Source organism: Choloepus didactylus, chromosome 18 (assembly GCF_015220235.1).
Source record: "Choloepus didactylus isolate mChoDid1 chromosome 18, mChoDid1.pri, whole genome shotgun sequence".
Classification (NCBI taxonomy): Eukaryota; Metazoa; Chordata; class Mammalia; order Pilosa; family Megalonychidae; genus Choloepus; species Choloepus didactylus.
In genome coordinates, this window is record NC_051324.1 from 11,947,546 (window position 1) to 12,017,682 (window position 70,137).

Consider the following 70,137-nt stretch of genomic DNA (forward strand, 5'->3'; position numbering starts at 1 on the left):
ATTTATAAAATGACACACTTTACTTCAAATGGCATTAAGTGCAATTCATTCACTTTTTTACAAAATAAGCTGTTAACCTTAAGAAAAAGAATCTTAATAATGATAAATGCATTTCATTGTTTATTTAGATGTTTAATTTCTTGTACTAGGTTTTTACAAGCTGGTGAACACTGACAAATTATTTCTCCCGCAGAACTATAACTGCACATTCCCAAACTGTAAATATATGGTTGAACTAACATTAATATTAATCACCATTTTATCAGTTACATAAAACGAATTACCATGTATCCAAATATTATGTTACACAGCTCAAAAAAAAAAATAAAATATCTGATGTCTGCTGAATTCATCTGCAGAAACTTATCCCTTTTTTGTTTTTGCAAGAGGTTGGGAAGAGAAGAAAACCACATTTCAAAACAAAAAATAATAGTTGTTAAAGCAAATTCAGTTCAGAAATTAGACTACAGGTTACTGGGGAGAGGTTGGGGTAGAGGATGCTTAATTGGTACAGAATTTCTGTTTGGGGTGATGGAAAAGTTTTGGTAATGGATGGTAGTGATGGTAGCAAACCCTGTGAATGTAATTAACACCACTGAATTTTATAACTGAATGTGGATTAAAGGAAATTTTAGGTTGTATGTATGTTACTAGGATAAAAATTTAAAAACAAACCAACCATAGGATAGTACAATACTAACAATGAACCCTAATGTAAACTACAGACTAAAATAGTATAATTATAATAATATTCTGTCATCAATTGTAACAAAAGTATCACACTAAATCAAAGTGTTAATAAAGGGGTGAGGGATAATATGGGAACCCTGTATTTTCTGCATGGTTTTTCTATAAACCTACAACTTCTCTAATAAAAAAAATATAAAAAATTAAAAAAAAATTTGGTAAAGTTCCAGTAAACGTGGAAAAAATTACAAGAATTTTGGAAATTTCACGACAAAGAATTGTTTTAGGTATAATAACAAAGCAGCTCTACCTTTAAAAATATATACTAAATTAAAGGGCATAGTCTATATGTTCTGCACAAGACAAAGACAATAGTTTACTAAAAATATTTAATAGCTCCCTGCATTCATCTGTCAGGTCCTTCCTGTTAAGTTGCACCCCCAAGTGCAAATGTTAAATTAACTGTAAGGCTTTTTTTGTCTGGAGACGTGCTTTTGTACAATGCAGAATTTCAAAATGGAGGTTTTCTAGAACAGTACAAAGTGAGATTTTTTGAAAGATATTAAATAACCACTGAAACACTTGGTAAAAATCCAACAAAATTCAATGGTTGCACAAACCTGATGTATACTGGTATGAATTTGGGAGATGTAAACATAATGTGAACAGGCAAATAACCATATAGGCCCTACTTTCAATGTTTGAGATGACTGAAGAAATAAACTACATAAGGTTTAGAGTGGTCATAGTTCCTGGGATTTTAGTTTTATATGATACTAAAAATATACAAATACTGTGCTGGGTATTTTGGCACCTACTCTCCCTAAATTGTTTATACATTGGTAAGATTCTGGCATGGAAATAGATTTAAAGAAGATTTATAACTCAATACGGCATGGTTTCAGGAAAGGTCAATTGTTACAGATGGTAAGTACGTTTTAAATGCTGAACAACAAGAATCTTTTGGTATGTGTCCAAACAAAATAATCATAACCCAACACAAAAGGTGCAATTCTATCAAGCTTGTGGTCTGGTAAAACTGTTTTTCAGTATTCTCATGGAAGCTTCATTAGACTTATCCACCAAAACAACATGTTGCCTAATATGTGTGACAAATTCAGTCTGCTCTCAAGTTCCACTTCCAAGGCAATAGCCTCAGGCACCCCAGTTTTATTGAATCCAACAGTTGTTTCTATGACCATTGGAGTCTTTGAAGCACAATTGCATTTTAGGCTGATACTTTTCCAAATACAAAAATTGCTTGCTGTTAAAAGCTCCATGCCACTTTTGTCTCAGGAACTGTACTGCATCTTCATATTTCATTCTACCTTCAATTAATCCTGGGGCAACAAGCACTGGAACTCACCCAAGACCTACAACACAGTGAACAGCAATACAGCAACCAGGTTCTTCAGGAAAACTTAATTTTTACAAAACTTAACCAGTCATCAACAATCTGGTTGGATGATGGTGCAGCATAATCAAAAAGCCAATTAAGCACATGGATGCCGCCTTTCACAAGAGCTGTGTCCTAAATTGCTTGTAAAATGCCCTGTGGATTTCAGTCCAACACTTCTGCATCCAGGTTAGCTGCTCTTACGGGATTTTCTTGCTGGAATAATAACGAATTCCTAGTTCACTGGTCTGTACAGAGGTTGTGCTGTGCCTGGCAGAAATAACCCCATAAAGGTGTGGCTAAGACCACCACAGAACTGAGACATATATTTACTCATTGATGGCTGTGGTCTAATCATACAGCTGGTCCTGAGGCAGCGGTTGTGACAGCTGCAGGGCAGGGGGGCAGCGGTGGCGGTATCAGGCTCAGGTGCAAGTTCTTTTGTTTATTCAGCTGCACAGCTGGGGGAACCTCCTGCAATCAGAGTGAATTCCAAAATGCACATGTGAGCAAAGCAGATGGCACAGTCAACTCCCAGGTGCCCCTCAAGGATAAGAAACAAATTCCTGTAACATAATCAAACTGAGCATGCAGAACATCTGTGGTTAGAATAGCATCTTTTGCACCAACAAAGTCATAAGACATGGTTTCAGATTAACATCTTGCCTACAAAATATTTTTCTGGTTTCAGCTCCCCCCAAGAGCCTAACATGGCAATGAAGACAGAATGATGGCTATTTCTGGAGTGACCACCATCAAGGCCAGAGCTCAAATTGATACTCTTGACTTTTTGTCCCCATCCTCTTCTTCCCAGCATCCTGCTTTGCCCTCCTGGGATCAGAACTTTCTTTCCCTGGTCAACTACAGCATTGGGTTGCAGAAGTGGGGAGATGTTTCATGGGGTGCAGTAATGCTCATTGTCTCCCCAAATTTGTTCTCCCCTTCTCCATAGCAATAGTTTTAATTAGGCAAATGGCCAACCAGCTGGAGATGTTTCCTGCCCCCCCTCCACCCCGGACAGTTGTGGCCATGTGACTGAGTTCTCACCAAAGCACTGGGGCACCTTCCATGACACTTGCTGAAAGGAGACTGCTTGTCCTTGCCACTACTGCTTCTGTCTTCCTATGAGGAATATGGATATAGTGATGATCTGGTTTCACTTATGCAGACGAAAAATAACACCCTGCCTAGGAGATGGAAGAGCAAAAAGATGGAAGGTATGTGGACTCCTGAATCTGGTAAAATTGGGCTCTCTCCTAGACCAGGGCTCGGCAAACTTATTCTTGAAAGGATCAGACAGTAAATATTTTAGATTTTATGGGTCACATATGGTCTCTGTTAATTTTCTTTCTATTTTTTAAAACAACCCTTTAAAAATGTAAAGGTTGCTCTTAGCTTGTGGTCCACATGAAAGTAAGTCACTAACTGGATGTGGATTTGGCCAACAGACTATACTTTGCCGACAACCTGTTTTACCTCTGGTCAGTACCTTATTTTACGTGTTTATTAACCACCTGCTTACCTCATTTATATGAGTGAGAAACAAACTTGCATCTTAAGAGTCAAGGAAGGCTTCTCTGAGGAGGTGACATTTAAGTAGAGATCTGGATGAAGTAGCAGGGTGACTTAGGTAATTATCTGGGGGCAAAGCATGGGGATGGGGAAGTGGAGAACAAGGACAAAGGTCCTGAGACAAAATGAGCTTAAAGTACGGGCTGGTTATCAATTTATTGCCTTTCAACTCCAAATCCATCCTTCTCTGTCCTACTTTATGATACTGGAGCTGGACCTGTAAACATTTCCCCTTTGCCAGCTGACATGTTGGGTTTTGCCAGTGGACAGCACTGAAGGAACAAAGCAAAGGGGAAGGGGCTTCTCCTGGTTCTGGTGGTTTTTCCTTCTTTCTACTACAGTGCAGCTGTCAGCTTCACTGCCACCTCATCCAGTGGTTTACTACTTGTTGGTCACTGCGACAAAAAATCTCAGCAAACTTCACCATCCAGTGGGCCATAGCCAGTGTGGCTGGTAAACATTTAATAACTACTTCAAAAGAAAACAAACCAACCAACCCTGATTTGTAGCATTCACTGATTCTCATGATGTGAATACTCCCAACATGCCCAATTTCAATACAGATTTAGAAAGTGATGTGCAAAATTGGCTGCTCTCCACATTTTGTATTTCTATATTCTTTAGAGCTCTCTCTCTCCAGTAGCAGATAATCCCCTTTTACTAGTTAAGACTTCTTTATATTAAATTTCCCCTGTTCAAATTACGAGTGTGGTTTCTGTCTGCTGCCTAGATATTTGCAGATGTGATCCCATCTGCGGAGGCAGGCAGGAATGGATCCGAGTAAAGGCCAGGACTAAAGATTCACACACACAAGATAAGAATGTAATAGTTACCATGGCTGGCCCAGAACTCTAAGGAGGTAGGTATTACTATCCCTCTCTTATTGGTAGGGAAATGGAGCAGATCACAGTCTTGTTAAAGGTCATGCTAGAAAGGAGAAGCAAGATTTGGCTGTTACTTACAGCCCAAGGAACTGATATGGTCATCCTAATCAAGGAACAAGAAGTGATGATCTGTAGGGACTAGGTAAGCAGCTTTTTCTAGAGCAAAACAGACAAAGGCAAACCTTAAAGTGTTTATAACCATTATGGGATCTAGTTCTAAAACAGATTAGACAAAAGTAGAAGTGTGTCTGGAGACTTTCTCACCGTCATTACACTGGGAAGGCTCTTCTCTGGTGTGAACTCTTTGATGTCGAAAAAGCTCTGAACTCCACCTGTAGGTGTTTCCACATTCTTGACATATAAAAGGTTTTTCTCCACTGTGAATTCTCAGATGCTGACTTAGGTATGAGCTTTGACTGAAGGCCTTGCCACACTTATTACACTCATAGGGCTTCTCTCCTGAATGAATTCTTTGATGTTGCACAAGATGGGCACTCCACCTGAAGGACTTCCCACATTCACTGCACTCGAAGGGTTTCTCTCCAGTATGAATTCTCTGATGCTGAATGAGGTTAGAGCTCTGATGGAAAGTTTTCCCACAGTCACTACATTTATACGGTTTCTCTCCAGAATGAATTCTCTGGTGTATTTTAAGGTGTGAGTTAAAATGAAAGATTTTACCACATTCACTACATTCATGGTCTTTTTTCCCTATGGGAGTTTTCTTATGAGGGACAACCATCTGCCCAAAACTTTTCCCCTGGACAGGGGACGTCCTCAGTCTCTCCTCTTTGGGATTTCCCTGCTGCTGCTCTAAGGTGCCCTCAACTTCAGAGGCAGCTTCAAATGTAGAGGCACCAGCAGCATGCTTTTCTGAGAACACCAGTGATTCCACTTTAGCAACAGGTGGTTCTGGCAATGATCCTTTGGCCTTGGGCTCTGGGTCATCATCTGCGACAACTGATGGGAAATGTAAATATACCTGTCCTGGGTGTATGGAAAAATGACACTTGGATTAGGATTTACATTTCTGGCATGAAAATAAAAGCTTTAAAAATATTCAGCATATATATGACAAAGTCTGGAAGGATATTTACTCAAATATTAACAATGGTTATCTCTTGGTGATGGGATTCTGCAGGGGAGAGGCCTCTTTTTTCTTTTTATCCCCCCACCCCCATTTTTTTCCTCTGTTTATGTTTTTTTCTGTTTTTCCCAAATGGAACACTATGAGTTTTTTGAAAAATAAAATAAGTTTCAGAGCAGGATATTCTTTTTTAGGATTTACTTTTAAAAAATAAGGGAAAAAATTTAGAATGTTTAACTAGGTTGAACCTGAGTGTCTGGAAATGGACAGAGGTGATGGTAACACATTATTGTGAGAATAACTAACAGTGCTGAATGGTGTGTGAATGTGGTAGAAAGGGGAAGCTTAGTCATGTATGTCACCAGAAGGAAAGTTGGAGGTTAAAAATGGGGATGTGTAACACAGTGAATCTTGTGGTGGACAATGTCCGTGATTAACTGTACAAATATTAGAAATTTCTTTCATGAACTAGAACAAATGTATGACACTATAACTAGAAGTTAATAATAGAGGGGAATATGGGGGAAAATGTACCAATTGCAACTTATGTACTACAGTTAGTAATATTTTAATAGTCTTTCATCAACAGTATCAAATGTACCATACTATTATTATGAGTCAATAATGGAAGGGGGGCAGTTCGGGGTATGGGAGGATTTGAGTTTTCTTTTTTCTTTCTTTTCTGGAGTAATGAAAATGTTCTAAAATTGATCATGGGTATGTATGCACAACTATGTGATGATACTGTAAGCCAGTGATTACATACTGCGGATTGTTTGTATGGTGTGTGAATATATCTCAATAAAACTGCACTTAAAAAAAAATAAGGGAAAAAGTCACATTTTCAAGGACTTGGCAAGTGATCAACCAATTTTGTGAGGGAAGGGAAAAACAAGAAAGAATAATCATTAGGGTTAGGGGAAAGAGTGTTCTGAAAGGCCAAAAGGGTCTACTCTTCACTTTCCATCCATTTCCTTGCCCCTTAGATCTAGAGCCACTGAGGAAGAGACCCCAGAGCTGTGTTCTTTATTGAAGGGTTGGCTACTAGCTTCCTGCTGTCTTATCTGCTTGGTCCTCTCTGCCTTTCCCTTTGACCTGCTTCTTACAGGCTGCTTTGACCCTTTTTTTTAAATTTTAAAATGGTATATCACTGTAGTCTAAGGTGGATAAAAATAAATTGCTTTAAGATATCTCTAACTATTTGATTTTAAAAATACTTTTTTTCTGGGGTAAATGTTTGTGGTTAAAGAAATCCACAACATACTTACTTAAAAAAAAATCAACCGATAGTTTCTTTTTAAAAGAAAGTATTAAGTTGATAAATGAAGGTAGGCTTAGTATCTATCTATCTAAAAGTCTAGAAGAAAAAGTCTAGAAGAAAGACAAGGAGGAAAGGAGAGCCAGGAGTTAAAAAACAGACTTTTGGAATAGACTGTGAGATTAACCTCCATTTCTAGTTTTTTCCATTTTGTTGCTTAAAAAAATTCTAATTTTCAAATACTTTTTGTTGGGTGGGGTGTACAGTCACATATCAAAGAGGATCTTCTTTTAGCAACATAGTAACATAAGTATGTTTCACGATGTTATAGAGGTCAGCAAGGACAGTTCATGGTCCCAAGGCTCTAAGTCTATCGTCTCTAAGTCAAGTGTTTGTTAATAGGAGGAGAGAAAGGATGTTTGCAGGGATGGATGCAGGCAGGGAAGGAAGCTTTTGCAGTGAATCTGAAGTGTAGAAGTGCAGACATGAAGGAGTTTCAAATAGGGCTGTTTAGATGAAGGATAGGTAACAGATAATAGCGGTGACACAGCATTGCATACAGAAGTTCATTATGGCTTATAAAGTGTGTTTTTGGAATGGGGAATTTAAAAGGGAAAGAATCTCAAGGCTGGCCTCTGCTGCTTAGGACAGAAATATTATGGACTAGAGTGAATCGAGAGCAGCGGAGATGATGAGGCAGTGAGTGAATGAAATATTTTCTGGTCCCGTTTCAGGGCTCTCTAAAGGCAGAAGATGCTGGCCAGACTTTATAGTCAGATATAACATAAATTTAATTTAATCCTCAGGGTCACCTTATGAGGTTGTTATTACTCCAAAATTTTACAGGTGATGAAACAAGATAAGATACTAAGAAATAAGAATAGTAAAGCCAAGATGATGATAGCCAACATTTGAGCACTTACTACATGCCAGGTACTATGCCCTTTAGATTCCCCCTTTCTCCTCTCCTTCCCAGCACAGTCCCGCTCCTTACCATTCTCTGGGAGAGGCTGGGTCTCCTCTGATTCACATTTGAGCTGGATCTCCTTGGGCTGGAACCAGATGCTCGGTGCTTCCTGAGCTGCTCCTGGAGGTGCCTTCTCTTTCCATGGCTCTTCCTGCGTAAGTCCATGTGCAGGGCCTGGGACCTGGAGGTGATCAGGTACCACTCAGTTTGTGTGGGACCACAACTTCCAAGGAGACTTCAGGGAGCCTCCTCAGAGTCAGCACAGGGGAAAGAAGAGGAGCCAGTCTCATTCAGGCCCTGAGGGCAGAGAAGACAGAGACAGAAACACACACACTAACTGCTCTACCTGGCCTGAGAGAGGTCTGAACTTGGCAACTCCCCCTACTGCTGCCCCTCTGTCCAGCCTGAAGGTCATTGGTCTGGCTCCCACAACAGATCACACGTTCCCCTTCCCACCTGCAGTCCTGGTTCATCAAGTCCCTTCTCTAAATTCTCCAGCACAGTCACGGCCTCCTCTCCACTCTTAGGGTGATGTCTCAGCACCCAGGACTGGAGCTCCATGGGCAGGATAGTCAGGAATTGTTCCAGCACTAGCAATTCCAGCATCTGCTCCTTGGTGTGCCTCTCTGGCCTCAGCCATTCACGGCAGAGCACCCGCAGTCGGCTCAGGGCCTCCCGGGGACCAGGGGTCTCCTGGTAGCAGAGTTGCCTGAAGCGCTGCCGGAAGATCTCTGGACTGGGAGAATGGTTCCCCTGTAATCTGGTCTCATACTCCCAAGCCTCCTCCTCTTCTTTTGGCTCCATAATCATCATCTTCTCTTGTTCCTGTGGGTCCTGAAGGGCCAGAGTTTTAGCTGCTGTTAGTGATACAGCCATCCTGGACTGGACTAGCTCTGAAGAAGGCCTACACCAGCTGGAGTCTTTCAGGGGCACCCTGTAACATAAGGATAAACCACTTTTTTTTTTTTTCATTCATTAAACACTGTACTCACCATCTACAAAGAGGGAGACCTGTACTAAGCCCTTATAACACTCCATCTTCCTCTTCTTCCTCTCCCCAGGATCCTCCTCCACAGAGACATTCTGCCTTTGAGAAACTTACAATCCGGTGGAGACAAATATGTTAAGTATTTTTCTACAATACAACAAGATAAATGCTATAGCAGGAAAAAAAAAAAAAAGGCGAGAAAGAGAGTGCTCTGGAAGCTGAGAGGAAGAAATGACTATTGAGAAGAAACAAGCTTGAAGCAAAAACCAGGTTTCCAGCTCTGAAGCTGAAGGTGAGCAGCTTTCAGTACGACGTGCCTGCCTGTGTTCAATCGACTCTCTCATTGATGATAGAGAGGCAGCCTCCTCCCAATGGCCCCCAACAAATTTCTTAAGTACTGGCTACAGGACAAGAAAAATGTAAATTCCCTCTAAAGGGTTAGATCTTATTCAAACGTTTAGGATTTGTAGCAGGGCTCTGTTACCAGGCTGTTATGACCAAGTGTCCAGCGCCTCAGAAAAAGCTAATAGGGAAGGGGGCGGGACGCATCCAGAAGCCATAGAAGGGGACAAACAGGGGTCCTTGGCCGAGGACAAAGGAAGCGCCGAAGACAAACGCAAAATCCGCGTCTCTCAGGGTGATGCCCTGGCAGGGCCAGCCCCCAGCTGAACTACACCCCGGCAGGTGTCCGCCTGAGCGCCCTGGGGAGGGCAGTCGTCCAAGCCAGTTACAACCCCTAGCCCCCAGCCTTCACGTTTTACCCTGGGATCTTCTCAGAAGGACACCGACCTCCCCCGCCCTCCACAGCACGTGATGTAACTCACGCAGCCCCAGAAGCGCGGGTACCGTGGGGACCCGAACTCCTTTCCACACAAACACGCTCTGGTCTTGGATCCTCACAAGGCTTCTGCGCAGACTAGCCACTGCAGAAACCGCCGCTGCCTTCCGTGACCCGCAAAAGCAGCGCGGGCCGGGGAGATGGACACCTTGGTGGCCGCTGCTAAGACCCACCTCACACGACCTGCAGGTTCCATCTGGGCCCTTCCGCGAACCACGTACGTTTCCAACCCCCACCCCCACAAGTAGGTTTACGCCTGCGCGCCCCGCGGCCTCGGACTTCATCTCCCAGAAGTCTCCGGGCCGTCCACTTTCGGTACCCGGCGCCTGCCCCGACGCGTCGCGGACCCTTGCGCCTGCGCACTCCGCCGCCTCTACCTTCAACTCCTAGAAGCCTCCGGGCTGTCCACTTTCAGCGCCTAGAGATCTTCCACGGTACGTAGCAGAGACTTGGAGAATGAGGAGCTGGGACTCAACGCTTCACACTGACTTTAGTGGAATAAGATGGCGAATGCTGTGCCTGTACACCTTAACTTCAGACGGCCAGGTCACCTGGAGGCCTCTGGGAATTGCAGTCCTTGGGCTGGTGGAGGCGGGGCCGTTTCGAGCGGGTTATTTGACCAAACGTTTGGCGGCTTCGCTTCTCTGTTGACTCGGACCTTAAGGGGTGGATCAAACTGACCTGAAACTTCAGGGGAATTTTAGCTTTGTGACCATGGTCTGTTGCAACACTTCCTCCTGTATGTTTCATTTTCTAGTTCCCTCTTCCCAGATCTGTGATTCTTAGGAAAGGTAAAGGAAAAAATATTCCCCAATCACCAGCCTACTCTTGTCCATTGCTAAATAAAAAATAATTCCAGAGGTCTCATGGGGATTAGAGGGAGATGAGGATAAAAAATATATAAGGTATCATTTTATTAGGGTAGGATAAATAGGACTAATTGCTAGAGGAAACTATTGCTATCTTGTTTTCCAATAAGAAATTTGCATCTGATTATGAGTGCTAGGAAAGTTAAGGTAGCCATTTAGGTAACATTTAAATGCTTAAATTAAGAGAATGTACCAGAATTTGACCAAACCAGCAAAAATAATAAAAAGGAAATCAGTTGGATCAAAAAGAGGAAATCAAAAGCAAAATTACAAATTACCTAGAAAGCAATGAAAAGAACTCTTCATGTGAAAAGCTAATGAGATCTAGCAACAGCCATACTTGAAAATGTATAACCTAAATGTATAACCTTAATTTATCTCCTTTATTAAAAAATAAAGATGGGAAATAAAATAACTTAAAATTCATCTTAAGAAAACTTTAAGAGTATAGTAAAATAAAAAGAAACATAGGAGAATGAAAAGAATGAATTGAAGATAAAAACTAATGAAGAGATAGAAAAATTAAGATTCAAATGCTGATTCCTTTGAAAAGAGTCGTAAAATAGATAAACACGTTTTGAAACCGATTAAGGAAAAGGGAAACAAAAATAAACAAAATAGGAATGAGAAATGAAACAACCACGGAATCAGGAGAGAGTAAACGAATTATAAAAGACTATTACACTCAACTTTAAGGTAACATATTTGAAAACTACATGAAATGGATACTCTTGTAGCAAAATGTAAATTACCAAAATTGTGTGTACTAGCTAAATGTTTATAAAACATAACCCTGACTCGGGTGGATGATTCCAAGAAAATGTTAAAGAGGAATTGCATGTAGACATAGTATGAAGCATTACCTTCAGGAAAACATAACCTTCCTAAATGACAATCATTAAAATAGTCATGTAGAAGCCAGTCACAAAGTTTAATTTGAAATAGTGAATACTTTTCTCAAACAAGATATATTGTTTAACCTGAGTTTTTATTTTTATTTTTTTCTGTAACGTATACTTTATGTTTATATCTGGAGAGGGAAAAAAAGCAAGAAAAAAAATGTCACATACTGTCTTCTTGGATGACTATAGTTTTTGTTAAAAAACTAAACAATTATGGGGGGCTGGGCAAGATGGTGGAGTGGTGAGGTGCAGAATTTCATCTCTCCCCTAGAGCAGCTGGCAATTACCCAAGAACTGTATGAAACAGTGTTTTTGGGGTCTCCAGTAACCAGTCACACATTGGATGCAAGTTTGGAATTGGAGGAAAAGCTGAGAATGCAGCGAACATTGTAAATTCCCCGGACCAGGGGTCTGGTGCCCCTCCCCACTCAGACCTCACAGACTGTCTTGCTGCTGGCTCCCTGAAAGGGGGAAAAAAAAAACCCCAAACAGCAATCTGCTGAGCACAAGAAGGGGGGGCTTAACTCAGCTTCCACTGCAGAATTAATTAACAAATTAACTAATTTTGGGAGCTGGGGGGTGCTAAAGAAGGGCTGGGCTCTGAGAAGGGGGGGGCACATAAAAGGAGGCACCCATTCCCAGGCTCCAAAAAAGCCATTCGCTTTCCCCCTACATTTTGTCCCTTCTGGCTTCTCACTGAGACCTAATCTTTTTGCATTTCAATAGCCCCCCGCAGGGGTGGAATTGAAGCTGTTGGAGAATAATTATCAGTGATAGCCCGAAGTACATCTTTAAATGCTCTATTCTGACATTGACAAAACTTCCAGGCTGGAGAAAGACTTTTAAAAGGGACTCCTTTTTTTTTTTCTTTTTCTATTTTTTTAAATCTAAAAGTAACGTGGTTATTTTCTATCAGAAAGCCCAGGTTGAGGGACTAGGCTGGGCTTGGGGGGAGACAGAGTACCCACAGCGCATTTGAGTTCCAGATTCACTTCTGAGGGTCTCCACCCCTTTCTTTAATTGGCAACTCAGGCTGACCGAGGAATCTAGCTGGAGATGCCCCAAAGAGGAGAGGGGAGAAGGGAATAGTGCCTCTGAGAGATAACTGGAGTTGCAAGGATTGGGAGAGTGGAAGGAGGGCCAGCTTAACTGGCAGTCCTCCTTCTGGGATCTCAGACCCCAGGGGCTGGAATTCAGATCCTGGCTTCAGTCAGCCATGCCCCCAACAGGATCAGAGTCACCAGAACTAAAGTCTCCATACCTCCTTACACTGGTGGGGGAGCTGCGGGCTGGCAAGCACCACCTGCTGGACAGGAGAGGAAAAGCACCAATTCCAAAGGCCTCATAGGAGGGTCTCATTCTCAGAAAAACTCCATACCCTCCCAATGAGACCTGGGCCTCACTAGACTGGGAAAATCTGACTGGGGTTGACCATATTTGAGGAGACCTTCTCACAAAAAGGCTACCTAGAGGCAGAGCAAGAAACAGAAAAAACAAGAGGTGAAAAATTCTGGTCAACTAAATAGAACCTAAGTTAGAGGTCTAGAATAAGTTGAACTGAATAATAGAGGCCAGAGAACAAAGCCAACCAACAAGAAAAACCCTAGGTAAAAGATAGAAAACAAGCTCCAGGATAAACTAATCCAGAAAATCAGATGCCTAGACAACTTAAGATAACAAGCCATACCAGGAAACACGAAAATATGGACCAGCCAAAGGAACAAATAGTTCAGCCGAGATACAGGAGGTGAGGCAACTAATGCCAAATAAATTCAATGAAATGAAGGAACATATATCGAAAGACATGAAGGATACAGAGAAGACACTGGATGACCATAAAGAAGAATTCATAAACTTGAAAGAACAAATGGCAGAACTCATGGGAATGAAGGCCACAATGGAGGAGATGAAAAACACAATGGAGGGACACAACAGTAGATTTGAACAGGCAGAAGAAAGGATCAGTGAACTGGAAGACAAGACATTTGAATTCATACACAAAAGAAAAGATGGTGAAAAAAATGGAAAAATATGAGCAGGATCTTAGGGAGCTGAGTGACAACATGAAATGCACAAATATACGTGTTATGGGTTTCCCAGAAGGAGAAGAGAGGGGAAAAGGGGCAGAAAGAGTAACAGAAAAATATTCACTGAAAATTTCCCAACTCTTATAAAAGACAGAAAATTAGAGATTCAAGAAGTACAGCATACCCCAGATAGAATAGATCCCAATAGACCTACTCCAAGACACTTATGATCAGATTGTCCAATGTCAAAGACAAAGAGAGGATTCTGAAAGCAGCAAGAGAAAAGCAATCCATCACATACAAGGGAAGGTCAATAAGACTGTGTACAGATTTCTCCACAGAAACCATGGAGGTAAGAAGACGATGGCATGATATATTTAAGATACTGAAAGAGAAAAACTTACAACCAAGAATTCTATATCTGGCAAAACTTTCCTTCAAAAATGAGGGAGAGATTAAAACATTTTCAGACAAACAGACACTGAGAGAGTTTGTGAATAAGAGACCAGCACTACAAGAAATACTAAAAGGATGCTACAGGCTGATAGGAAAAGAAAGGAGAGAGAGTGTTCTAGTTTGCTAATGCTGCCGGAATGCAAAACACCAGAGATAGATTGGCTTTTATAAAAGGGGGTTTATTTGGTTATACAGTTACAGTCTCAAGGCCATAAAGTTTCCAAGGTAACACATCAGCAATCAGATACCTTCACTGCAGGATGGCCAATGGTGTCCGGAAAACCTCTGTTAGCTTGGAAGGCAAGTGGCTGGTATCTGCTCCAAAGTTCTGGTTTCAAAATGGCTTTCTCCCAGGACGTTCCTCTCTAGGCTGCAGTTCATCAAAAATGTCACTCTTAGTTGCACTTGGGGTATTTGTCCTCTCTTAGCTTCTCCAGAGCAAGAGTCCGCTTTCAACGGCCGTCTTCAAACTGTCTCTCATCTGCAGCTCCTATGCTTTCTTCAAAGTATCCCTCTTGGCTATAGCTCCTCTTCAAAAGTTCACTCTCAGCTGCACTGAGTTCCTTCTGTTATGTCAGCTTGTTTATATGGCTCCACTGATCAACTTAGACCCACCCCGAATGGGCGGAGCAACACCTCCATGGAAATTATCCAATCAGAGTCATCACCCACAGCTGGGTGGGGTGCATTCCAAAGAAACACTCAAAGAATTACAATCTAATCGACACTGATAATGTCTGCCCACACGAGATTACATCAAAGATAATGGCGTTTTGGGGACACAATGTATTCAAACTGGCACAGAGAGAGTTGGAGAAGAGTGCAGAAATGAAGATTATCAGAAAAGGTAAAAGGAGGGAGAGGAAAAAATAAGATATGACATATAAATTCCAAAAGACAAAATGGTGGTAGAAAGTACTACCCTTATAGTAATAACACTAAATGTAAATGGATTAAACCCCCCAATAAAAAGACACAGACTGGCAGAATGGATTAAAAAACAGGACCCATCTATATGTTGTCTACAAGAAACTCACTTTAGACACAAGGACAAAAATAGACTGAACGTGAAAGGTTGGAAACAGATATTTCATGCAAACAACAGCCAGAAAATAGTGGGAGTAGCTATATTAATACCAGACAAAGTGACTTCAAAAGTAAAACAATTAGACAAAGAAGGACACTATATATTAATAAAAGGGTCAATTCATCAAGAAAACATAACAATCATAAATATTTATGCACCAAGCCAGAATGCCCCAAAATTCATGAGGCAAACACTGAGATCACTGAACGGAGAAGTAGACACCTCTACAATAATAGTTGGAGACTTCAATACACCGCTCTCATCAATGGATAGAACATCTAGGCAGAGGATCACTAAAGAAATGGAGATGTTGAATTGTATGATAAATGAACTAGACTTGACAGACATTTATAGAACACTACATCCAACAACAGCAGGATACACTTTTTTCTCAAGTGTTCATGGAACATTCTCTAGGATAGACCACATGTTGGGTCACAGAGCAAGTCTCAACAAATTTAAAAATATTGATATTATACAAAACACTTTCTCAGACCATAATGGAATGAAGTTGGAAATAAATAAAAGGCAGAAGGTCATAAAATTCACAAACATATGGAGGCCAAACAACACCCTTTTAGAAAACCAGTGGGTAAAGGAAGAAATTACAAGAGAAATTAGTAAATACCTCGAGGCAAATGACAATGAAATTACAACTTATCAAAACATGGGATGCAGCAAAGGCAGTGCTGAGAGGGGAATTTATTGCCCTAAATGCCTATATTAAAAGAGAAGAGAGAGCAAAAATTGAAGAGTTAACTGTTCACCTGGAGGAATTAGAGAAAGAACAGCAAACTAACCCCAAAGCAAGCAGAAGGGAAGAAATAACAAAGAGAAGAAATAAATGCAATCGAGAACAGGAAAATAATAGAGAGAATCAACAAAACCAGAAGTTGGTTCTTTGACAAAATCAATAAAATTGATGGACCGCTGGCTAGGCTAACGCGCGCGCGCGCGCGCACACACACACACACACACACACACACAAATAGAGGATGCAAATAAATGCAATCAGAAACGGTAAAGGAAATATAACTACTGACCCTGCAGAAATTAAGGAGATAATGAGAAGATACCATGAGCAACTATATGCTAATAAACTAGACAACTTAGATGAAAAGGAAAACTTCCTAGAAAAGCATAAACAACCAACACTGACCCAAGAAGAAATAGATGACCTCAACAAACCAATCACAAGTAAAGAGATTGAGTCAGTCATCAAAAAGCTGCCAAAAAGGAAAAAGCCCAGGACCAGATGGTTTCACATGTGAATTCTACCAAGCATTCAAGAAAGAATTAGTACCAATCCTGCTCAAACTCTTCAAAAAAATTGAAGAAGAGGGAAAGCTACCTAACTCATTCTACGAAGCCAACATCACCCTAATACCAAAATCAAAGATACTACAAAAAAAAAGAAAATTATATACTAATTTCTTTAATGAATATAGATGCAAAAATCCTCAACAAAATACTCGCAAATCAAATCCAGCAACACATTAAAAGAATTATACACCACAACCAGGTGGGATTTATTCTGGGTATGCAAGGCTGGTTCAACACAAGAAAATCAATTAATGTAATATACCACATCAATAAATCAAAGCAGAAGAACCACATGATCTTCTCAATTGATGCAGAAAAGGCATTTGACAAAATTCAACATCCTTTCCTGATGAAAACACTTCAAAGGATAGGAATAGAAGGGAAATTTTTCAATATGATAAACGTAATATATGAAAAATCCACAGCTAACATCATACTCAATGGGGAGAGACTGAAAGCTTTTCCTCTAAAATCAGGGACAAGACAGGGATGCCCACTATCACCATTGTTATTCAACATTGTGCTGGAAGTTCTAGCTAGAGCAATTAGGCAAGAAAAAGAAATAAAAGGCACCCAAATTGGAGAGGAAGAAGTAAAAACTTTCACTATTTGCAGATGACATGATTCTATATGTAGGAAATCCAGAAAAATCTACAGCAAAGCTACTAGAACTAGTCAATGAAAACAGCAAAGTGGCAGGCTACAAGATCAACATGCAAAAATCTGTAGTGTTCCTATACATAAGTAATGTGCAACGAGAGGAGGAAGTCAAGAAAAAAATCTCATTTACAATAGCAACCAAAAGAATCAAGTATTTAGGAATAAACTTAACCAAGGACACAAAAGACCTTTACACAGAAAACTATAAGAAACTGCTAAAAGAATTTGAACAAGACCTAAAAAAATGGAAGAACATACTGTGTTCATGGATTGGAAGACTAAATATAGTTAAGATGGCAATTTTACCTTAACTGATTTACAGATTCAATGCAATACCAATTCAAATCCCAACTTACTTTACAGAAATAGAAAAACCAATAACCAAATTTATGTGGAAGGGCAAGGTGCTCCGAATAGCCAAAAATATCTTGAGAAAGAGGAACAAAGCAGGAGGTCTCACACTACCCGACTTTGAAGCATATTACAAAGCTACAGTGCTCAAAACAGCATGGTACTGGCATAAGGACAGATATACCTACCCACAGAATCAAATTGAATGTTCAGAAGTAGACCCTCACATCTACGGACAACTGATCTTTGATAAGGCAGTCAAGCCAAAGCAACTGGGAAAGAGCAGCCTCTTCAATAAATGGTGTTTGGAGAACTGGATATCCATTTCCAAAAGAATAAAAGAGGATGCCTATCTCACACCTTATACAAAAATTAACTCAAAATGGATCAAAGACCTAAACATTGGCACCAAGACCATAAAACTCTTAGAAGAAAATGTAGGGCAATAGCTTAAAGATCTTGTGATAGGAGGTGGTTTCATAGACCTCACACCCAAGGTGCAAGCAACCAAAGAACAGATAGACAAATGGGATCTCCTCAAAATTAAACACTTTTGTACATCAAAGGACTTTGTCAGAAAAGTAAAAAGGCAACCTACACAATGGGAGATGATATTTGGAAACCACATATCAGATAAGGGTTTAATATCCTAAATATATAAGGAATCCTACATCTCAATAACAAAAAGACAAACAATCCAATTTAAAAATGGGCAAAAGACATGGACAGACATTTTTCTGAAGAGGAAATACAAATGGCTCAAAAACATGAAAAAATGCTCAACTTCACTGGCTATTAAGGAAATGCAAATCAAAACCACAATGAGATATCATCTCACACCTACCAGAATGGCCATTATCCAAAAAACAGAAAATGATAAGTGCTGGAGAGGATGTGGAGAAAGAGGCACACTTATTCATTGTTGGTGGGAATGTAGAATAGTGCAACCACTCTGGAAGACAGTGTGGAGGTTCCTCAGGAAGCTAAATATAGATTTGCCATATGACCCAGCTATTCCATTGCTAGGTATATACTCAGAGGAACTGAAACTTAAGACGCAAACAGACATTTGTAAACCAATGTTTATTGCAGCATTATTCATGATTGTCAAGAGATGGAAGCAACCCAAATGTCCATCAATGGGTGAGTGGATAAACAAACTGTGGTATATACACATGATGGAATATTATGCATCTGTAAGACAGAACAAAGACATGGATCATATAATAATGTGGATGAACCTTGAGGATATTATGTTGAGTGAAGTCAGCCAGAAACAAAAGGACAGATTCTGTATGGTCTCACTAATATGAACAGACATTAATGAACAAACTTTGGGAGTTAAAAGCTGACAACACAGGAGACCAGGAGATAGAAAGAGGGCAGAGACCAGGCATTTGATACTGAAGGACTACAGAATGTTTAGGATTGATTGTATAGATCCAGAAATAGATAGCATAATACTGTGTGATGGTAGCACAGTATTGTAAGTGCACTGAACAAAGATGTCTGTGAGTAAAGCTGAAAGAGGTGGCATAGGAGAATATATGACACCAGAAGTAAAGATAGATGATAAAGACTGGGACTGTATAACTTGGCAAAAACTGGAGTGGCCAATGACTGTTACTAAATATACAAATACAAAAATGTTTTTGCATGTGGGAGAGCAAATGAATGTCAACCATGTAGAGTGTTGAAAAAGGGATGGTATTTGGGAAAAAGCATAATCAAAGCAAACGGGAGTCTATGGTCAACAGTAACATTGTAATATACCTCCAATAAATGTAACAAAGGCAATATGCCAATACTAAGTGTATATGAGAGGGGGATATAGGGGAGGAATATGGGATTCTTGGTAGTGGTGTTATTTTCTGTCCTTACTATTATATTGTATTGTATGACATGTTATTTTTCTTTTTATCATCTTTTTTATTATTGCTAAAAAATATTTTTCTTGTAATCAATATGTTCAAGTGCTGATTGTGGTGATAAATGTACAACTTTATGATGATACCATGAACAACTGATTGTACACTGTGGATAAATGTATGGTATGTGACTATAACTCTATAAATTGTAGGAAAAAATATAGGAGTAAAAGTGTTGGAGAAAACATGGTGAGAGGGATGTACCTATCTACTGTTGATGAGCAGGTAGAATGGTGTAGCCTTTCTGGAGGTCAGTGTGGTGGTTCCACATAAAGTTAAGTATGTGGGGACCAAAAGGTCCTGCAACCTCATTATGGGGTATGTCATTTGAAGATCTGAGAGCAGAGACATGAATGGACATTTGCAAACTGTTGTTCATGGAAACAGTAACCATGATTTGCAATGGGTGAAGGTGACCTAAGGTACATAGACTGAGGAACAGAATGGTGAACTGTGGTGTACACATACAATGGAATATTGAGCAACTGTGAGAAGTGAAGCTGTGAGACACACAATGAGGTGAATGGATCCTGTACACAGTATTTGAGTGAAGTACTCCAGAAATAAAGGCAGGCACTATAATGCCTCACCAGTATGGACTAACTACAATGTGTAAACTCAGAATTGAATCTTAGAACATAGCCTAATGTGGACATGATTATTGTAATAATCCCTAGATTGTAAGCCCTTACAGCAGTCAACTCTATTCCTAAATTGTAATGCCTGTCTCTAAACTTTGAGATGCTGATCCCTTAGTGTATAACCTGATTGGTCTCTGGAACAATGCGTATCTCTGAGACACCTGAGACTCAGAGCTGGAGCTCGGCAGATATGAATGTCAGTATTAGTGCATACAGCATCTGTTAAAAAAAAAGCTGAAAAAGAGCCCAGACTTCAATTAGTGATACGAATGAAGCAGATCTGGTTAAGACTAGGGCAAACTGGGTCAAAGGGTACAGGTCGAAACTGTGTTTTAAAGCTTCAACTTCCATGTGAGACCAAGGGAAGAGATGTCTATTTGGTGCAGGATCTATATTTTCTAAACAGTATAACTCTACAGTCGGTTTGTTCAAACTCCACAATTACATGGAATTTTGAATAGGAAGTGAGATATGGTAGGTTAGTATAGGTTAGCGTGAAATAGTGACACATCCCAAAGTAATTTGGGCAGAGAATAAAAAATATATTTACAGCCTCCCCCCCCACCTCACCCCAGGGAGCTGGGGGAAGGTGCAGAGGTGTTGGACTTCCTCACCTGGACTGGTGTTGATGTTGTCACAAACATTGGGACTAGCAGTTTGATGTGCCAAGCCCTCGATTGTGGGACTTGCCCTTAAGAAGCTCATTACTGCAAAGGAAAGGCTAAACTTGCATAAATTGTGCCTAAGAGTCTCCCCCTGAGTACCTCTTTGTTGCTCAGATGTGGCCTTTCTCTCTCTCTCTAACTCAGCCACCTTGGCAGGTGAACTCACTGCCCTCCCCCCATATGGGACCCAACTCACAGGGGTGTAAATCTGCCTGGCAGCGCAGGATATGACTCCTGGGGATGAATCTGGACCCAGCATCGTGGGATTGAGAATATCTTCTTGACCAAAAGGGGAATGCAAAATGAGACAAAATAGTTTCAGTGGCTGAGAGATTTCAAATGGAGTCAAGAGGTCACTCTGGTGGACATTCTTATGCACTATATAGATAACACCTCTTAGGTTTTAATGTATTGGAATAGCTAGAAGTAAATACCTGAAACTACCAAACTCCAATCCAGTAGTCTGGACTCCTGAAGATGATTATATAATAATGTAGATTACAAGGGGTGACAGTGTAATTGTGAAAACCTTGTAGATCACATGCCATTTATCTAGTGTGTGGATGGATGAGTAGAAAAATGGGGATAAAAACTAAATGACAATTAGGGTGGGATGGGGGGATGGTTTCGGTGTTCTTTTTTAGTTTTATTTTTTATTCTTATTCTGATTCTTTCTGATGTAAGGAAAATGTTCAGAACTAGATTGTGGTGATAAATGCATAACTATATGATATATGATTGTACTGTGAACAGTTGATTGTATACCATGGATGACTGGTATGTGAATATATTTCAATAAAACTGAATTAAAAAAAACTTTTAGGAAAAAAAAACTAAACAATTATAAACTTGGACATTCATTCAAGAATTCATTGAGCAAAAATATACGTATAAATCTGAGTCTGAGTTGGGGATAAGGAGATACAAAAACATAGTTCCCTGCTTTTAAGAAGCTAAAAGTCTATGTAGTTGGGAGTATGACAAAAACAAGAAAGGCGGCAAAAAAAAAAAAAAAAAAAAAGAAGATTTATAGTATAATAGTGGTTTCCTTAAAGTGTGAGATTGGAGAAACAAAGGACTTTGACTTGTTCAGTCAAACAAGTCATGCTTCAAGGTTTGGATTTTCTTACAGTGAGCAATGTAATGAAAAAAAGTGCAAAGGCATTTCCCTTGAAAGAACTGTGTGCCTGACAGAATAATGAATGAGTGGCTGCAAGAAGGAATGAAGTTGTGAGGCATGCAATTAGGTGAATGAACCTTGAGGACATTACGTTGAGTGAAATAAGCCAGAAACAAGAGGACAAATATTGTAAGGCCTCACTAAGATAAACTAACTATAATGAGCAAATACTGAGAATTAAAATTGAGAGCATAGGTTATCAGGGGATAGAATGTGGGCAGAGATTGGGCAGTCGATGATGCAGGGGCACAGAAGGTTCAATAAGGCTTGTTGTAAAGGTTCCTAGATTGTAAGCTCTTAACAGCAGTCACATCTATTCCTGAGTTTTAACTGTTATTTAAGAGGTATATATTTGGTACAAAATTTATATTCTCTGTAGCACACTATTTAATTTAACCTGTATGGTCAGTTTATCTAAACAACATAATTCCATGGAACCTAGAATAGGGAATGAGATCATCTTATTCTGTACAGGTTAATGTAATATCCCGGTACATCCCAGAGTATTTTGGGCAGAAAATAAAAAAATATATATGTGAAATCCCCTTGAGATACTGGGAAAAAGGTGGAAATATTAAACTTCCCCACCTGGGGAATTCCTGATATTCTCGCAAGGATTTGGGACTCCCAATTTAATAAGCCAAGCTCTCAATCTTGGGACTTGCCCTTATGAAACTTATTCCTGCAAAGGAGATAAGCCTACTTATAATTATGCCTAAGAGTCACCCCCAGAGAACCTCTTTTGTTGCTCAGATGTGGCTTCTTTCTCTCAGCCAAGTCTGCAAATAAACTCACTACCCTCCCCCCCATTTGTGACATGACTCCCAGGAGTGTAAATCTCCCTGGCAATGTGGGACATGACTCATGGGGATGAGCCTGTCCCTGGCATCCTGGGATTGAGAATGCCTTCTTGACCAAAAGGGGGAAAAGAGATGAAACAAAAAAGTTTCAGTGGCTAAGAGCTTTCAAATAGAGTCAAGAGGTCATTCTGGAGGTTATTCTTATGCATTTTATAGATATTCCTTTTTAGTTTCTAGTGTATTAGAATAGCTAGAAGGAAATACCTGAATCTGTTGAACTGTAATCCAGTACACTTGATTCTTGATGATGATTATATAACTATATAGCTTTTATCATGTGACTATGTGATTGTGAAAACCTTGTGACTGACAGTCCCTTTATCCAGTGTAGGGGCAGATGAGCAATAAAATGAAGACAAAAAATATATATAAATAATAAGAGGGAATAAGGGGCATGGGATGTTTTGGGTGTTCTTTTTTACTTTTATTTTTATTTTTTTTTCTTTATTTTGAAGTAATGAAAATGTTCTAAAATTGATTGTGGCAATGAATACACAACTATATGGTGATACTGGAACCATTGATTGTATTCTTTGGATGGATTATTGGTATGTGAATATATCTCAATAAAATTGCATTAAAAATGCCAATGTCAACACCAAAAAAAAAAAAAAAAAAAGATGGGGTTGGGTGCATGTGGGTGAGGGATGAGGATGCGAGCAGAAAGTTGAAAATATTTCTGTGTGAAGATCTCTGATTTCTCTGTGAAGTAAGAGAACAGATGCTAAGATGGGATGGTGGTAGGTGGTTAAATGTTGAAGGAGAGAGGGAACATTTAAAGTGGTTATTGTAGACAATGAGAGAGAATGCTGACTAGAGATCGCTGGGTGGTGTTCAGTGCCCCAGAGCATAAGTCTATCTTGGTCTCTGATTTTCTTCCTCAACCCAGGTACAGGCTCAGAGAAGGAGGACAATAAGGATTACCATGGTGGGTTTTGTTTGGGCTAGATAAATGTCACTGAAGGGTAATGAGGCAAAAAGGTAAATGAGGTAATGGGGATATTGGTGTGCAGCGAGTTGTTTCAGCAGTGCATTGTGGGAACATAGGTTCAGGGCACCTGGCTCCTTTGAGAAAATTCAAGTGTTTCAAAGGACTTTCCTAGTTCATTAAAAATTGCCTTTTGTTAAGAAAACATTTCTTCATTCTCCCTGATTATTACCTTCTCAAAACCAGTTAAACCACCTACAGCAATTAATCCCCTCTAATGATCAAATTTGCAAAGTTCCAGTCTTTCAATACTTTTAAAAGTTTAATCCTAGCCCCTCCAAGAAAAATCATAATTCAGTTCTGTAGTATTAAGTTGAAAACAGACTCTGAAAGCCAAGGTGCAGAAAAAGTTTATCGAGCATGTGTGGGAGCAGAACTAAAAGAAAGTTACTGCTCAAAGCAAAGTGGCAGGGAAACAGTTTATAAACCTGCTTAGAACAAAGAAAGGGTATGGGGGAATGGGGAGGGGGAGGCAAGGAGGACATGAGCTATATGCATCCTCTAGGGCAGGACATCTTTGGGTACCATAAATCTGCAAAAGCTGCCCAGGAGAATGTTTGTGTGGGGATGGGCCTATTTGGTGAAGATAAGCTGACTTGTTGGTGTCAGGTGACCTGTTTATCACAGTTCCTCCTTTCCCATGGAGGCAGAAGTCTCAATTAGCACCACAAGGGGTCTTTGGCAAGTCAGTCGGCCTCAGTTGCTTTTTGTTTCTTCCTTGTAGTTTTCTGAGTAAAATGGGAATTTAAGTATTAGTAAAGCTATTTACCATCCCAACATCACATATTATAGTAACAATTCTCAAACTAACTACTAAATTTATTTCCCTCAAAAGATATCATCCCTTATGACTCCTGGGGTTGACTCTGGACCTGGCATCATGGGATTGAGAACATCTTCTTGACCAAAAGGGATGCAAAATGAAATGAAATAAGGCTTTAGGGGCTGAGAGATTTCAAATGGAGTCGAGAGGTCACTCTGGTGGACATTCTTATGCACTATATAGATAATACTTTTTAGGTTTTAATGTACTGGAATAGCTAGAAGTAAATACCTGAAGCTACCAAACTCCAACCCAGTAGCCTTGACTCTTGAAGACAATTGTATAACAATGTAGATTACAAAGGGTGACAGTGTGATTGTGAAAACCTTGTGGATTGCACTCCCTTTATCCAGCATATGGATGGATGAGTAGAAAAATGGGGATAAAAACTAAATGAAAGGGTGTGAAGGGGGGTCTGATTTGGGTGTTCTTTTTTATTTTTATATTTTATTCTTATTCTGATCCTCTCTGGTGTAAGGAAAATGTTCAGAAATAGATTGGGGTGATGAATGCACAACTATATGATGATACTGTGAACAGTTGATTGTATACCATGGATGACTGTGAATATATCTCAATAAAACTGAATTAAAATAATAATAATAAAAATTAAAAAAAAAAGATATCCTTGGCAATTTGTATAAATTACTCCTCCCACAATCCTTGCTATTTACTTATACTAGACCAACCCCCTTCTGACTTCAAGGATCCAGGAAATGCAGAGTGGTGCTATTAACCTTCCAGAAGGCTTTGGGGGTAGGGATGTCTTGGTTAATTACTGCCTACAGGTGCTACAGATAAAAACATCTATAATTTGTTGAGTGCCTACTATATGCTCATACTATGCTGGGTGCTTAACAAAGTCAGAGCTCCATCTGAAGGCTTTTCCACATTCATTACATTACACAGGCTTTTCTCCACTGTGAATTTTATTGTCAAGATCTGAGCTCTGATTAAAGGTCTTTGAACATTCATTGCATTCATAGGTTTTCTTTCTATTATGAATTCTTTGATGCTGGATAAGTTGTGAGCTCCCTCTAAAGGCTTTCCCACATTCACTACATTTATATGGTCTTTTGCCAGTGTGGATTCTCTGATGCTCTATAAGGAGTACGTTCCAATTGAAGGCTTTTCCACATTCACTATACTGGTAAGGTTTTTCTCCAGTGTGAACTATTTGATGTCTATTAAGATCTGAGCTGCCTTGAAAGGTTTTTCTGCATTCATAAGGTTTCTTTTCCTTATGAATTCTCTACTGTAATGTTCATAGGGTTCCACCCCAGTATGAATTCTCTGGTGGGTAACAAGATGTGAGCTCTGACTGAATGCTTTCCCATAGTCATTACATTCATAGGGTTTCTCTCCAGTGTGAATTCTGTAATGTATAAGATCTGAGATTCAACTGAAGGCCTTCCCACACTTATTACATACAAATGGCTTCCCTCCATTGTGAATTCTCTGGTGCAGGATAAGGTTTGAGCCTCCCATGAAAGCTTATCCACATTGATTATATTCACAGGAATTTTTTCCACTATGAATCTGCTGATGTTGAATGAGACCGAAACTCTGACCGAAGTCTTTACCACAGTCACTACAAACACAAGGTTTCTTTCCTTTGTGAATTCTTTGATGCATAACCAGGTTTGAGCTTCTACTGAAAAACTTTCCACATTCATTATACTCATAGGTTCTCTTTATGGTATGGATTTTTTGATGCTAAGTCCTGACGTCTGTTTGAAGCTCTGGCCACATGCCTTGTACCTATAGGTTCTTTCCTCTGCAGAAACTCTTTGATGTATAACAAGTGGGCTCAGATCACAAATTTTCACTTTCTTATTACATTTGAGTTTTCCCTCCCCTATAAGGTTTTTTTTTTTTTTTTTTTTTTTTTTTCAGGGTAATGCTCACTTGGCTGAACCTTGTATCTTCAAAAGGGGACTGCTACAGTTCAGCCTCTGATGAGTTTAACTGTTGCCTCTCCAAGCTGTTTTCACATTACTAAGAATTTAGATCCCTGGGGTATTTGTTTTGGTTCTCCTGATTCTATTTCTTCAGAAATTTTCTTCTTTAGCTTTCATTCTTTCATCTTAGTTTTCTTTTCATTATCTGAAACATAAATTAAAAGCGCAAATGTTTACTTCCTCATGCTAGGAGAAAAACAAATGTTAGAAAGGGAGACAGATGATCAAAGTAAAACATTTCTGTGTTTGGGGTGAGCTTCTAAACTCTCAAAACTGGTCTTAAAAACTAGGAAAGAGAAATGCTTCGAAACTAAACTTAGGTCTCTATGGTCTATATGAGCAGTTCCTAAATTTGGCTGATCATCAGAAACACAAGGGAAAGCTACTGAGTCAGAATTTGGGTCCATTGTTCTCTCTGTAGACTCTCTCTCTCCAGCCTCTGGGTCTTGAAATTTCTTTTATTTGAAAGACCAGCCCTGGCTAAACTACAATTTCTTAGTTCCAGTTCCAAAATCTTAAAAAAGAGAATCTGTTGTCCCAGTTTAGGTCAAGTGTCAACCCCTACTCTAATCAATCGGGACAGGGGAGGAAGTGGGGTTGTCAGGGGTGGGGGGGATAACATAGGATAAACATGTTGCTGGGAGCCCACCTTTGTAAGTGAGAAGGACTAAGTGGATCATGAGCAGCCTAGATATTTCAAAAGTTATTTATTACACCATTTTTGCCCCAGAAGTGAGATCCTTAACAGTTTCATCTTCTTGGTCATTTAATGGTTATAATCCAAAGAGATAAGGAGATCCTGAAACAATCTAAGTCCAATCAAGGTTACTAGGACCCAGCTTCAGAGGGGCATGACAGGAATATGATTATAGCCAAGGAAAGGGAACTCAATCAATTTTATTAAACCCCATTGAAGAAAAACTAGGTTACAGTCTAGAAAAGATGGAGTAAGACAGTAAAATGTGCCTGTTGCCTCCAGCACTGATTCAGGGGGAGGAGGCTGACCCCAGCTGACTGGAGTAATCTGCCCCTTTGCAGACACCCCTATCCTTTTCCAAGAACAAGTGTCTCCACCAAGTGATCAAAGATGAATGACACTTGCATTTATACCACCCAGGTAACTCCTCTGGTTTGCTTCCATGCCCATCAAGCAAACTTCTGATTAGAATTTACCTTTCTTGATAGTTTTTCCTACAGAAAGAGAATAGGTTGACCAGCCCACTCAATTTCTGCTTCATTTGACAGTTGTATTTTCCCCTAATTTTCACATAATTCTCTTGTGATTTGGATAGCATCAAGTCCATTTTCTTGGGCCTAGACAATTCCAGATAGGTATACTGACAAAATCAAATTTCTGAGCCTGGAAAGTAGAGAACCAACCCTGAAATCTGGAAATTACAGTATAAGGCCCAGCTAAAGAACTAGCTGGCCTTCCTGGACAAAATCTACATCTCATCATTAAGTGAAATTGTAATTATTTCCTTTTGGAAATCAGATTATTTCTAAATTCGTAATTCTGAAACTGGCATGCTTTTGTAATGTTCTTGTCTCTGACAATGCCCTGTTCCTAAGCTTCTAATCTTACGTTATTCTTGAATCATTCCCCTCCTATGAAGCCCAATTAATTTTTTCAGAAAACAATGTCAGTCTTTCCCTTCTCATTTCCCGCTGACCCTATCCTTGTGGCTTTCTGGATTCCAGTAGATTATCATGAGAGTTAGTGGAGTGGGGTGGTTAAGAACATGGATACAGCCTGCCTGGATCTGCCTCTGCCATTTACTTGCTGCGTTACCTTGAGCAAGTTACTTAACCTTTCTGTGCCTCAGTTTTCTCATGTGTGAAATATGGACAGTAGTAGTACTTAATTAAGAGAGATTCTGAGGAATAAATGAATTAATACACATAAAGTGCTTAGAATAACACCTGGCACAGAGTTAGCACCAATAAACGATGAGTATTTTAAATTTTGTTACTTGGTTAGAAAAATTGAAACCAAGATTTTCCTGCTCCAATTCAAACTGGACAATGCTTTTAGTTTTCCTGTTTGAAAATCTTTAATTCCCCCTATTAGTTATTGTATAAAATCTCTCTTTGACTTTGAAAACGTTCCATAATCTGGACTTAACCTAGTCATCTGATCTTATTTTCCTTTACTCCAAAAGGACAGGGGTGCTGGTGTTTTTGTTCATTATTGTATCCCAGTGCCTAGAACAATATTTGGCATATTGTTTTCACTCAGTAATTAATTAGTGATTGGATGAATACAGCCTGTTCTGGTTTGCTAAAGCTGCCATTATGCAAACTACCAGAAATGGATTGGCTTTTATAAAGGGGATTTATTAGGTTACAAAGTTACAGTCCTAAGGTCATAAAAGTGTCCAAACTAAGGCATCAATAAGCGATACCTTCACTGAAGAAAGGCCAATGTCCTCCAGAACACCTCTACTAGCTGGGAAGGCAACATGGCTGGTGTCTGCTGGTCCTTTGCTCCTGGGTTGCATTGCTTTCAGCTTCTGATTCCAGTGGCTTTCTCCTTAAGAATTTGTGGATTCCTACTTAGCTTCTCTGGGGCAAACTCTGGGCTTCATCTCTTAGCTTAGCAACTTCAAACATCTGATTTCAACAGCTGTCTCCAAAATGTTTCTGGGCATTTTCTCTCTAAGTGTCTCTCTGTGTTGGCTCCTTGCTTCTCCCAGGGGCAATCTCTGGATTACATTTCTTAACTTCTCTCCAAAATTTGTCTCTCAGCTTCTCTGAGCTCCTTCTCTCCACAAGCTCTCTTAAAGGACTCTGATGATGTAATTAAGACCCACCTGGAATGGGCAGGGTCATACCTCCATAGAAATGATCTAATTAAAAGGTCCCACCCTAATCAAAAGACTAATAAGTCTGCTCCCACGAGATTGCATTAAAGAACACAGCTTTTGTGGTGGATGTAATAGATTCAAACCAGCACAGAGCCCAACACAAAACTGCTCCTCTAAATACCCTGTGTTCTTCTACCTAGCCAAGTCCAACTCTGCCTTCCAAGTCCAATTCAGGGTCCACCTCCTTTAGAAGGCCTTTCTAAGAAGCAGTATAGTGATGTGGTTGAGAGTATACATTCTGGAACCAGACTATTTTGGTTCAGTCACTCTCTGTGCAATTCTGGACATGTTTGTTAACTTCTCTGTGCCTCACCTACTTCATAGGGTTTCTACTACAGTTGATAATGATTAAATGAATTAATATAAAGCACTTAGAATGGTGCCTGCCACATTGTAAGTGCTAGGTGTTAGGGGAAACACAAAATTTAACTTTTCAGTATACACTGTCATATTTTTCCCAAGCTTAAAATCATTTGACTCTTTCCTCCTTTCTTTGTTCTCAGTTACTCATTCTTATATCTTTTATCTGTTTTGTTCCTCTCAACTCCCATATTATAATTCTGGAATATCTCATTCCCTCTTTGGACTCTTTTAAGTCTCAAAACTGGTCTATTTCCTGTCTTCCTCTATTATTTACCTGTCTCACTACCATGAAAGTACTTTTTCTAAAGTAACACATACTGTGTGAGTCTCTGATTTAAAGTGAAAATATTCTGGATTTGGGAGCAGTCTGATTTTAGGCCTCTAAATATGGTTTATCACATAGCAGATTTTAGATTTGTGCTCAAGTCAGCACCGTATTAGTTAAGTGTAGGCCTATATCCCTGCGTTTATTGCAGGACTTCTGATCAAAGAGGGTAGAGGAGATAAGGGGAGGATATAGATTGAAGAGGGAAAAGGCAGAAGGCCAAGAGAACAGAGTTGGTGCTAGAGGATTAACTAGATCTAGGATATTACTATAGCTAATTTCTGGCCCTTAACTCTTCCACCACTGCTAAGCCTGAATGCACCAGGACTGGAGAACATTTCATGAAGCACCTCAGTCCTACCTGTAAAGGGAGAGAATTTGGGGTGCAGGGTCCTAGTGGGCCTTAGGTAAAACGTAAAACTAAAAGATGTCTTACACCTTATTTGCAAGAGGAAGTATGTGTGTGTGTGCGTGTGTGTATGTGTGAGAATGGGGATTTGGCTAGTGAGCCTCTGACTTTTTAGAGAAAAGTTATATCAAAACAGGGAGCAGAGACTGTTCTGTACCCCAGAAGGACTTAGAAGTCTGTTATCCCTGCCTAAAACCTAAGAAGCCCATCCTGACATACCATCCAATCCCGGAGAATTTCATTTTGTGAAGGTCAAAAGTTTTCCATGAATAACCTTCCACTTGCTGAAGACACTCCTTACCCAGCGAGACCCAGTCTCCACTCTCGTGCACGTTCCTGCTTACAGGGGTCGCCTTGTGCGTGGACTCGTCGCCCAGACCCCTGGGGACAGCGCCCGAAGTTATCCTACAGCGTCTTTGGACACTGAAATAACAGTTCTCTAGATGCCTGGGTAGCAAGAGCCATCCTGCTGGTCCCCGGCTAGAAGCCAGCGGCGCCCGAGGGCTAGGGGCTGCGTAAGTGCCCGGGAGGGCCCCAAAGCTGCAGGGCCCAGATGATGGGGGCGCGAGTGGGAGCCCGAGTCGTGGGGGCCAGGCCAGACGAGTGACCCCGGCGGTGTGGCCAGATAAGCAGAACCGGAAGACCCGCGCCGGGCGCCCAGCTCTGCACACACGGCCCCTGCCCGATCTCATTTCCAGGCCACTCTCTGTCTTCCTCTCACTCCACGTTGCCTCCGCGGCCACTGCGCCCAGCCCCGACTCATCACTGGGATGCTCGCCGCGATGGCTTCCGGTCCAGATCCCCTCGGCCCGCAGCCAACCAATCGCCTGGCTCCACCCCCTGGTACTCCCGACACGCCGAATGGACACCGAGTTGAGTCCTCCACTTTTCCTAGACAAGCCCGAAGGGGGGCCACACTTCCGGCCCAGGTGAACCGACGTCTCTTCTGGGAGGGTGGGGCTCTTTCTGTCCATAATGACTGACCCTACAAAGATGAAAAGAATCCAGTCCCTGTCCAGAAAGAACTCATAGTCCAGTGAAGGCGACAAGTAAATAATAATTACTGTACTTTGATTATTACGGCCTGTGGGAGCACAGAGAAAGCATTTAACTGTATCTAGTTTATCAGGGAAGCCGCCCCAGAGTGATTGATGCCTGAATGTGAAGGAATTGGGAGACAATTTTAACGGTAGTTACGAAAATGGAATTTGGAGTTAGGCAGGCCTGGGTTTGAATTCCAGTTTATTAGTTGTGAGCCTGTGGGCAAATTACTTTGCCTTCCTAGACCTTAGTTTCCTATTTAACAATGGGGATAACAGTAGTCCTTATCAACTAGGACTGAGGCAAAGAACACAAGAAAAAATAGATGTCATGTGCTTATCATAGTACCCAACACCTAAGTGCTAAAAATAATGGAGCTAGGTAAGGAAGAAGGGGGCATTCTTGGCAGAGGAACAGCTTGTGGAAAGGCCATAGGGCAAGAAGGTGATGCTCAGGCCTTTTGGGGAACTGGATAGTTCAGATAGTTCAGGGATAAATGTTGGACTTAGAAGGAAGGAAAGATAAAACACTTTTCAGAATGCCCTCTCCATCTAGACCAAACTCCCCACTGTAGTATCACATGCCTCTCTTTTGTGACGCTTATCTGGTTGTAATTTTACATTTTTTGTGTGTGATTCTGATTAATCTCTCCTCTATTCTTTTTTTTTTCCTCCTGTACTATTCTTAACTCTATCAGGGCAGAGACTGTTTATTTTTGCTCACCCTTCTTGGTAGTCCCAAGTGCTTGATACATATCAATAAATATTTACTGAATGACTGGATGAATGGAGTCAGATCACTGTGCATGTGGTGTTAAGGCCTTGGGACTTCATGCTGAGATTAGTAGGAAGCCACTGCAGAAATTTTGAGAGGGAATGGGACTGTCAGATCTGTTCTAAAGAAAGATTATTCATGTTGCAGAGTAGAGAAAGGGTTGAAAAAGAGGTGGGTTAGGAGGCTGTGATAACAATACAAGCAAGAGGTGATGGTGGTGGCCTCACTTTAAATAAGGAAATCAAAAATCAAGAAAACTGGACTAAATGGGCAACTTATTGAATAATATTACCCTCCCCAATTGTACTAACACACTCTCTCTGCCAAGGTTGGTAGGAACAGTCTTGTTTCTTATGAAATATTTATATGGAGAAACTTCTCCTAACCCAGTCACCCCTGTTCCACAGAGGTTCTGATTTTCTCTCAGCGTTAGTCCTCCTGGAGTTTACTTCTTTAGCTGTTTAAGGCCTCATGAAGGCAAACTTTTACACTTTAGGCTCTTTTCTCAAAGTTCTAATGAAGGCTTTTCCCTAACAGGTTCATCTTAGTCTGTGGAATTCAGGTTTACAAATTGGACACTGCTATGTTTACTTCTACCAAGAAAGCTTTGAATGGGCCTTCATTTCCCATGAATTACCTGCTTAATTAAAGATTAAATCTTTTGTTCTCCCTCAGCCCCTACTAGACTGTAAGTTCCTCAAAGAACAAACACTGTCTTTTTCTAGCCCCATCTAATTATGGTCCCTGGCACATATTAGACTCAATAAATACTTGTTGAGTAACTTTTATTTCAACATTTCATGGTTGAAACATTTCCAAACTGTAACAATTAATTGTTTTCCTGGTTTTCAAAAGTCTGAAACATCCACTACAACTTAAGCTCTACGGGGGATGGAATGTAAAGGTTAATTTTCCATCTGGGGTCTTCAAGCAATAGTTAATTTTAAAAAGCCCAAGGCAAATCATATATTTGCCCGAAAAAGGGATAAAAACACCAATGAAAATATTGCTTGCTTTGGTCTGAAATTTTAGCACCTTCATATGATTATGTCATGCCAATCAGAACCATGATTGGTGGTTACACATGCATTTGAACGGCAAAAAATAAGAGAACAATTCCTTAATAAATGCAGATTGGTAAACAAAATCTTTTAAACCATAAGGCAGAGGAGACTACTAAAGAGAGCCTTGATGTTTAAAAAGTTGGAAACCACTGCATTAAATTACCTCCTAGTCCCTTTCAGTATCCGGTTACCCTTATAAACATCAACTCTCACTGTACAGCACTGTAAAGAAAGGTAAAGGAGTAAAATAGGCTTTTGGGAATAAATTCCCGGTTCCTTTCTTTTATAATAACAGAATGCTAAAGGTCTTGATTAGTTAGAATCTTGGATAACTCAAACATTTTAAGTATGTTTAATTTTTAACCCAGGAATATCACTGATTTACTTGGATTCATTTTGCTTCCCAAATAATTTAAAGATATTTTCATGTAAACAGATTATTAGTTCATGTGAGAGCTAAAATTTTTGAGGCAGGTGATGGAGGAAGGCAGGCTTCCAGAATGCCTGCACTATACATCATCTGTAAGCAGCCAGCTTTCAGTGACAGTGTGGATGGACTTTTCTACTTCAAGACATTCCACTTCTGGATGCCCCTCTGGAGAAGCCATAGCTCCTGATGCTATGAACTTTACCAGGCCATATTTTTTAGGATTGGGGTTAAGATATTTGCTCCAGGTCACAAAGCCAAGATGTATGGCAAAGTGTGGATTCAGACCCATGTGTGACTGCTTCTAAAGCTTGTGCTCCCTTCAGTATACCACATTGCCTTGCTTGAAACAGTTCACCAAACTAAAAGTTTTGACCAGGTCCTTGGGATACTACCATGGCCCACATCACACTGAAATCCCTGCTTTTAATGGTCTCCAGTTGACCGGCATTCTAAATGTCCACAGGCAGGGTTTCTCAACCTTGGCAGTAGTGACATTTTGGGCCAGATAACTTTTTATTGTAGGGAGCTGTTTTGTGCACTGTAAGAGACTTAGCAACAGCTCTAGCCTCTATCCACTAAGCTGTGATAGCCAAAAATGTTTCCATTGTGAAATGTCCTTGGGTGGAGGGGCCAAACTACCCCTGGCTGAGAACCACTGAGCTAGAGGAGAGGATGGAGCCAAAGGTAACTGGCATGACCCCTTTCCGGCATCTCACAAATTACTCCCATCAAGGAAAGCTGAGGTTGAAATTCTCCTTGACTTACATCGTCTCCTTCCATAACACTCTTATCTGATGACTTATTTAAATAATGATACAATCTATCAGTAGTACAGAATATAAGAAATATTTGACAATTGAATTTAATTGCACAGATCGGCAGGGCCTAATTACCAATATCAGTTATCAGACTAAATTATGATTGGCATCTTCTCAAAGTTCTGTTATACTTCTCAATCCTCAAATAAGCTGCCTTCAGGTAAAAACTTCCTGCTCAAGACAAAACTGCTCTTTCTCCAATCACCTCTGACATTTCAAATTAGATGCTTTCTTCTAACTCCCACCAACTCATCTCACCTAAGTGCCCTGCCCTGGCACTCAGTCTATTCCCCAAACCTCTTGCTTTCCTGCCTCTTGCTCTTTCATTTCCTGATACTACTAGTAGTCACTACTCTTTCTTGGGAAACACCTCCTCTGGTTCTTGTATCCTGGTCTTCAGCTATTAAGTTAACAAAAACATATTTTTGAAAGGAAGAAAAAGGGAAATATTTATAAAATATATAACTAAGGGGAAGAATTTATCCCAGAGAAAGATTTAACCACCCTAAAGTACTTAAAGCAGATTCATACTGGACCAGATAGTCAAGATTGAAATGGCTCATGAATAATTTAGTTTGGGGGTTGTTGCCAAGGTGATTTCTAGTGATTTTAATAATGACAGAAGCCCTAAGACATTCTCAAACAATTATATCCATAGGCCCATATTCCACTGTCAACTCTGAGGCAGAGAAAAGGCTGTTATGGCCAAGAGCTTTTCTGCCTGATTACACTTGTATATTTTCCATCCAGTAAAACCTCTCTAATGTTTTCCTACTTTCAAATGGTTTTTCAACAATAAAATCCTCTGTAGTACAATACGATGTGGTCTCCATCTGGCTTTTCCTACATTCATTAGGTTCCAGTACCTATCAGAGGAAGTCCTGTTTGAAGACTCTCTCACATTCCCCAAATTCCTTTCCAATATGAAGTTTCTGATGTTTAAGAAAAGTTGTGTACCCACTGAAGGCCTTCCCACAGTTGCTACACTCAAAGTATTTGTCTCCAGTGTGAATTCTCTGATGACTAATAAGGTGTGAGTTCTGAATGAAGGCTTTCCCACATTCAGGGCATTCATAGGGTTTCTCCCCAGTATGAACACGATGGTGTTCAATGAAATCTGAGCTACCCCTAAAAGATTTCCCACATTTGTTACACACATAAAGTCTTTCTCCACTGTGAATTCTGTGATGTCTCATAAGGTCAGAGTTGTGATTGAAAGTTTTCCCACATTCTTTACATTCATATAGTTTCTCTCCTATATGAATTACCTGATGTCTGGTGAAGTCTGAGCTGCCTTGGAAAGTTCTGCCACACTGATTACACTGATAAGCTTTCTCTTCTTTGAGAATTCTCTGCTCTTCCCTAAGCAACTCATCCTTGCGGAAGTTTTTCCCATTTTCTTCAAGTTTCTGTCCAGCATGAAGTTTCTGATGCTTAAGAAAAGCTGTACGCCAAATGAAGGTTTTTCCACATTCCTTACATTCACAGGGTTTCTCACCACTATGGATTCTCCGATGCTGAATAAGGAGTGAACGCTGCCTGAAGGCTTTCCCACATTCATTGCACTGATAGGGTTTCTCTCCAGTATGAATTTTTTGATGTGTAACAAGGTGTGACCTCTGGCTGAAGGTTTTCCCACATTCACTACATTCATAGGGTTTCTCTCCAGTATGAATTATCCAATGTCGAATTAGATCTGAACTTCCCTGGAAAGTTTTTCCACACTCCATACACCCATAAGGTTTTTCTTTCCTATGAATTCTCTGTTGTTCAGTAAGGTCCAAGTCAGGAGTATATGCTTTTTCACATTCTTGTTTCTTTCCGGTATGTAATCTCTGATGTTTAAGAAAAGCTGTGAGTCCACTGAAGGACTTCCCACATTCATAACAGTCGTAGGGTTTCTCTCCACTATGGAGCCTCTGGTGCTCTGTGAGGCGTGAACGCTGCCTGAAGGCTTTTTCACATTCATTACACTTGAAGGGTTTCTCTCCAGTGTGAATTCTCTGATGCGTGACAAGGTGTGAACTTTGACTGAATGTTTGCCCACATTCATAACATTCATAGGGTTTCTCTCCAGTGTGAATTCTGTGATGTACAGTAAGATCTGAGCTCTGATTGAAGGCTTTCCCACACTCATTACATACATAAGGCTTCCCTCCACTGTGAATTCTCTGGTGTAGGGCCAAGTTTGAGCTCCCCCTGAAGGTCTTCCCACACTCTTTACATTCATAGGGATTCTCCCCACTATGAATTCGCTTATGTCTAATCAAATTAGAGCTCTGATTGAAGTCCTTTCCACATTCATTACACATATAAGGTTTCTTTCCTGTATGAATTCTCTGATGTATAGTAAAGTTTGAACTTTGATTAAAGTCTTTCCCACATTCATTACATACATATAGTTTCTTTCCTGTATGAATTCTTTGATGTATAATCAGGTTTGAGCTCTGGTTGAAAGTTTTTCCACATTCATTACACTCATAGGTTTTCTTTATATTATGAATTTTCTGATGTTCAGTTAGTCCTGACTTCCGTTTGAAGCTTTGATCCAAGTTTTGATATCTGTGGAGTCTTTCTCCTAAAGAAAGGATTTTTTCTTCTTCATTACATTCCTGGCCTCTTTCTCCTGCAGTGGCTTTCTTGGGGATGAGATTCACTTCACTGATACCTCTCTCTTGGGAAGGGGTATGTCTTATTGCATCCTCTGAGGGGCTTACCCAAAGCCTTACTAACCTGTCTTCAGGGTTACTGGTTTCTACCAACCCACATTCTTGGGAGGTCTGTCTTTGGAGTCTTTCTGATTCAGCCCTTGCCAAATCTTTTTCTTCAGAACTTTCCATCTTTGACTTCCATTCTTTCATCTTATTCTTGGTCTCAGAATCTGAAATGATAAGTAGATCATTTTATAATTCTTAACATACAAATATCACTTCTTCCCCATATTGGGAAAGCTAAGAGAGAACATACAAGGGAGGAACAAAGAACTTAGAAGGAGACTCCTCCCCCCTAAAACTGAGATTCAGACCTTAGTAGAGAGGTTGTGGCTACCACAGGAACACACGCTGGTATGTGGTAAAGCAGCTTGCCAGGGTGTGGGCTGGAGCAGGTCTGTGGGAGTGGCCTGCAGGGTGGTGGAGAAACTTCACTGGAGGTGGGCAGTCCTGAAGCTGGTCACAAGAAATGGCCTGTTGGATGGATGAGAAACTAGCTGGAGGGTATGGCCAGGCCCACTAGATTGCCACCAAGCTTTCCACAAGTTGATCCGCTGGTAGCCATACCCAAAACAAACAGGAAGAGAAGTTCCTTCTTTCTGTGCCCATGCCTTCTCCCTCCAGCTTCCTCTCTTTACAAAGTCTAAATCTTGTGCCAACTGGCAAAGGAGAAATGTTTACAGGGCCCAGCTCTAGTAACACAAGCAAAGCAAAGAAAGGTAGATTTGGAGCTGTGAGGTAATTAATTAACAACTGTTGCACTACCTGTTCTTCCCAATATATCACGGCAGTTAAGCAAATCTGAAACTACTTTCTTGGAATAAAAACGTTTAGCTGTCATTTCAATAGGAATCAATTCTCCTATTATCAGACTGGTATTTTTCTTTCTGGTGTCTTAATGAAATAGTGGCTATATATATAGCAATTTTATATCCTCTTGTAACTGGAAGGTAGATGAATTTATTGGATTTGGGTGTCCATATCATAAAATCTGTGACCTTGCCCAGCCACAAAACCACATTTTTTTAGCTCCTTGAGAGAGTCACCTTGGCCCTATGATATGAACTCTTTAGTTAATCTTCTAGAAGTAAATGAGAGGCAATAAAGCATAGTGATTAAGAGATAGATTATAGATAGAGCAAATTGCCTGGGTTTAAATCCTGGTTCCAGCACTTACTGGCTGGGACCTTGGCAAGTCACTGCAACTCTCTGTGCCTCAGACTCTTCATCTAAAAAATGGAGCTAATAATAGTACTTACCTCCTAGAGTTGTTATGAGAATTAATCTTTCCCTTGTGAGTCCACGAACTATTATTAAGTCATGTTCCCCTAGGACAAACCTCCATATCCAGGCTGAATTTCATTTAAATAACTTCAAATCAACTACTAAAAAGAACTGGCTTTGTCATTATCTTCCCCTAAGGTGTTTTTATTTATTTGATATTTTGTTCAAAATTCAGAAACAGATTATTGGAGTAAAGGCATTTCTCAAAACACAATGAAAACAATGAAAAAAATGACAAATGAGAGGAACTCCATCTTCAATAAAAGGGCCATGTACTGATATCTCCCAAAGCATCATACTCCTGAAAGGCATATTCAAGGATCTTTTGATTAGAGTGAAGAGAGCTAGGGTTATGGGGGGAGGGGGTTGTCACAAAGGAAGTGGGGCTTCCCTGTGGCAATCCAGTTTGACATCAGAGTTGCAGAGGAGAGGGCACTGAAAGGAGAAACCATGTTGACAGCCCACTTTAATTATCTTCCACGTGTCTCCTAGCTAAGAAACACTGGCAGAGGTGAAACAACATAAAGAAGGGAGGGTGAGTGTGACTGTAAAATTGTATCACAAAAAGCCTGTGATGAATTTTACCAAACTTTCCAAAAACAATTGACACCATTCCTGCTTAAACTCTTTCAAAAAACTGAAGAAAGGAACACTACCTAACTCATTTTATGAAGCTAATATCACTCTGATACCAGATGACGACACTACAAAAAAGGAAAACTATAGGCCAATCTGCCTAATGAATATAGATGCAAAAATCTTAAACAAAATACTTGCAAATCGAATCCAAAGGCACATTAAAAAATTATACACCACGGCCAAGTGGGGTTCATTCCTGGCATGCAAGGGTGGTTCAACATAAGAAAATCAATTAATTAATTCAACACATTAACAGATCAAAAGGGAAAAATCAAATGATCATCTCGATAGACACTGAAAAAGCATTCAACAAATTCAACATCCCTTTATGATAAAAATACTTCAAAAGGTAGGAATTGAAGGAAACTTCCTCAATATGATAAAGGGTGTATATGAAAAACCCACAGCCAGCATGGTACTCAATGGTGAGAGACTGAAAGCCTTCCCTCTAAGATCAGGAATGAGACAAAGATGCCCACTGTCACCACTGTTATTCAACATCGTGCTAGAAGTGCTAGCCAGAACAATTCGCCAAGATAAAGATATAAAAGGTATCCAAATAGGACAGGAAGAAGTAAATCTGTCATTATTTGCAGATGATATGATCTTATATTTGAAAAATCCTGAGAATTCAACCAAAAAGCTACTTGAGCTAATAAACAAATTCAACAGAGTAGTGGGATATAAGATTAATGCACAGAAGTTGGTAATGTTCCTATACACTAGTAACGACCTAACTGAAGAGGCAATAAAAAAAAAAATTCCATTCACAATAGCAACTAAATCAAGTATCTAGGAATAAACTTAACCAAGGAAGTAAAAGACCTCTACATAGAAAATTACAAAATTTTACTAAAATAAATAAAAAAAGGACCTAAAAAGGTAGAAAAATATTCCATGCTCATGGATAGGAAGACTAAATATTGTTAAGATGTCAATTCTACCCAAACTGATCTACAGATTCAATGCATAATCCCAATCCAAATTCCAACAACCTACTTTGCAGACTTGGAAAAGCTAGTTATCAAATTTATTTGGAAGGGAAAGGGGCCTCGAATTGCCAAAAACATCCTAAAAAAGAAGAACAAAGTGGGAGAACTTACACTTCCAGACTTTGAAGCCTACTATAAAGCTTCAGAGGTCAAAACAGCATGGTACTGGCATAAAGATAGACATATTATTCAATGGAATCAAATTGAGAGTTCAGAAATAAACCCCCAGATACACGATATTCTGGTTTGCTAATGCTGCCTTTTTGCAAAATACTAGAAATGGATTGGCTTTTATAAAGGGGGTTTATTTGGTTATACAGTTACAGTCTTTTTTTTTTTTTTTTTTTTTTAATTGGAAAAAAATTATATTTTGGAAGAACTCACTACATAAGGTGACAGAATTCCAAAATCAAATTACATGAAAATATACATCACAATTTCTTTGTACAATAGGTGAGAAAAATCTGCAGTGTAGAAGAATAGAGGCAAAGAATTAGGAAGGGCCAATGAAAGGGGTATGAAGGTAAATAGCATTTTTAATAGCAAACCCAGAAGTTAAGTAGAAAGCCTATAGCTCTGCATGCTTTATTTATCCAACCTTAACATTAGGCAACTGGAGGGCAAAATGAAACCAAATTAGAATATTGTATTGTTTGGTCTGAATTTCAATAAACTGAATTCAGAACCAATGCTTTTTAGTTCTCAGGGGTAATGATGGGTTCAAGAGCTCTCAACAGCCAAAAATGTTATTGCTACATCCAATCCAAGAGATGGGTGCAACTAGATTACAAAAAGGACGAAGCACCTAATGATGACCAATCTTCCGAAGTCATCATAAAAATCAAGTAATTGTTTATTCAGTATTTCAGTATTTGAACTAAATGATTAAGAACTTTCTGGCAAACAGAAGGGATAAAGCAAAGGGTAGTGTGTCAGAACAAGGAAGATACAAAAGTTAAGTAAGTGAAAAGAGTTTAATGAAGCCTCAATGGTTTAAAAGGAAATTAAATGGAAACTTTTAATCCTAATTGCTTTTCATCTGACATGCTTTAAGGAGTCTTGAAAAACTGATAAGAAACAATGAATAGGGAAAGAAAACCTGCTAAAATCTTTTAGAATTTACACGATTCTTATTCTACTACAAGAAAGCATTATTTGGTACAAGGTGTATTTGTGGATGTACATGAACAGTATATATATTATCCGGATCATGTTGTGCTATGTACAGGTCTTTACAATTCTTCCTGAAGGTTAAAACAGTTCATTAGAATTCAAAATGCGTAATCATCTGTAAGTTGGCACTTGTTAGGCTCTTGTCAGCATTGATAACTGGCATGTTTTATTGCAGCCCAGTTCCAGCCAGTGTTTGCCAACTAGTTACATCAGAAGTCCAGCAATAGGTGGGTAGAGTGCAGGAAAAACAGTGCCATGTTTCTCAATTGGAGACAATCAGGTATTTTAGAAGTGAGAACCCAGCTTTATATAGCATTAGCTTCTTCAGCAGGAAAAGGAAAATACTGATGATGATTCTCTTCAGAGAAAAGTAGAGAAAATGCAAGTCTTCCTATCTCCTGAAATAAGTGAAGTTACTAGCTGCTGAATAAATGTCACTCAAAAGCAGTCTCTTGACTTTTTCTTACGCAACGGGCAACTTTCCTTTTAAAGTCTCCATTTCTGTCTTCCCTCCATTCCTTCGCAGCATCAACGTTAGCAGGTGAGTCTCCATTAGGGTCTGCCAGCATAGAAATAACGCTAATCATGATGGTTTCCACGGTGTGGATAGGGAGCCAACGTTCCTCTGGCTTTTCATAACCATATTTATCTTCCCCAGGCTCATGAAGAATAGAAATGCACACATCACCATTTTTATCAACATTCGGATGCCAGATTTCTGTAATGAATTTCATTTTAGGAGGCCGGAGGGGATAATCTTTTGGGAAAGTAAGATGAGCCTTAAAAACACCACCTTCATAAAGAGTATCTGGAGGACCAATAATAAGGACTTCCCATCGGTAGAGATCATTGTCATCTATCAAACCTGCTGAAAAGCCTTCCACTGGATTTTTGTTGAGCTCCCTGGAGAGTCACAGCTTATTCTCAGTCATTTCTAGGCACTGGCCATAGACATCCCATGTGTATTCCCCCTTGGGACTGAAGAGGAATCATAGTAACTGCCATCTGCCCAAATTGCAATGAGGGCATTTGGCTCTGTTCCAAAGGCACAAATGCATGGAGAGCCTGAGGGAACCTGAAATTTGGAAAAACTCCATTTGGAACTGAAGTATTTTGGAAGGAAAGTGGCTGCTGTCAAACTGGACTGCTTGTTCCTTGTAGGGTCCTCGGCAGCGAAGACGTGCACTGTGCCATGGCCGCTGGACACACAGATGAATGAGGCGTCCTGGTTGAAGCTGATGCAATAAATGTTCACTGCCTGAGATCCTCTCCGTAGTTCCTGCATTAAAAGCCCTGATGAAGTATCAAATATTCTTAAAAGGGTCCCTTTTTCTGAGGCGGCTGCAATTCTTGTTCCCTGTAAGTTGAGGGCAACACAGCTCAGCATGCCCTTGTGGGTGGAATGTCCATAGGGTGCTTCTTGGTGCTGACCAGGTCCACAAGCTGCACATGGCATAAGTGTGTGCCCAGCAAGACCAGGAGAGAGTTGTTGCTATTTGGACACAAAACACAAAGACCTTCAGGACTACAGCAGGTCTCAAAGACGTGCAGCTGATGGGGATTGTGCGCGAACACCTTAATTATGGAATCCAAGACAACCACAATTCTCTCACCGCAATTTGACTGCTCTGATTTCTATAGAAAATTCTATTTCAACAACAGTCTTCTTTTTCAGGTTGTCCCATATCATCACTTTGCTGGGAGGATGTTAGGCTTTTTCCTACCACCAGCTAAAGCTAAAGTTGCAGCAAAATAATGGTTCAACATGGCCAACTCCTCTTTCTAGAAATTCTTGTTTCTCTTTGTCTTTCAGTGGATCAGTGTGTTACAGACTCGGAATCCGTTTTCCATCCCACATGCAAAGCATCTGGGTCCTGGCTGAAGCCTGCGCAGAGCAGCCCGTTGCCGTGGGGGGTGCACGGCAGGAAGGTCATGGCAACGCCTTGGTCCGCCTGCCGCGCGACACTCGGGACACCGGACGGTTGGGTATGCTCGGGCTGGCGCCAGGGCCACCGCGGCCGGAAGGTGCTGAGCTGAAGAGGGAGGCTGCCAGCTGTCTTCGCAGTAGCAGTGCCGACTGCAGCTCCGTCATCCTCCCCGCCAAGGGCCCGGGCTGGTGCCGGGACTTCCGAAGGACTGGAAGCAGGCTCTGGGGGCGGCTGGAGCTGGGTGTGCTGAGGAACCCGGGACCCCAAGACCGAAGCGCCGAAGTCGAAGAAGGCCGGGCTAGGGCGCGATAGCGGCTCCTCGTTGCCGGTTCGGGTCCGTTCGGTCCAGCTCTTCTCACAGCGCCTCACGCCCGGAAGGGGAGGGTACCTGGGCCGCCGCGGCGTGCACTGGGACTTCGCTCGCTCGCTTCCCTCCTTCAACCCGCCCGTCCGCCCCACTGGTGCCTTCCCCCGCCACTGCCTTACTCCAGTTACAGTCTTAAGGCCATAAAGTGTCCAAGGTAAGGCGTCAACAATGGGGTACCTTCACTGGAGGATGGCCAGTGGCATCCAGAAAACCTCTGTTAGCTGGGAAGGCAAGTGACTGGTGTCTGCTTCAGAATTCTGGTTTCAAAATGGCTTTCTCCAAAATGGCAGTGTCAGCTTCCAATGGCTGTCTTCAAAATGTGTCTCTCAGCTGCAGCTCTTCTAAAATGTCACTCTTAGTTGTTCTTTTTAAAGTACTCCAGTGATTTAATAAAGACCCACCCTGAATGGGTGGGGTAACACCTCCACAGAAATTATCCAATCAAAGGTCTCGCCCAGTTGATCGAGTTACATCTCCATGGAAACACTCAAAGATTTCAACCTAATCAACATTAATACAACTGCCCCCACAAAACTGCAGCAAAGAATATGGCTTTTTCTGGGGGACATAATATATACAAACTGGCACACATAGTTTACCGTTTTTTGATAAGGCCCCCAAACCCACTGAACTGGGACAGAACAGTCTCTTCAACAAATGGGGTTGACAGAACTGGATAGCCATAACAAAAAGAATGCAAGAGGACCCCTATCTCACACCCTATACAAAAATTAACTCGAAGTAGATCAAAGACCTCAATATAAGAAAGTATCACAAGATAATGTAGGGAAACATCTTCAAGACCTCGTATTAGGAGGTTGCTTCTTAGACTTTACACCCAAAACACAAGCAACAAAAGAAAAATAGATAAATGGGAACTCCTCAAAACCAGAAGCTTCTGTACCTCAAAGGAATTTGTCAAAAAGGTGAAGAGGCAGCCAACCCAAAGGGAGAAAATATTTGGAAACCATGTGTCTGATAAGAGACTAATATCTTGCACATATAAAGAAATCCTATGACTCAATGACAATAGTACAAACATCCAAATTATAAAATGGGCAAAAGATATGAAAAGACATTTCTCCAAAGAGGAAATACAAATGGCTAAAAAACACATGAAAAAATGTTCATCTTCATTAGCTATTAGGGAGATGCAAATTAAGACCGCAATGAGATATCATCTCACACCAATAAGAATGGCTGCCATTAAACAAACAGGAAACTACAAATGCTGGAGAGGATGTGGAGAAATTGGAACTCTTAGTCATTGCTGTTGGGACTGTATAACGGTACAGCACTCTGGAAGACAGTTTGGTGGTTTCTCAGAAAACTAGATATCGAATTACCCTATGATCCGGCAATTCCACTTCCTGGTATATACCCAGAAGATTTGAAAGCAGTGACATGAACAGACATTTGAACACCAATGTTCATAGCAGCACTGTTCACAATTGCCAAGAGATGGAAACAATCCAAGTGTCCTTCAACAGACGAGTGGATAAACAAAATGTGGCATATATACGATTGAATACTATGCAGCAGTAAGAAGCAACAAGGTCTTGAAATATATAGCAACATGGATGAACCTTGAAGGTATAATTCTGAGTGAAATAACTTAGACACAAAAGGAGAGATATTGTATGTTACCACTTCTATGAACTATCTGAAAAATGTAAAATCAATGTCTTATAACATAAGAATATTGGGGACCTGGTGATAGACAGTAGCTAGTGAGGGGGAATGATAATCTAGTATGTTCAGATATGTTGATGATGGTGAAGTCAAAGGTATGGTATGGATAGGGGTGACGATTTTTTATTAACGGGATTATAAGTATCAGGGCTCTATTGAAGGAGAATAGGAACGAAAGGGGTTGTTTAAAGGCATGTTTCCCACAGATCAGCATCACAAATATAGATAGGTGCTTGCATGTTATACTTCTCAGGTATGACACTAGCACAGAGAGTTGACAACAGAAGTGTACATGGGAAAAATCTACACACTGCATACTAGGGACTATAATTAATAGGAATATCATACTAGTCTTACACAAATACTAGGGACAAATAATTAAGGGCTGACAAGAGCTATGAGATGTTTTGGGTCATGAGAATTGTTTAAAACGGAGAGTGATGAGGATTGTACAACTAAGTGATGATAATGTGAGATATGGATAGATTATTGTGGAATAACATATGCTATATGTACTTAGGTACCCCCTACTTTATAAGTCAAGCCCTTGATATTGAGACTTGCTCAGGTCAAACTTATGGCTGTAAAGAGGAGGTTTAGCCCACCTGTAATTATGCCTAGGAGTCACCTCCAGAGAACCATTTTTGTTGCTCAAATGTGGACTTTCTCTCTCTAAGCCTAACACTGCAAATAAATTCATCCAAAGTGGGACAGGACCCCCAAGATGAATGAGCCTCCCTGGCGATGTGATACATAGATTCTGGGAATGAGCCTGACCCTGGCATCAAGGGGTTAAGAATGCTTTTCTGAGCAAAAGGGGAAAAGAAAGGTAACAAAATAATGTTTTAGTGGCTAAGAGAATCCAAATGGAGTCAAGGGGCTGTCCTGGAGGTTACTCCTACGCAAGCTTCACCGAGATATGCCGAATGACCACAATATGATAAACTCAAGTCAACCGTAGTCCCGAAAACCTTAAAGAATACCCAGATCCCTATCTGAAACTCTATGAAAGTTTCACTCACCAAGTTTATTCGTCAGATACTTAAATCCTTCAGAGTGCTCCTATGCCAGCTAAGTCCCCAAAACCCAGAGGCAACAGCCTCTTCAAGAACATCAACTAGATGTGTCCCCTTTGCTCATAAAGTTGACACCTCTTTTCAACATGAACAGGTTAGGGTGGTCACTGCCTAGACATCCCTGAAGATCGGGAAAGTGATTAAACCAGAGGAAGGGGTAGCAACAGACAGGATGGAATTTAACAAAGGATTATGAATACTGAATCTTTATAAAATTTTCTTTTTCTTAGTTGCTAGGGTATTAGAATAGTTAGAAGGAAAGAACTGAAATGGTATCCCATAGCATCCTTTGAAATCTGTTCTATAGCTACTTGTTAAATTGTAATTTGAAAGCTGTATCTTTTTGTTTATATGTTAGATTTCACAATAAGGAAATAAGTGAAACTATGGTACTATAACTCATAATAACTTTGGAAATTTCCTATATACCTACTTGCTAAATCATACTTTGAAAGACATTATCTTTTCATATATATGTTGTATTTCATCATAAGGAAATAACTGAAACTGTGGAATTGTAACCTAAAATATTCTTTTAAATTTGCTCTCTATTTGTTAAATTGCACTTGAAAAGCTATCACTTTTATGTATGTTATATTCTGCAATAAAAAAATGTTAAACAAACAGAGGCACATTTGAAAAGATGAAGTCCCCACTTTGAAAACCTTTGAGTCTGTATTTTTCATATTATCTCCCAAACACTCTATTAATCTGTATCTGTGGATCAAGAAAAAGAAAACGTTTAAAAAAAGTATTAAACTTGCACATGTCTGACAGTAAAGAAGTTGACCATAAGTAATCTGATAACATAATAAACTATTAAATATTTTAAATATAAATATTAAAAAAAACCCTGTGATCTAAAGGGCTTTTCTTTGTGCCATACTGGTCTCTTGGAAACCAAAAACTGAAGGTGGATGTGCCTCTAGATTTGGTGAGAGGGAAATTGTGGCAGCAAATATCCATGAGAACTCTGAAGAGCCTTAGTTCAATTCCCTCTGCCTCTTCCCATACCCATAGTATTCATTAATAGGATGGATAGCCTGCTTCATTCATTGTTGAATCACAATCATCAGTAAGGTAACTTTGTGGAATCTATGCTTGAAATAATTTTTTTTTTTCAAGGAAAGAAAGGAAATGAGTAAAAGATGGATTAGGAACTGTGATGGATTGGAGTTGTAGGTACCCCAGAAAAACATGTTTTTAAACTTAATCCATTCCTGTGGGTGGACCCATTCTTGTGGGTACGAACCCATTAAGGACCTTTTGATGAGGTTACTTCAGTTAAGGTATGGCCTAACTCAATTAGGATGGAGTCCTTTAAGAGGAAGATAAAATTCATACAGAGACACACAGAGAGAAAGCCACAGAGGGAGAAGCCAGAGGCTGAACATCAATTAAATCTGGAAAAGAAGGAAGAGGCAGGAGAGGCTGTCGCATGCATCGCCACGTGACAGAGAGCCCAGGACCAAGGATCCCCAGCAGCCAGCCCCAGAATGCCACAGTCTTTGGGGAGAAAGCATTGCTTTGGTGAGGCCTTGATTTGGACTTTTTCCTAACCTCAAAACCATGAGCCATTAAATTCCCACTGTTTAAGCTGGCCCATCGCATGGTATTTGCTTGAGTTGTAAAGGAAACTAAAACAGGAACATACATCACAGAGGAATATCAAAGTAATTAATGGGAAGCATTCAGCAGAGAGTTCTTCTTTATCTCAAAAAATTATATATATACAAAATTGCTCTTTAAATAAAAACTCAAAGAAAAGATAGAACGATTCAAAGACAAGATTATAAAACAGTAAAAAGAAGTGTGAAAACACCTCTGAGATGGAGAAAGAGATTGAGAGGAAAGGGTAGCAACAAACAAGATTTACAAAGGTCTATGAATACTGAAACTTTATATAAATATAAATATATATATTTTTTAGATGTGGGGTATTGGAATAGCTGGAAGGAGGTAAATGACATGGTGGAACCTAGCTTATCTATCCTTTGGGATTTGCTCTATAGCTATGTGTTGAATTGTGCTTTGAAAATCTTCACCGAGGAAAACTAAGATGGCGGCTAGGTGAGACAGGGCAAAAAAACATCTCCGTGAAAAACACTAGATAAAAACCAGAAAGTGACCCAGAATACCGGTTACAGCGATGCGCCAGCTGGACAAGTTCTGCTAGTTCCAGAGGGGCCGTATACTTGGTGAAACTGGGAATCTGCATTCTGAAACGAGTGAGTAAGCTGGCTGGAAGACCTGTAGCCACGTGGCATTGTGGGGAAGTCAGGGCTTGGCGTTTAGAGACCGACTGGCTCTTTTTAAGAAAAAAAAAAAAAAAAAGGGAAAAACCCAGGAGCAGCTGCAGTTGCGGGAGTGGGAACCACGCAGTAAAACAGCAAGAAGGGGCTGGGCTGGCCTCTCGGTGTCTCGCCTGGACGATAGTCCGCTCCAGATACCCTCGGGGCCGGGGGAACGGAGGGGAGAGAGGGAAGCTGAAAGAACCCCGCGGCTTGCAGCTGGCTCCCCGGAGGGCTGGATAAACTCCTGCCCGGGGCCGTGCCCACAGCCCAGAGCCCCGTCAGTTGTCCCGGAGCTGGGAAGGAGGAACTGTGTGAGGAGGTGGGGGTTGAGATACCCCTTTCGGCCATCTTTGCTTCAGGCTGAGAGTGCCGCTGCACAGACCGGCGGTCCAGGGCTTCCCTTGAGGGACGGCGTGCACTGGTGACGTGGCATGGCATTCCCTCGGCTGAGCTCCTGGAGGATCGCGGCTGGGAGGGGGGACCTGCTTGGAGAACCCAGGGACACTACACCAAGTCTGGTGGTTTGTGGATCAGCGAGAGAGAGGGTCTAGGGCTGAAATGAAATGAAGGCTTAGATTCTTGCGGCACCTTTGACTCTCCGTGAACCTGGGGGATTTGAATATTAAAGCTGCCCTTCCTCCCTGGCCACCCGTACACACATTCAGGGTGGACGGCTCCAGCAACACACCCAATCTGAGTTCTCCAACTGAACCCCACAAGAATCATTTCCCCTCAAACCACGGGAACAAGGTTGAGAACTGACTTGAGGGGTATAGGTGACTCACAGACGCCATCTGCTGGTTAGTTAGAGAAAGTGTACATCACCAAACTGTGTTTCTGAAAAATTAGATTGATATCCTTTTTTTTTTTTACAACTTGAAAGAACCCTATCAAGCAAAACAAATGCCAAGAGGCCAAAAACAACAGAAAATCTTAATGCATATGATAAAACCAGACGATATGGAGACTCCAACTCCAAACACACAAATCAAAGATATCGGAAGAGACTCAGTACTTGGCAGAATTAATCAAAGAACTACAATCGAGGAATGAAAACATGGCAAAGGATTTAAAGGACATCAAGAAGACCATGGCCCAGAATATAAGCGACATGAAGAAGACCCTAGAAGAGCATAAAGAAGACATTGCAAGAGTAAAGCTCTGAATAAATTGCCTTTGTTCTCAAAAAACAAAACAAAACAAAAAGGGTAAATAAAAAAATAGAAGATCTCATGGAAATAAAAGAAACTGTTGGCCAAATTAAAAAGACTCTGGATATTCACAGTACAAGATTAAAGGAAGCTGAACAACGTCTCAGTGTCCTAGAAGTCCACAGAACAGAAAATGAAAGAATAAAAGAAAGAATGGAGAAAAAAATTGAAAAAATCGAAAAGGATCTCAGGGATACGACAGATAAAATGAAACGTCCAAACTTAAGACTCATTGGTGTCCCAGAAGGGGAAGAGAAGGGTAAAGGTCTAGAAAGAGTATTCAAAGAAATTGTTGGGGAAAACTTCCCCACCCTTCTACACAATATAAACACACAAAGCATAAATGCCCAGTGAACTCCACATAGAATAAATCCAAATAAACCCACTCCGAGACATATTCTGATCAGACTCTCAAATACTGAAGAGAAGGAGCAAGTTCTGAAAGCAGCAAGAGAAAAGCAATTCACCACATACAAAGGAAACAACATAAGACTTAAGTTGTGACTACTCAGAGGCCACCATGGAGGCAAGAAGGCAGTGGCATGACACATTTAAAATTCTGAGAGAGAAAAATTTTCAACCAAAAATATGTTATCCAGCAAAACACTCCTTCAAATTTGAGGGAGAGCTTAAAATTTTCACAGACAAACAAATGCTGAGAGAGTTTGCCAATAAAAGACCTGCCCTACTTCAGATACTAAAGGGAGCCCTACCAACAGAGAGACAAAGAAAGGAAAAAGAAATATAGAGAATTTTAGCAGGCATATATAGTACCTTACATCCCAAATCACCAGGACACTCATTTTTCTCTGGTGATCACGGATCTTTCTCCCAAAGGGACCATAAGCTGGGACATAAAACAAGCCTCAATAAATTAAAAAAAAAAAAAATTGAATATTCTCAAAGCACATTCTCCAAACACAATGGAATACAAATAGAAGTCAATAATTTTTGAACTGTAACTCCACTATTTACTTCCTACATGATATAAAATACACAAACTCTAATGACAAATCAGTGGTTTTGAACTCAATGTAAAATATATAATTTTAGACAACTATATAAAGGTGGGGGAATGGAGGAGTATAGGAACATAGTTTATGTGTCCTATTGAAATGAAGGTGGTATCAAAGAAAAACAAGATTGTTATGGATTTAAGAGGTTAATTTTAAGCCCCACAGTAAACACAAAGAAATTATTAGAGAATATAACCATAGAGATGAAAAGTAGAGTATGGGTTAAGAGAAATGGGGGAAGGGGCAATGGGGAGTTAAAAAATGAGTATAGGGTTGCTGTTTGAGGTGAAGGGAAATTTCTAGTAATGGATGATGGGAAAGAGTATTACAATATTCCAAATGTGATTAATCCCACTAATGGAAGGCTAGGGAGGGGGTGGAATGGGAAGATTTAGGCTGTATATATGTTTCCACAACTGAAAAAAAAAAAAAAAAAGACAGTCTAAATAGATGACAATTGAATGCCAAGGATGAACCTGGATGAGATTGGAGGATGGAGGACAGGAGGCTCAAAGGGTCACAGTTGAGACATAAGGAAAAGGAAATATAGAATGTAAGCTTTGTATCATTGTTGAATCTCTTGTACTTCTTAGCTGCGCTTAATGGGATTGCATAAAAGAATGTTCTTACTCATGGGAAGTGTATTTGTGAATTATAGTGTTTGTTCATGGGTGTGAGCAGCTAGCTCTCATATGTTCAGAAGACAGAGCAATAGATGATGGATGATAGATAGGGAGGGAGGGAGGGAGGGAAAGAAATAGCAATGTGACAGCATGTTAAAGTTGGTGAATTGCGCTATCAGGGGAGGGGGGTCAGTATGATGGAATTCTGTGTATGGGGTTAGTATTGTTTTTGCAACTGTTCCTATAACTTTGAATTTATTTCAAAATAAAAAAAATAAAAAAAAATTAAAAAAAAGAACCAAAAAAAAAAAAAAGAGTGCTAGGAATACAGACATGTAATTATCCTTGGATGTTGTTAATAAAGAGGACATGGATTCCGGAAAAACAAAAAAAAACAAAAAAAACAAAAGAAAGTCTTCATCTTTCTGTATGTACCCCATATTGCATAATAATGAAAGAACTGAAACTGTGGAATTGCAACCCATAACAATTTTTGAAATTACCTATATAACTGCTCGTTGAACTGTACATCAAAAGTTAACACCTTTTGGCATGCAAGTTGTATTTTACAACAATGGAAATAGCTGAAGGTGTGGAACTGTGACCCATGATATTCTTTGAAATTTGCTCTCTAACTACTTGTTAAATCATACTTTGAAACTTATCACTGTTATGTATACAGGTTAAAGTTCACAATAAAAAAATGCATTAGAAAAAAAGAAGTGTGAAATAATTTGGCAAAGCTCAGGAAAGAAATGCAGAAAAAAACCAAAAAGATTATGTAGATGAAATTCACATAAGAAACAACAAAAATAATCACTAGAAGGTTATGATGAGGCCTGGAGAATGCATACAGAATGAAAGAGACATATATACGATTATGGAGAATACCAGAAGCTATAGAAAGATAAGCTAACATATATAATTAGTGTTCTGCAGAAAAGAACAAAGAGAAAAAAATAAATATTCAAATATATAACTGAAGAAAACATTGCTAAATTTTTTTTTTTTAATCTAACGGAAGGGCACATTGTAGCCAATAAAATTTGAAATAGAAGAGTTAAAACCAAGGAATATTCTGGTGAAGTAACTAAATTTCTGTTACAAATAAACAAATGGGTATTTAAGCAGAAAAGCAAGTGAAGTGCAAGAGAGAAAATTTCAGGTTGACTTCATACTTCTCCACAGTTATACTGTATGCCAAAATAAAGTATTATCTATAAAGTTCTCAAGAGCAACAAAGTTGATACAATAATTATATGCCCATCTAAATGTTCCTTCGCATGTAAAAGCAATTGGCAGATATTCTTAAGTATGTACAAACCTGGAAATGATACCCATGAACCCTTTTTGAAAAGAACTATGTATAATGAGATACAGCCAACAAACAAATGAACTAAAAGAAACACAGAGGAATTGATAAGACATTGTAAAAGAATGGAATCAACTTAAATGTAGGACTAAGATTAAACAATTACAAATTATGGTTACAGAATAAAAAATAAATGCTTTAAACCATGACAATGTAAAAGTAATCATATGACAAAAACTAGGCAGGAGGAGAGGTAGTGAGAGTAAGTATTTGTATGCTAATTACCTATCTTTCACGACAGGGAATTAATAGAACCCATCTAAAATAGAAATGCATAAATTTAAAAAATGACTCCAAACTCTTTCTTTTCCTAATCTTTTTCCATAAATTTAAAGGAGAATTTTAAACTTTAAGAGAAATACTTTTTCCATAACATTTTCTGTTATCATGAAAGCACTACCAGCTGATTATGGGGGAAAAAAAACAAAAACAAACAAACAAAAACAGAGAAAAGCACAGAGGAGTGTCAGGGAGACAAAAATAGTGGGGACTGCAGACGTGGAAAATTTGTGCTGTCTAAAGGAGGGAGCTGTCACTCTGGCCAGATCTGATTTTTCAAGAGAAGCTGGAAGAATTTTGTGTATGTCAGAGAAACTGATTTTAAAACGTTGGCCACTAATTAAAAATAAAATAAAATAAAAAAAAAAGCCTGCCTAGAGGTCCTGTAGATCTCTCTCTTGCCATTTCCTACACTAAGAGGTGAAGCTCATCAAGAACATTGGTGCCCACAGGCCAGGCTGGGTGAGTATCGCTTCAAAAGTCTCACCCTCAAGCAGACTAGGACCCTTGGGAGCCGAGAGGCGCTTTGGGGGGCCCCTCTGCATTCCCCTGGCATCTAGGTTTCTGTCTGAGTCCCTCCCTTCAGCCAGGAGACATCTTTTTAACCAACCACCTTGCAGCCCTCTAACAAGCCAGGCACCAAGTGTAACCAATAAAGCTTTTCTTAGCAGAAACAAAACAGCCTGAGCGAAGAATATGTTTCTGCAGTCACATTTGGCCGAGGAGCCATCATTTTTCAACCTCTGATACTTCCCACTATCTCAGGCCCAACTAAGTACTTTCTAACTCTTGCAATCCTCTTTAATTCATAATCTTATGCATGCATTAAGTGATGCTAAACCAAGACAGAGTGCCTGCCTAAAGGGGGGTGGGGTGGGGTGGGTAGAGGACCCACACAAATGTGAAACAGTGTAATCAGTGCTTCCTGCTTAGATGCTAAATAAACACAGAGATAAAGCTTAATAGATGGGGGAGGTGGGCAGTGATGATGGCAATCCTGGAAGGCTTCCTGAAGGACTTGCCTTTCTAAGCTTTTCCTAACAGAATATGCATAACTTCACAAAGACAAGACCAGCCTACCAGGTCCCTCCCTCCTCTGAACTCCCTCCTCTGAACAGTATAAATATTTTAGATCAAGTAGTACAACCTGTCTGAACCATACAGCTCATTCATGTAGTTCATTCTAGTCTCACAATGGGGTTCCCAGTTACTCCTGGAAAAAGTAGAAACCACGTCTCATGCTTAAATTTTCCTACAAACGGGCTGGCACAGCGCTGGGCAAGGAACAGGGTCAATTTATGACCCACAGCAGATTCTAGGGCTGGGGGAGATGCAGTTTGCAGTACCCGCAGGAGGGAACTGGAACCGACAAGGGTTGGGGGACGCGGCAGGGGGGGAAGGCAGACCGGCGGGGGTCGAGCTGGGACCGAGAAGGGCGCCCCCCCGCCGGTGTCCTCCCGAGGCCCTGGCCTCTTCACACCCTGAGAAGCTATAAGCCCGACGCCTCCGGAGATCAGCATCCCACCCCGCTTCCCCGAGGGGCCCAGGTGCCGGGGCCTGCAGCTCTGCCAAAAAGCAGCGGGGTCTCACCTCCAGGCCACCCCCAGGCTCCCGCTCGATCTGCGCCCCCGCCTTCTCAGCCATGGTGCAGCCCCTGCTCCTCGCATGGGCGCAGCGCCCCCGCCTTGGATCCCACGCTCGCGCTGCCACTTCCGGCGTGTGCCCCGACGGTGCAGTCCCCTGCGCGCACCCGCGCCGGCGGGCCAATCGCCCGCGCCCCAGGCCACCGCCCACCGTCTCAGGTGTCCCCTCTGCGCAGGCTCGGTGCGGCACGCTGGTCTGCTCGGTCCTGGGACCGCTCGGCCTCCAGAGAGTCTGGCTCGGAGGGCATCTGGGCGGCGCGGGTTCCAGCACCTGTTCGCGCCAGGTCTACGCAGGCGAGGTTACCACCGAGACGCAGAGTCCTCCAGAGTTCTAGCCTGGCCCTGTAGGCGCCGTGTTGGGGCAGGATGGGAGACCCCGTCAAATCGTTTTATTGTTTTCTGCCTTTTTAATCTTTTTCCTGCATGTTTTTGTGCTATCATTCATTGATGCCTTCCAGTTGCAATGTCCTGGCAAAGGTTTGGCGATAGAGAGATAAACAAGGGTAGCATAATATTTGAAAGTGCAAGTTCTGAAGTAAGAGAGTCATACGCTCAGAAAGACAGACAGAATCTCTGCCCCGCCACTTAGGGGCTGTGTGACTTCGGGCAAATTGTTTAACCTCTCTGTGCCTCAGTTGCTTCATCTGTAAAATGAGGTTAATAATAGTACCTACCCCAGTGACATGAGGTGTAAAATCTGCATGTAGCTGGCTAGATACATGCTAGTTATTTCTATGGAGATGATGATGGTTCATATCTCATAGGCTTGTTGTGAGGGTTACAAATAACTCACATAAAGATGTAAGGTGTCCATCCCCAAACCTTTCCCCCACACAAATGTCAGCGGGATAATCACTTCTGTCTCTCTGTCCCAAACTTTGCACAGATTATGTAGTGTTTGCTTTTGAATTTGTAAATGCATTTACTACCAACTGTCTTTTGACCTTTACTTCACACGGTTACATTTGAGACAGTATTTCATAATCTGTGTTCCATCTTATTGAAATAATGAATCATGCATTAATGGAATTCAAATATACTTACCTTCATGATTACTTTTTGTCTTAGTTTCCCAGCTTTTAAAACAAATAACATACAATGGTTTGGCTTAACATTTCTGGCTGGCTGGCAAACTTTAGGGTTCGAAGGCTTTTCCATCACTTGGCAATGGAAATGGCATCTTCTCTTTTATCTTCTTTGTTCCCCTGACTTCCAGCTTCTGGCTTTTCCCCTTGACTTCTCCCTCTGTGTCCAATTTCCTTTGCTAATAAGGACTTCAGCCATATTGGGCTAAGGCCCCACCCTCATTCAGTTTGGGCACCTTAACTGCTAACATTTTCAAAGGTCATATTTACATTTGGGTTCACACCCATAGCACCATGGGTTGATACCTGAACATGCCTTTTTGTGGGGGACAATTTTCCTCTTTGTAAGAGTTCACTAATAGAAGTTTTTTTGTTTTTTTTTGTTTTGAATTTTATTTTGAAATAAATTCAAACTTACAGGAACAGTTGCAAAGACAATACAAACCCCATACACAGAACTCCAGCATACCCCAACCCCCTACCCCAATACCCCAATCCACCAACTTTAACATCCTGTCACGTCACCATTTCTTTCTTTCCCTCCCTCCCTCCCTATCATCCATCATCTATTGCTCTGTCTTCTGAACATATGAGAGCAAGCTGCACACATCCGTGAACAAACAATATAATTAACATACACGTTTCCAATGTACAAGAACATTCTTTTATGCAATCCCATTAAGCACAGCTAAGAAGTTCAAGAAATTCAACATTGATACAAAGCTTACATTCTATATTTCCTTTTTTTTCTTTCTTTTGTACCAACTGTGTCCCTTTGAGCCTCCTCTCCTCCATCCTCAGATCCCATCCAGAATCACTCGTGGCATTTAATTGTCATTATCTATTTAGATTGTCTTTTTTTTTTTTCAATTGTGGAAACATATATACAGCCTAAGTCTTCCCATTCCACCCCCTCCCTAGCATTCTATTAGTGGGATTAATCACATTTAGAATGTTGCAATGCTATCACCTTCCCACCATCCATTACTAGAAATTTCCCTTCACCCCAAACAGAAACCCTACACTCATTTCTTAACTCCCCATTGCCCCTTCCCCCACTTCTCGTAACCCATACTCTACTTTTCATCTCTATGGTCATATTCTCTGATACTTTCTTTGTGTTTACTGTGGGGCTTAAATTTAACCTCTTAAATCTATAACAATCTTGTTTTTCTTTGATACCAACTTAACATCAATAGGACACATAAACCATGTTCCTATACTCCTCTGTTCCCCCACCTTTATGTAGTTCTTGCCAAAAATTACATAGTTTACATTGATTCCAAAACCACTGATTTATCATTACAGTTTATGTATTTTAGATCCTGTGGGAAGTAAGTAGTGGAGTTACAAATCAAAAATACAGTAGTATTGGTATTTATATTTACCATGTGATCTTTACTGGAAATCTTTATTTCTTCATGTGGTTTCAGTCAATTCTTGTGTCCCTTCCTTCAGCCTGCTAAGTTCCCTTTAGCATTTCTTATAGGACTGATCTACTGGTGATGAAGTCCCTCAGCTTTTGATTATCCAGGAATGTTTTCATCTCCCCCTCATTTTTACCCTCCAGGTGTTTGTGAATTTTCTAAGTCTCTGATGGTTATTGACTTCTATTTGTATTCCAATGTGGTCAGAGAATATGATTTGAATAAATTCAATTTTTTAAAAAAATTATTGAGGCTTGTTTTATGTCCCAGCATATGGTCTATTCTGGAGAAAGATCCGTGATCACTATAGCAGAATGTGTGTCCTGGTGATTTGGGATGTAAGGTTCTATATGTGTCTGTTAAATTTCCCTATCTCTCTCTCTCCTTTCTTTGTTTCTTTGTCGGTAGGGCTCCCTTTAGTATCTGAAGTAGCACAAGTCTTTTATTGGCAAAATTTCTCAGTATTTGTCTGTGAAAAATTTAAGCTGTCCCTCAAATTTGAAGGAGAGTTTTGCTGGATAAAGTATTCTTGGTTGGAAATTTTTCTCTCTCAGACTTTTAAATATGTCATGCCACTGCCTTCTTGCCTCTATGGTGGCTGCTGAGTAGTCACTACTTAGTTATCTTACATAGTTTCCTTTGTATGTGGTGAATTGCTTTTCTCTTGCTGCTTTCAGAACTTGCTCCTTCTCTTCAGTATTTGAGAGTCTGATCAGAATATGTCTTGGAGTGGATTTATTTGGATTTATTCTATTTGGAGTTCGCTGGGCATTTATGCTTTGTGTATTTATATTGTGTATAAGGTTGGGGAAGTTTTCCCCAACAATTTCTTTGAATACTCTTTCTAGACCTTTACCCTTCTCTTCCCCTTCTGGGACACCAATGAGTCTTAAATTTGGACATTTTATTTTATCTATCATATCCCTGAGATCCATTTTGATTTTTTTTATTTTTTCCCCATTTTTTCTTTTGTTCTTTCATTTTCTGTTCCGTGGTCCTTGAGGATGCTGAGTCATTGTTCAACTTCCTCTAATCTTGTATTATGAATATCCAGAGTCTTTTTAATTTGGCCAACAGTTTCTTTTATTTCCATAAGATCTTCTTTTTTTTTTAATTTACTCTTGCAATTTCTTCTTTATGCTCTTCTAGGGTCTTCTTTATGTCCTTTATATCCTATGCCATGCTCTTCTTCATGTCCTTTATGTCCTGTGCCATGCTCTCATTGTTTGACTTTAGTTCTTTGATTAATTGCACCAAATACTGTGTCTCTTCTGACATATCGTCTGGTTTTATCATATGCTTTAAGATTTTCTGTTGTTTTTGGCCTCTTGGCATTTACTTTACTTGATAGGGTTCTTTCAGGATATAAAAAATACCAATATCTAATTTGTCAGATCTACAGCTTGGTGGCGTACACTTTCTCTAACTAGCCAACGGATGGTGTCTGTGAGTCACCTATTCCCCTCAAGTCAGTTCTCCCCAACTTTGTCTTTGTGATGTGTGGGGGTCTGATTCTTGTGGGGTTCAATTGGTGCACTAAGTTTGGGTGTGTTGTTGGTGCTGTCCGCCCTGAATGTGGGGCGTGTGTCTGGGTGGTTAGGGAGGCAGGGCAGCTTTAACAATCAAACCTCCCAGGTGTTCCCAGAGATTTAAGGCTGTTGCATGAGTCTAAGCTTTCATTTCAGTCTTGCCACAGATTGTCTCTGCTGCTGACCCACAAGTCCCTGGCACTGGTGTAGGGTCCCTGGGATTTCCGGGTGGGTTCCTCTTCTCAGTCGTGCTCTTCCAGGACCTCTGCTGAGGGAAGGCTGTGCTACATCACAAGTGTGCGCCAGACCTCCAGGGAAGCCCTGGGCTGCCGGGCTGTGCAGGGGTGTTCCCAGCCTGCTGTAAAGATGGCTGAATGGAGCATGTTAATTTCCCCCTTTTCACACAGCTCCGCCTTCCCAGCTCCGGGACAATTAGCTGTGGGTGCACTAAAGGCTACTGTCCACAGCTGATATTGTGGCGTGTGTGCGGTGCTGCGGGAAGTGCTCCCTGTCACACTGGGACCCTTGGCACGGCTCTAGGCTATAGCTCCGGCCCCAGGCAGGAGCGTTCCCAGCCTGCCGGGGAGATGGCTGCAAGGGGCATGGTTTCTTTCTCCTTTTGGCTCCCCTCTACCCCCCTGGCCCCAGGACAATCAGCAGCGGGCTATCCTCCATGCCAGACACCGAGACGTTGGTACAGCACGCTCCTGCCATGCTTCACTGCGTGGTTCTCACTGTTGTAACCGCAGCTGCTCCCTGTTTTTTTTTTTTAGAAGAACTAATCCGTTTCCAAACGCCAACCCATGGTTTCCTCACACCGCAGTGTGGCCGCCGAATTTTCAGTCAGCTCACTCACTCATTTCAGAACACAGACTCCCAGTTTCACCAAACACATGGTCCCTGTGGATTTAGCAGACCTTGTTTGGTTGGTGCATCACTGGAACTGGTGTTCTGGGTCACTTTCTGGCTTTTATCTAGTATTTTTCATGGAGGTGTTTTTTTGCCCTGTCTCACCTAGCTGCCATCTTAGGTTCTCCAAAAGTTATTTTTTGAAACTGAAAAATGTATTTTTTTTTATTTTTAATTTAACTTTATTGAGATTTTTCACATACCATACAATTATCCAAAGATCCAAAGTGCACAATCAGTTGCCCTAAGTACCATCATACAGCTGTGCATCCATCACCACAATTATTTTTTTTTCAATTTTTAGAACATTTTCATTACTCCAGAAAAGAAATAAAGACAAAAAAAGAAAACTCAAATCCTCCCATACCCTTAATCACCCCCTCTCCATTATTGACTTATAGTATTGGTATGGTACATTAGTTACAGTTAATGAAAGAATGTTAAAATACTACTAACTGTAGTACATAGTTTGCAATAGGTATATTTTTCCCTATATACCCCTCTATTATTAATTTCTAGTTATAGTGTCATATATTTGTTCTAGTTCATGAAAGAGATTTCTAATATTTGTACAGTTAATCATGGACACTGTCCACTATAAGATTCAGTGTTTTATATATTCCCATCTTTTAACCTCCAACTTTCCTTGTGGTGACATATGTGACCCTAAGCTTCCCCTTTCCACCACATTCACACAGCATTCAGCGCTGTTAGTTATTCTCACAATAACTGCTACCATCACCTCTGTCCATTTCCAATCACTTAAGTTCTACCTAGTTACCATTCTGCTCATAATAAGGAAAAGCTCCCCATTCTTTAGCCTCATTTCTATATCTTGGTAACTTATATTTCATGTCTATGAGCTTACATATTATAATTAGTGTCTATCAGTGAGACCATGCAATAGTTGTCCTTATATGTCTGGCTTATTTCACTCAGTATAGTGCCCTGAAGTTTTCTTCATCAACCCATTTTTCCATTTTTTTAATCAAGATTTTTCAGATACCATACAACTATCCAAAGATCCAAAGTATACAATCAATTGCCCATGGCACCACCATACAGCTGTGCATCCATCAACGAAATTAATTTTTTTCAATTTTTAGAACATTTTCACTACTCCATAAAAGAAATAAAGACAAAAAAAAAGGAAACTCAGATCCTCCCATACCCCTAACCATGCCCCCCTCCATTACTGATTCATAGTTTTGGTATAGTACATTTGTTACTGTTGATGAAAGAATGTTAAAATACTACTAACTGTAGTATATAGTTTGCAATAGGTACATATTTTTCCCTTTAGGCCTCTCTATTGTTAACTTCTAGTTATAGTGACATACATTTGTTCTAGTCCGTGAGAGAGATTTCTAATATTTGTATAGTTAATCATGGACATTTCTACCACAAGATTCACTATTTTATACATTCCTATCTTTAACCTCCAACTTTCCTTCTGTTGACATGCATGACTCTGAACTTACCCTTTCCACCACATTCACACACCTTTCAGCACTGTTATTCTCATTACATGCTACCCTCACCCCTGTCCATTTCCAAACATTTCAATTCACCCTAGTTGAACATTCTGCTCATAATAAGCAACCGCTCCCCATTCTTTAGCCTCATTTCTATATCTTGGTAACTTATATTTCATTTCTATGAGTTTACATATTATAATTAGTTCATGTCAGTGAGACCCTGCAATATTTGCCTTTATGTGTCTGTCTTATTTCACTCAATATAGTGTCCTCAAGGTTTCTTCATCAACCCATTTCTTTAAAAGGTGGTTTTCTTCACATACTATATATTCCATCCTAAGTAAACAATTGTTGGTTCCCCATATAGTCATGTATTTATGTATTGAGCACCATTGCCACTCACTATATAAGGACATCTCCATTTCTTCCACAAAGATGGAAGAAGAGCCAAAGAAGGCAGAGTCAAAAGAAGAAGAAAAGAAAAAGAGAGAAAAACAAACAAACAAATAAAAAAAGGACTTGATAACTAGAAAGTGACAAAAGGAAAGATAGCACTAACCTAAAGTAGAATAAAGAGTCAGACAACAACCCTTCCCCTATTCCCCTATTCCCATACCCTTCCCCTATTCCCCACCCACCGTATGCATTTAGCTTTGGTATATTGCCTTTGTTACATTAATGGAAGCATAATACAATATTTCTGTTAATTCTAGCCTCTAGTTTGCATTGATTGTCTTTCCCCCCCAATCCCACCCTCTTTTTAATACCTTGCAATGTTGACATTCATTTGTTCTACCTCATGTAAAAACATATTTGTACCTTTTATTACACTCCTTGAGCACCCTAGGTTTCCCTGAGTTACACAGTCCCAGTCTTTATTGTTCGTCTTTTGTTCTGGTGTCCCACATGGTCTCAGCCTTCCTCTTTCAACCATATTCACAGCCATCTTTGTTCAGTGTACTTACATCGCTGTGCTACTATCTCCCAAAATTGTTTTCCCAAACCTCTCACTTCTGTCTTTTCCTTTCTGTCTGCAGTACTTCCTTTAGTGTTTCCTGTAGAGCAGGTATCTTGTTCACAAACTCTGTCATTGTCTGTTTGTCAGAGAATATTTTAAGCTTTCCCTCATATCTGAAGGATACTTTTGCTGGATATAGGATTCTTGGTTGGTGGTTTTTCTCTTTCAGTATTTTGTATTTATCACCCCACTTCCTTCTTGCCTCCATGGTTTCTATTGAGAAATATGCACATAGTCTTATCAAGCTTCCTTTGTATGTGATAGATAGCTTTTCTCTTGCTGCTTTCAGGATTCTCTATTTATCTCTGACATTTGATAATGTGATTATTATGTGTCTTGGCGTAGGCCTATTCAGATCTATTCTGTTTGGGGTACGCTGCGCTTCTTGGATTCATAATTTTATGTCTTTCATAAGAGAAGGGAAATTTTCATTGATTATTTCCTCTATTATTGCTTCGGCTCCTTTTCCCTTCTCTTCACCTTCTGGGAAACCAATGACACATAAATTCTTGCTTTTCATTTTGTCTTTAAGTTCCTGGAGATGTTGCTTGTATTTTTCCATTCTTTTTTCTATCTGTTCTTTTGTGTATAGAATTTCAGGTGCCTTGTTCTCCAGTTCCTGAGTGCTTTCTTCTGCCTCTTGAGATCTGCTGTTGTATGTTTCCATTGTGTTTTTCATCTCTTTTGTTGTGCCTTTCATTTCCATAGTTTCTGCTGGTTGGTTTTTCAAACCTTCAATTTCTACCTTATGTACGTCCTGTGTTTTCATTATACGGTTCAGCTCTTTCGCCATATCTTCCCTAAACTTTTTGAATTGACTTATTATTAGTTGTTTCAATTCCTGTATCACAGTTGAAGTGTGAGTTTGTTCCTTTGACTGGGCCATAATTTCATTTTTCTTAGTGCAGGTTGTAATTTTCTGTTGTCTAGGCATGGTTTCCTTGGTTATGCCAATCAGGTTTTCCTAGACCAGAACAGGCTCAGGTCCCAGAGGGAAGAAATTTTCAGTATCCAGTTTCCCTGAGGGTGTGTCTTAGAAAATTGGTATACTCTGTGTTGCCTCAGGTCGCTGTGCTTTTCTGCCCAGCAAGTGGTGCCTGTCAGCCTATAATTCTTGACTGGTGTGAGGAGGTGTGGCTGTGTTCTCCCAGGCTCTGGGGTCTGGTTCTGAATGGAAAGGGCCCCATCCCTTTCCTCTTAGAGAAGATAGACCCCCTAGAGGGAGGCCATCAGCATTTCAATGGTCTCTCTCTGCTTGTGCTAGCTCCACCCTTCTCTGAGTCACGGCACTGGGAACTGAAAATGGCTGAGGCTTTCTCCACTGAGCCAAAAAAGAAACTGATAGTCCCCTTCAGACCTAGTCCAAGGCAACCCTCCGGCTCTCCAAGGTCAGTTGTCACCCAAAGCCTCTGTCTGCTTTTTGGGGATTCGTACCTGTAGTGAGCAGTTCACACTTGCTACTTAAAACCCCAGTTGGAGCTCAGCTGAGCTATATTCGCTTGATGGGAGAGAGCGTCTCTCTGGCACCACGAGGCTTTGTAGCTCGGGGTATGGGGAAGGGGTGTCATGACTTGGATCCGCAGGTTTTACTTACAGACTTTATGCGGTGATCTCAGGCATTCCTCCCAATTCAGTTTGGTGTATGATGAGTGGACAGTCCTGTTTGTCCCCCTGCAGTTATCCCAGATTATTTACTAGTTGTTTCTGTTTTTTTTCAGTTGTTCCAGGGGAACTACTTAGCTTCCACTCCTCTCTATGCCGCCATCTTCCCAACCTTTGGAGAAATGTATTTTTAAAAACTGTACAGATCATGACAAATTTAAAAGAAAAAAACTGGCAAAATATAACATATGTGACAGACAATGGGCTAATACCCATATTACAAAGAACTCCTAGAAAGCAATAAGAGAAAGACAAGTAAACCAACAGGAAAATGGGCAAAGGATACACAAAAACAAATAATATACAAAAGAGGAAATATAAATGGTCAAGAAACATGTGAAAAGATGTTCAGTCTTACCCACCAGATTGGCAATTATTGATCATCTCCAGCACAGTGGACTATAGTTGGTATAGTTTTTCTCTATCCAATATGATTGCCCATCCCTTCGGGTAACGTCATTGTGTATATGCTAGCTTAAGAAGGGGTCTAACCACTTGCCTTTGTGAGTCCTGGTAGACTGACATTCGTAGTGCTTCATCTTCCCCCTCCATAGGGGCGGGGTACATGTCCAAGCCTGGTAAATAATCTGAATACCCAGTGTTCTTTGCCACAGCAATAGGTTTAGAGATGGGCATGTGACCTAAGCTGGGCCAATCCAATTGTCCTCAGGACGAGGCCAGAGCCAATGGGGAAGATAATCTCTCTCTCTGCTGTGATTGCTAAGCTGGGAGGGTGTGAATCTAGGGCTGCGCATGGATAATGTGCCCATCCTGTGGAGAGGCTCTGTCTGAAGAATGAGGTTAAGCAACCATCAGCAGATCCAAGACCCTGGCACATCTGTCCATCACCTCAAGACATATATCCTTGGCAGAGTGTTCACTGAGATGTACTGTCAAAGTTCTGGCTACTGAGGAGTTTTCTTTTTTTCCCCTGTCATTCAGGGCCACCCTTTACTGGGACTGTGGTCCAGTGAGTGTCTTCTGGATGGTGTCAGCATATTATGCAGAACTACCTATAAACTCGTTTCAAGGATTTTTTCCTCCTCAAATGACTAGTCACAGGGAGCTTCCGTGTGGCCTTAAGTGCATGTTGAGGGCAGCTGGCAGGGGAGCAGGAACCAAAATGTGGGACCTGCTTGAGCCTGTGCCCTTTTAATGATGGAGTGCATCTCATTTTATGGCTAAGTATGTCAGAAAACACCGCATCTGTGATGGGCAGGGGTTGCGTGGTAGCCTGCTATCTCTTGTCCAGGGTTTTAGTCTCCTCCGGTACCCAGTGTCAAGCCAACAGCTGTGTTTCAGAATGAGAACAGTTCTCCCCCACAATTCAAAATCCCGGGGGAAAGAGCTCTTGATTTGGCAAGCTAAAGTTGAGTGCCTGCCCCGTCCTGTGAAGGTTTGTGGAGAGGGAGAATCTGGCCCTTCTGCTTTCTATGTCCCCCAGGAAGATCTCCCATAATGGGGGATTCTTTAAAAGGGAGACCATGATGCCACTAGGAAGCAGAGCATAGTGCTAGAAAATCAAATAATGTCTACCTTCCCCCTTAGTTTCATTTTTTAATTATTTTTTTTAACAACTAAAATTTTTTTGCCCTTCTTAACACCAGTTCTATGTGCCTATATTTCATTGTTTGTGGACTTCACATAAATGGAACGATACAGTATGGACTCTTTTGTGACTGGCTCCTTTGGCTTAATATGTTTTTGCTCTTCAGCCCTGTTGTTGCATGGATTAATTATGTAATTCATACATTCTGCAAGTATCCATGGAGTTCATGATCTCTGCCAGGCACTGGTGATACAGTGAATGGTGAGCAAGAGCAGAGATGCCCTTATAGAATATGCAGTCATGTGGAGGAGACATTTAAATAGTTCCACAAAGAAATATAAAATAACTGTGGTCAGGGTGATGGAGAAGAGCCCTGAGAACTGATAAAGGAAGATTTGATTACACAGGAACTTCAGTGAAGTCTTTCTTGAATCAGGCTTTTGCTGAGGAGTTAGGTGGATGAAGCACAATAAATAGAAACCCAACTCTAACTTGAGCATAACTTGGCTCAGGTGACAGGAAAGCCCAGGGGATACACTGGCTTCAGAGAAGACCAGATCCAGGAATTCAAACACTGTCATCAAGACTCCTTTCTCCCTCTCCAACTCTCAGTTCTGCAAATGTTGACTTCAGAGATCTTTCCATATGAGGTCAAAGATGGCTTATGATAGCTTCAGTTCCCATGGCAACAGGATGACAGCATCTATATCGTAACAGAAAAGACTCTGATTGGTTCTTCTTGAATCACATGTCCATCCCTGGACCAATCACTGTATCCAGTGGATGAGGTACTTTGGCCAGCTTGAATTACATGTTGTTAGAAGACCCCATAGGTGAGAGAAGTAGCAGATGTCTATATGGGAGGTGGTAGGGGAGAGCATTACAGGTGCTGGGAAATACATGTTCAAGGCCCTATGGAACCTGGCAATGTCTGAGAAACTGGAAAGCCAGTGTAGAGGGCAATGTAGCACGGGATGAGCTTGGAAAGATGGGGCCATATCACAGAGCGTTCTGGAAAGTCATATGTGGATTTTTGGCTTCTTACTAAGGGAGACCTTTGAAGGGTTCAACTGGGGCAGGGATGTGAGTGTGGGGAGGGAGAGCCATCATCTGACTGCAACTGCATGAGAGACCCCACGCCAGAACTGCCCAGAGGAGCCCCTTGCAAATTTCCTGACCACAGATACTGAGAGAATGAAATGATGTTGCTTTAAGCCAGTAAGTTTTGGGGTGATTTGTTATGCAGCAATAGAGAGCCAGAACACAAAGCATCTATCCTGTAATCATCCTTGCATCAGTATTCTCTTCTGTTGGTGACCAGTTTACCTCTATCATATTTTCATTTGTGAATGGCTTTGCTTGTGACCTGAGCAACATCCTCCATAACTTTTACGTACTTCATGAAATCCTTTTTTTGTTAGAAAGTCTGCAGTTTTACTTTGTAATAAATTTCCATTGTAGAGTATTTATATTTTACTATAGGGTGTTTATGTCACCCGAGGAACAAAGATGTTATCTAGATAGGTAGGGATAGTCATGAATATTACGTGGGGAGAGATGTTTGCAAGGTAACTAATTTTGTAAGTGGAAGTTGTTGAGTGAATATTGCCATATTTTGATGAATCTCGTTTCCCAGACTCATAACTGTGGAGACTTAGATAATGAATATTCAAAAAATGAGGACCCCACTATCATCATCAGGGAGGTTGACCTCCAGCGTCACCATCCCTGGTTCATGCAGCAGTGGCTGTAACAGGACAATAACTCTTCATTGCTCTTGTAAACCAGGTTTATAGATAAGGAGACTTGAATTCCTTCATTGTCAGTGCAGTGATTTTATGTTGCTTTTACTTGAAATATTCTCAATTCGCTGTGGCTTCTTTGTCATGGTTATTAATGTTCTGGACTCATAAAGATGGAAGGCATTCTGAAAATCGTAGCCTTCTATGTCTTTTGAGCATAATCAGCCGTTCTTCCTCTCATTCAGGTTTTTGCTATCCCTCCTCTCCTTTTCACAATATTTATTGGGCTCCCATTATATGCTAGGCATTGAGGATACAAAAGTGAGCAAACGCAGGTATTGAGACTTTTAAAGGTTGTGAGTGTATGTTTTCTCATCATCAGCAAACATTTATTGATCAGTAACTATGCACCACTGTTTTTTCCTGCATGCAGTTAAAAAAAAAACTCTCACCATGTGTTTATGGAGGCAGTATGCATGATTTGCAATTGGTGGAAGTGTCCTAAGGGTACATCAACTGGAAACAGAATGGTGAAGTGTGGTGTATGCATACAATGGAATATTGAGCAACTTCGAGGAGTGAAGCTGTGAGACACGCAATGCAATGAGGTGAATGGATCCTGTAGACAGTATTTTGAGTGAACTATGCCAGAAACAAAGGCAAACACTATAATGTCTCACCAATATGGACTAACTAAAATGTGTAAACTCAGAATTGAATCTTAGAGCACAGCTTATCAGGGGAATGCTTATTGTAATTGTCCCTAGATTGTAAGCTCTTACAGCAGTCACATCTATTCCTAAATTGTAATAGCTGTCCCCAGATTCTGAGATGCTGATCCCTTTGTGTATAACCTGATCATTCCCTGGAACTTTGGGTATTTGTGTGATACCTGAAATCAGAGCTAGAGCTCGGCAGATATGAATGTCAGTATTAGCGCATACAGCAACTGTTAAAAAAGCTGAAAAAGAGTCCAGACTTCAATTAGAGATATGAATGAAGCAGATCTAGTTAGGACTAGGGCAAATCAGGCCAAAGGGTAAAGGATGATACTGACTGTGATTTAAAACTTCAACTTCCATGTGAGACTAAGGGAAGAGATGTTTAGCCGGTGCAGGTTCTATATTTCCTAAACAATTTAACTAGTGCAGTCTGTTTAAATACCATAATTACATGGAGCTTTGAATAGGAAGTGACACCTGGTAGGTCTGTACAGGTTAGTGTGAAATAGTGACACATCCCAAAGTAATCTGGGCAGAGAATAAAAATATATATGCAGGGGAAAATGCAGAAGAGTTGAACTTCTTCACCTGGATTGTTGCTGATGTGCTCACAAACATTGAGGACTGGCGATTTGGTATGCCGAGCCCTCTATCTCGAGACTTGCCCTTATGAAGCTCATTACTGCAGGGGAAAGGCTAAACCTGCTTATAATTGTGCCTAAGAGTCTCCCCCGACTGCCTCTTTGTTGCTCAGATGCGACCCTCTCTCTCTCTAGCTAACCCAACTTGGCAGGAGAACTCACTGCCCTCCCCACTACATGGGACCTGACTCCCAGGGGTGTAAATCTCCCTGGCAATGCAGAATATGACTCCCGAGGATGAATCTGGACCCAACATCGTGGGATTGAGAACATCTTCTTGACCAAAAGGGGGATGCGAAATGAAACAAAATAAATTTTCAGTGGCTGAGAGATTCCAAATGGAGTCGAGAGATCACTCTGGTGGGCATTCTTACACACTATAGAGATAACCCTTTTTAGGTTTTAAAGGTATTGGAATAGCTAGAAGTAAATACCTGAATCTATCAAGCTCCAACCCAGTAGCCTTGACTCTTGAAGATGATTGTATAACCGTGTAGCTTACAAGGGGTGACAGTGTGATTGTGAAAACCTTGTGGATCACACTCCCTTTATCCAGTGTGTGGATGGATGAGTAGAAAAATGGGGACAAAAACTAAATGAAAAATAGGGTGGGGGGATGATTTTGATGTTCTTTTTTATTTTTATTTTTTGTTGTTATTTTTACTTTTTCTGGTATAAGGAAAATGTTCAAAAAATGGATTGAGCTTATGAATGCACAACTATATGACGGTACTATGAACAGGTGATTGTATACCATGGATGATTGTATGATATGTGAATATATCTCAATAAAACTGAATTTGAAAAAATTCTCTAACCATGTAAATCAGAGACCAAGAAAAATAGAGAAAAGAGAAAAGAAAGAAAAAGATCCTTCAATGAAGAAAATAATCTATTAATTTGTTTTAACTATACATCAGTGCATTTTGCTGATTGGTCTGAGAAATGTTAATAAATTTACCAAATTATTTTAAGAAAATCATCCAATGTACATATGTACATTACAGGAGTGGCAAAGAGGCCAACACTGTTTAACCCATGTCTAGAAAGGCCTTTAAGCAAATGGTTCAATTTTCCTGCTGAATTGCAAAATACACCTAAACAAAATAAGGCCAAATATTCAGTTATTTTTTTCTGAATGGCAAAGGCCATTTGCCCGTAATGTGTGTGCTTTTTAGTGCGCCACTAGGTGGCAGTGGTTTGAAGACCAAGTAGCTATAGATCAAGACATCTTAGTTTTAGACAAAAATAAGCTTACTGATTAGTCAAGAATCATATGTCCTTTGGCCGTTCCTACCCTGTTAATTAAAATAAGGCGAAATTTAAAAAGCAAGATGCAGAGTATTTTATACTTCCTCCCTTCCTCCCTTGTGGTCTCTCTCTTCCTTCCCTCCTGCGATGGTTAAGTTCATGTGTCATCTTGGCTAGGTTCTGGTGTCCAGTCATATGGTCAAGCAAGCATTGGCCTGACTGTTACTGTGAGGATGTTTTGTGGATTTTAATCATCAGCCAGATGATTGTACCTATGGCTGATTACATCTACAGTCAATCTCAGCAATGAAGGAGTTCTGATTCAATCAGCTGAA

At 40.5% G+C, this 70,137-nt stretch overlaps 2 protein-coding genes and 1 pseudogene across 10 annotated transcripts; all 3 read right to left on the reverse strand.

Annotated features, from left to right (window-relative positions):
• Positions 1-1,820: 1,820 nt before the first annotated feature.
• Positions 1,821-10,305, reverse strand: ZNF232 (zinc finger protein 232). Of its 7 annotated transcripts, none has more exons than XM_037808333.1 (6): positions 10,055-10,305; positions 8,308-8,785; positions 7,879-8,032; positions 4,804-5,526; positions 4,618-4,695; positions 1,821-2,557 (listed from the first exon to the last, which is right to left on the reverse strand). In XM_037808333.1, exons 2-5 carry the CDS (start codon positions 8,725-8,727, stop codon positions 4,643-4,645), a joined length of 1,350 nt encoding a protein of 449 aa, XP_037664261.1. In that variant the 5' UTR covers positions 8,728-8,785; positions 10,055-10,305; the 3' UTR covers positions 1,821-2,557; positions 4,618-4,642. The 7 variants fall into 7 exon arrangements, with proteins under 7 accessions (XP_037664261.1, XP_037664263.1, XP_037664259.1 ...); XM_037808335.1 differs by having other exon boundaries at positions 8,308-8,685; positions 10,055-10,102; XM_037808331.1 differs by lacking the exon at positions 10,055-10,305 and adding an exon at positions 9,851-10,001 and having other exon boundaries at positions 8,308-8,685.
• A 15,997-nt stretch (positions 10,306-26,302) lies between these two features.
• Positions 26,303-54,834, reverse strand: ZNF594 (zinc finger protein 594). Of its 3 annotated transcripts, XM_037808324.1 has the most exons (4): positions 54,737-54,834; positions 37,515-37,674; positions 35,758-37,370; positions 26,303-26,543 (listed from the first exon to the last, which is right to left on the reverse strand). In XM_037808324.1, exons 3-4 carry the CDS (start codon positions 37,348-37,350, stop codon positions 26,520-26,522), a joined length of 1,617 nt encoding a protein of 538 aa, XP_037664252.1. In that variant the 5' UTR covers positions 37,351-37,370; positions 37,515-37,674; positions 54,737-54,834; the 3' UTR covers positions 26,303-26,519. The 3 variants fall into 3 exon arrangements, with proteins under 3 accessions (XP_037664252.1, XP_037664250.1, XP_037664251.1); XM_037808322.1 differs by lacking the exon at positions 26,303-26,543 and having other exon boundaries at positions 31,388-37,370; XM_037808323.1 differs by lacking the exons at positions 26,303-26,543; positions 37,515-37,674 and having other exon boundaries at positions 31,388-37,370; positions 54,737-54,805.
• LOC119513283 lies at positions 42,200-43,338 on the reverse strand (annotated as a pseudogene).
• Positions 54,835-70,137: the final 15,303 nt, after the last annotated feature.

Coding starts and splice junctions, on each gene's coding strand:
- ZNF232 (XM_037808329.1), bottom strand. CDS start 9,873: ATGGAACCTGCAGGTCGTGTGAG. Junction 8,033..8,307: donor TTGATGAACCAGGACTGCAG/GTGGGAAGGGGA, acceptor GATCACCTCCAG/GTCCCAGGCCCTGCACATGG. Junction 4,696..4,803: donor GCCTTCCCAGTGTAATGACG/GTGAGAAAGTCT, acceptor GTTTTGCTCTAG/AAAAAGCTGCTTACCTAGTC.
- ZNF594 (XM_037808322.1), bottom strand. CDS start 37,350: ATGAAAGAATGGAAGTCAAAGATGGAAAGTTCTGAAGAAAAAGATTTG.